The sequence below is a fragment of the Necator americanus genome, chromosome I, assembly GCF_031761385.1.
Source record: "Necator americanus strain Aroian chromosome I, whole genome shotgun sequence".
NCBI lineage: Eukaryota > Metazoa > Nematoda > Chromadorea > Rhabditida > Ancylostomatidae > Necator > Necator americanus.
The window spans coordinates 13,052,212-13,123,777 of NC_087371.1; the positions used below are offsets into that span (position 1 = coordinate 13,052,212).

Consider the following 71,566-nt stretch of genomic DNA (forward strand, 5'->3'; position numbering starts at 1 on the left):
GTAGAGAGTATCAATTTATTAATCACATTGGTGTTTTTGTTTATTATTTGGTGTACACAAGGAAGAGAGTGAACAAGCAATGATTTTGAGTTCTATAGGTAACAAAATATAGAGGAACCTATTCATCCCCGTAACAAGTAGCAGTTTCATGATATTCAAGAAATCTCGAAGCAAAGCATTACAGGCCTTAGTAGATTCTGTACACGCGATAGAAAAACGATAAAACAATTTCTACGAAAAAGCAATACGGTGGGATACAACGTTCTGCAGGGAATTTGCGTAGGTTCTGCACGATATGATACACGTACTGATTTGATCGGATCACTAACATTTGTGTGTTGATTGCTAATAAAATTATTTCAATGATATTCGTTTATATGTTTGACTGCGTTCCCATATGAATTCTCGTTTCTAACAATGGATTACACCTAAATCAAGTTAGGATTCTCATTCTAAGTGAGAACTGTCTCAATTGATGTGGATAAGTTTAGAATTAATTTTCTTTGTACATAAAATGTATTTATTTCTGCTTTGTTATTTTTTTTACTGACAATTACTTCTATTTAGTCGAACTAATACAGCTTTACATCTAATTTATAAAATATGTGACAAAAATACTACAATACGAAGTGATGATATCTCAAAACTACATAGGAAGCGAATGAAGCGATAAGAAACACACGTGAGCTTGCCCTGAGGTAAGAAACTACCATTTTTCCTAAACTGTACTGAAATACATCGCCTGAGTTTTGTTCCGTGCATCAGTTTCAGATGAGAACAACGCAATCACTTAAAGGCATCACCCCACGAATCTGAGGTGGTACGGATTTCAGGTGGAGTATTCTTATACGGGATAGTAGACTAGGGAGAGGGGGTAATTCCGTCCATTTCTTCCTAATTGACGTGAAAAACGGTCCGGAAGATGCGGCGCGTGCACAAGGCTGGCGCGCTCCAATCGAACTCCCTGTGGAAAATAGCGCGCCGGAACGCCCGACGCCGTACCTTACGGGCCGCTTTTTACGGGAGTTAGGAAGAAATGGACGGAATCACCCCTCTCTCCATAATCTACGACCCTGTATACGAATACTCCACCTGAAACACGTACTACATCAGATTCGTGGGGTGATGCCTTTAAGATTTTTTCTGCACTCTTCAGGAACCAAACTCAAACTTTTCAAATGAAAACTAATTAGCACATAAGTACAATACATAGAAGCAATTAACGAGTACAACTAATTACATCACAACTATTTATAATTACTACACATGACTGTCAATAGACCTTTGCCAAAGAGCGTTTAACTGCTTCGACGTGTGTTTTGTGTAAGATCCAAGTAAATCCTGTACAGATCACAATTTTTCCTAGCCGATACTCGCCAACGATGGTCAAATCCATGCAGAATATACTAATCTTCCATACAAAGTGCAAATATTACACAAACTTGGGCAAATATTGTGCAGGATCACAGAATATAGACGGAAAGCCCGCAGCACCGTTCAAATTTAATGCGAACAATACAAAACTCAGTCCCGTAATTTCGATTAAATGCGTTTTAGCGAGTTTCAATTGAAATCAAGAATTTCATAAATGATTTGAAACGGCAGCAACGAATGTGGGAAGCAGAGAGTTTAAAGGAGGAATTAGCAGGGAAATCGATAGTGCCTTTGGATTTGAGAGCGGCGAAAAAAGTTTCTGAGAATCAGATACGAGTTTTTAGGGCACATTTCTCTAATGTTTGCATCCAGTTCCTAGAAAATAACAATAGTTTTTTAGTTTTGTCTTTCTCACTGTAGTAGACTAAATAAAATCCCCAATCAGCAAGGATGTGTGAAATTATGTGTGTATTTACATGTGCACGTAACGATAGGAGAAAGATTTACACGGGAAGAGTTAGTGCACGGAAAATGCCGAAAAAAAACCACAAACACTAAGTAAAGCTTATAATGAGCCTATCGAAACATGAGTATTTAAAATAACGACATCAGATTTCGAACAGATCAAAAATTGAGAAACGTGCTACGAAAAGTCATTCACGAAGTTCCTCACCAGAAGTAAGAGGTGATGACCGCGCTGGTCCTTTTGCCGGCGGACTTCCAGTGGCGCTTACGCCCCAAATGCCCTGTCGAATAATCGCGAAATTCTCAGAACAATGAGTATGAATAAGCGTTGCGAGCTGAAACAGGATGTTGTCCAATCCAACCGCAGGAACTTTGCAGTAATACAAGTGATGGCTGAACATTCCTCACGGGAACCCTATTAATGCGAAATTAGTCCTTTGGAGGAACTGAAGAAAATTGCCGCAGATGTACGTATAAGCAGGAGAATATTACTTCTACTATGTAACCATTTAGTTCAAATAAATATCTGAAGCTACTTTGGGATGGTGCAACAGAAGTAAGTCGTCTACAGCTAGCTTTGAGCGAGTTCCTCGAAATTCCCATCGAATGTTACAACAGTTTACTTTTCATTAAGAACCAGCATCAGAGCGAGATTTAATCAGTCGACGACAGATAGTGAGAATTGTAAGAATTTGAAATTTCGGGGAGCATCCATCTTCTCATGGAACCCACTGCTGCAAATAGGATACAAATTTATGCAGTTTGCAATTTAAATTCGAGATATGCAATTAAAACGTGCAGGACTTACAGTTTCCTGCACATTATTGGGACTTTCTCGATAACGACCTTCTATTTTGTCTTCGTTGCCTCCATTGATTCGCAATTTGCTTCGCATTCATGAAAGTTGGAGCCGTCTTATTAGTTTGTTTGGATTAAGATGACCCTGTAGAAATATTGGTCAAGCAGAGTCTTGTCTGGAAAATTCAAGTAAATTTTGTCAGGATGAAAGGGCAGGATAGAAAATAATTGGTTTATACTCAACTATGTTGTCAATGTCGCATTCTACTTTTATTTTCACATTTATCCAGAACAAAATTTTCAAGAACTTCAAATTCTTTTTATTCTTAAGTCCATAAATTATCCATTGAAGCCTATCGTAATAACATTACCACTGCTTTATCTTTTCTTCGTGGTGAACCCCAGAACTGTGACAGAAATTTTCAGAGCGATGAGTTTCCAGATCCGTAGTGATGTCCACTTTTTTTCGTTTAAAATTCACAGTTCCGTGACTGATAAGATCAATTGCTCCGATCGAGTTAACGACAGTGCGGCGATGTGTGCGCGGCAATTTTGAAGTCGCACTCCCTCAATACTGATAGCGATCGGTGTCGACTTTTCTTCTTTGATAACCGCACAGAGATATACCGAAATTTGTCCTTTTTTTTCATTAATTCAACAATCTACGGGTGTACTGCCCATCATCTTTTACAAATGATCCAACCGAAATAAAACCGACCAGTTTGTGAAGAAAAAATCGGAACGCCGGCAGCACCATGTGGAGGAAAAGTATAGAATTAGAGAGGAAAATGATTTAAAATAGCACTTCTGCTAAGTAACAACAGTTCGCTTGAAGGTGCGAAGCGTTGTTGCATAACATCCTCAAATACCTCAATCTGTAGGATCTGATCCAAGAGTTCTACGTAGTGGACGAGTCCTGCCGGCAAAAATATCTGCTACTCCTCCTTTTCCCTCATTTTCTGCAAGACATCGGACGGAACGGCCTTCCGAACTTCTGCATTACTTACTAATAGCAAGTCATAAATACAATAGCGCTTGACGTTCATTCCAAGCGTTAGCCGTACGGAGGTCTGTCTGAGTTCCAGAAAAATCTACAAGATTTCCTCTTTTCACTTCTATAATGTAGGTTACGGAGAAGGTATCATAATGACAAGATAAATGTAGTGATTTCCCTGATCAATTTTGTAATTCGTCAACAGCATCCTAACAAAGTCAATCCCACCGCTTGCCATTATTTTGATCGGATGTGTCTTTTCCCAGAACTCTTGTTTCTCTGTGCCCGACGTTTTCACTACATTACGACCAATTCTTCGGACGTTAATTTAGTAATCCAGTTGACTCCGTTTCGCACTACGATTCGATTACTTCGCTTCCAGGAACATACGCACCATATTTGTGTTCGATTTTCTGAAAAAGATTATCCATATGGTATCGTCTTAGCATAATTTCTTTGTGAAGTAGTTCATCTGTCTGTTCTTAAACTTTTCAACTTGAAGAAAAACTTTGACCACCAATGTTAATCTACGATGAATCATAATAGCGCATGATGATGTTTCTCTCGAATACAGCATAAACGAATTCGTAGACCAACGATCTCGTAGCTGTATACTACACAAGGCGGAGGTTCTACACTCATCAATAAACTGCTCCTGCACAAATGAACAACACTACATACGTTTTGAACGTTTTATTAGTTTTTTATTGACTTTTTGTTTTTTTTTATCTTTTTACGCTTTTCGTGCAGGTTATCAACTTCTTCATTAACAATGCTGTTCGATGACGCTTGGTTTCACAAAAAGGCCAATAGATGAACTCATCAAAAATTAGGTGAAACCATGCGACCAACGACCAGGCTACAGGCTACAATCCACACTCACTCCTGAAGGAAATCGCCCGAGTACGAACAAAATAAAAATAATGCGGAAATAAAAAATATCGAGGAGAAAAAAGGTAGAGAAATACTGAGAGCAGGTGACAGATGCAACGAACAGAGAGAGTGGGTCACGAAATACATATCGATCGCTAAAGAGCAATCAATTAATATTTAATGAACAACAAAAAAAAAATCATTTCTTGCGAGGGAGAGGGAGAGTAAAAACTCATATACAAAATGACCGTCTGCGCGATAAGCGCGCGGTTAACACGGCCCCGATGAGAAATACACGTATTCGACCAATCAGAGGCGCGGTGGGCGGGTCAGGACGAGGCGAATGCGTGCAAGCGAGCCTGGCCAGCGAGCGACGACAAGCGATTTTTTAGAGGATTTTCTGAAGTTTTGCGCCCAGATCACCCACGCACACCTCCGACGATATCCGTACAACACCTTGCAACACGAGAAAACTACATGACAGAGACACAGAGACGCGTAGTATAGAAAACATCATCATATCGAGCACTCCCACTGACATGTAACGACACGCATTCGACAAGAACTTGGTGTGGAATTTAAAAAACAAAGCAATAAATGGGTGTAACACTCGACGAGACGAGAGGAGGAAGAGTGGGCGGGGCGTCCATTGGCCACCATGTCTCCAGAAAACAAGAACGATGGACATTGTATCTAGTTCGCAGCAGAAAATGAAAAACATAGCAAATATACACAATACGCTATCTGCTAGAACGCAAAATCGCTACGTGCTATGCATTGTAGGGTAACACGATTTTCAGAGAAAAAACCGGGTTGAATTGGGTGTTTCTTTTGGAAGCGTGTCAGCGGTGCTCAAAAGCCAGCCGCCAGGCGTACGCTACGACTCAGACGAGCGCAGTGGACGAGTGAGAACCCTCCTACGTCCGTCCGTCACGCTGTCTTACATGGCCACAAATTCAACGTCCCATCGAGGCGAAGCCAGCCAACACAGCGACTGCCATTTGTTCCTTCTCGGACAGTTGACTAAGGTTCAGAAGCCTCAACAGCGATTTGTCGGCGAGTTGGTGGGGGTCCTTGAACGGAGGCGAATGTGGACGCATCGTAACCTCTGTCTGAGGTAGAGGTGACAACTCAGACATCTCTGACACCTGAAATACCAAAATAAATGAACTTGAAACACCAAAATAAACGAAAATTTAATAAAGAAATAAAATAAACACAGCACCGCGACTTTATAATAAAACGCCTAACAAGCCTTATTAATCCAAAATTCAAGAATTTTGTAAAGAACGTCCCCGTTCCACTCGCATACTAACGAGATCAAGCATAAAAAAAGTGCAGAAACGCAACTTTTCGCTCCAGCAATTACATACAAAGAAGCTCGCAGTTCAGATGAGCTTTTCACATTTCTTGGACTAGTTCTGCAACTGTATGCAACAAAAAGTACCATCATCGACGAACGAATCCAGAAATTCAATGGTTCCTACATAATTTAACATAATTTGATGTAATCAATGTACTGAGAGCAAAATAAATAGAGGAGACTAGGCCTACCCTGTTTGTGAGTGGACAGGTCTCGAAGGAAAAAAAAAACCTAATTTCTTTTTGTACTTTCAAATTAGAAAATCCCCGGGACATAAAAAGAGAATAATGAGATGCAGAGTATGCCTGCAATAAAAGCCTTATTGACTGCATTCTACCTCTCGCCCATACAGCCTAGTTTGGCGAAATTACGCAAAAAAACCCCCACCAACCTCGCTATCTGAAGCATGTGCAGGGCTTGCTGATATGCTCGATGAGGCCCATAGTGCTTGTGCTTCCATTTGCTGTTGGGCTAGAGCCTGTTGTTGTAATTGCTGCAGAAAAAGGGCACTTGTAACTTATGTCAACTGATCATAACACGACAAGTAGAGTAACACTCACTAGGTACTGCTGTTGCAATGCTTGAGCTTGTAGCAACTGCTGTAGAGCTAGCGGCTGAAGCATAGCGAGCAGCAGCGGGTTGTACTGAGCCAAATTGTTCGCATTTGGTGGTAGCGAGCTGTTCGAAAGCATTTTGGCCGCTAATTCGTGCGGACTCAGGGGTGACACCAAGGTCGAACGCATGTCTGGTAACACCTAAAACAGAAGAATTTCTCGAATAAAATAATTCCTTGAAAATCACTTGAGAATACCGAGTTTCAGAAGATCACAGAGCACAAAATCCTCACCTGATTCGTGCCAGCTCCACCTAAATGATGAGGATGATGGTCTTCAATGGCCGGTGGGGTGATCGCGTGTTCCCTTTGTGGATGGTGGAATGACGTCTGCTGTTGTTGATGTTGATGTTGCTGCTGCTGGTGATGTTGTTGAAGATGATGTTGAGGCTGCTGAACGACCATCTTCTCGTCTATCTCTGGTTGTTGCTGAGCGGCGAGCGCTGAAACGAAACGGACAACTGTTTCACGTCTGGTAAAATCAATGTACATTACAAAGTCGAATCGCTGAAGCAATTTATCGACAGCCACTTCGTAAACATTAACGCAATCGATCTTTATAATCACGAACGGATAAATCGCACTTTGACAAATGTCAATGTTTTCTTGACATCATGAAGGAAAAATACAGAAAACTAATAAAAAGTGGCACGAAAGAGAATGCTGAGAGGAAGTTTACAGCCCTCGAACTGGTCTTTATTATGAAATGGTTCCGAGATAGAACAAAGTGAGGTGTCACAAAAAGAATAACAGGAAAAAAATATCATTTGAATCTCCCTGCTAGAACTTTACGATGACAATGCAGGTTCAGCAGTTGTTCCAAAACATTAACTTAACTGTGAATATCAATTCATTTTTCTCCCGAAGCTCCAGGAAGAGGAGGGAGGGAAGGCAATTTTTGCCGAAGTTCGAATAACTTAAATACATATATAGAAATGAGAAGCGATAGTAAAATTCCTTACAATTTCCTGCTGGCTTGCTCTAGATGCTTCTAGGGTACTTCTTAAATGGACATTCCAGATGGACAAAATTATGTTAACGACTTTTGATCAGTGAAGTAAACCTTGCAACAAAGATGTGATAGTCGGAGCCAGTGCTCCTACCCTTTTCACTTTTGGAATGGCGAAGGGACCCCTTCATTTTTGGAGGTTAGCGATAGGACACCATCACATTTGCACGGTTAACGAAAAGACTTCACTTCACTTGAGCTGCACCCCATCCGCCAGACTCCTCCACCTGAGGAGGTTCTGGCTTCCCCCTCCCCCTTACGCATCTTTGCTTTGCAAATTTAATAACCGAGTAAGGTGAGACTATGAAATTAAAATTAACATGAAAAAAGCTCGAAAACGACCTTTCACTCATGTATAAAGTAGTAAGAAACACAAAAGCAATGCTTACCAGTTTCCAGCAAATCACCAGCTCTAGAACTTACTCAATACCATGAAGGGTGAGATGATAGGGAACAATTAAGAACTTAAATTAAGGAATGAACCAAAATCCACAAGACCAAGAATTGCGATGAAGCGAAACTCTGAAGTCCTAACGTAGGAAATCGCACCAATCAACTCAAGAGTGCATCAACTCCCGGTGAAGAAAAAAAAGTTGAGAGAATTGCGCTCGACGTGGCCCACCCATTATACAAACAGTAGAGAAAGTCTAAGTCAACAATGGTTTAAAAAACGGCCGAGAAGAACCAACGAGATCATGGAGCTGGTTCCTCAGCTGCCAGATTTATGCGCTCTGTGCTGCCAGCTCCTATGCTGCAGGTCCCATCTTCTAAACAGACTCCCTATCTTAAAGAAGAAGAGGACGCAGCTGCTTAGACACTTGACGACATCGATGATGACGCTGGAACCGGTGCGCAGCGTCAAGACAACGAGTCATAAAGATGCACATCGCGGCAGGTGAGGTGGCCTCCTACACGGGTGGTCTACAATTACGACTAGTCCCCCTTAAAGGGCAACGCGATTCCCACGGAGAGAAAACGCGCCCCGCCTCGATGCTATTTCGAAACCGTCGGCGCCACATCGCACAGCTGCTGCCGCTGTGCGGGGGATTGCGAAATCACCGCTTTCGAAACGTTCCTGGAATTATTTTCCCTCGCATTCCGAAGAAAACAAATCAAAACAACAGTTGGAACGACTAGTGCTCGATCACGTGTCCCATAATAATCTCTTGGCGAATGCCTCTTTTCGTATTTTTCTCGGTCCCCGCGCAAAAAAAAAGCGCAGAGGGAACTGTGCGGGGCGAAATCGATGCTGTTGTGCGTGGCACTGATGTGGCTGACGCTCAGCTCCACTCTGCCTAGGCAAAGCGAAGACGAGAGAGCGGAAAGAGTGCAGAACGAGGCTCATTTAGGGAGGAAAGGGGAACAACGCATTTAATGCACTCCGGCTCTATTATTAAAGCTGGCCATTTGTGAAATTAGGGAGAGTATAACTTCACAAAGAGAGAGAGAAAAAAATAAAAGAAAAAAGGAAAAGGAAAGAAACGAAGACTCAACAGGATAATCGTATACGATAGTTCGGTACTAAGATGTAACCTGGTACCATTTCTTACCAAAATATGTATAAGTATCATCATAAATGTTAGAAATCACTAGAAAACAATTTCCACAGAGAAAATTCACTTAAAATAGATTAAATGCACAATATTCTCTGGCCAAATCAATTTATGGGTTTTAATAGAGATAAGTGAAGATTAGTGTCCCAAACCTAGCAATCAGAAAAAAGTGATTAGCGCTTAGTGTCCTGCATCGACGATTTTCCAAACAGAAAAAAACATACACACAACTTTCTCATCAATTAAACGACATGATCAAACGTGTGTGCATGAAAACGATTTTAAATGAGTTCAGTTCTAAAAATTTGCATTTCATTGCAAATTTCAATATCTGTGAACTTAAAAAACAGCATTTTCTCGTTCTCCACCAATTCAGAAGTATATAGACTTCTTGGTTGGCTTTCGAAAATGCTCAAAACGGAGACCACAGACCCAGAGCTAACAAGAAGCCACGGACTACCATCAAGATTGCTTAGCGGTCGTAGCTAATCTTATCAAACAGAACTTAAATTCATTTTTCGAACTCAAGCAGTACAGACTCAAATAAAAATCCTACAAATATAAAGGAAACTGCAGTTACCGGTTCATTTTAAAACTAGAAAAGAAAAAAATTAGTGTGTACTGCAAAAATATGGGGTGCAACAAAAACGAAAAAGAAAAAAGAAAAAACTAAACAATTATCTGATTCTACATAAGCCAATTTTTTGTTACATTACAAAAGTATACTGTCTTTCAAAAAAGAAACATTGCCACTTCACTGTCACAATAAGTCCCGCCAAACTCATATCAAATCACCCGCAAACCCTACTAACGTTATGAGCCCTAACCACTATCAATTCACCAATCCTCTACGCTGATAAGCTGTTATCACTCAGCACGAGAAAATCGTATAACTTGTACGCAAATGTAACCTTCCTGATAAAGGGGGTCAAATATCGTGCTAACCAACTCTACATCAGGAGTAAATAATTCCACCACGTTCTCCCACACAGTCATCACCATAGTTAATGTGCAGCTTTAAATAACCCTACTAATAATCTTCTCATTGCTAGTATTTACGTGCTTCACTACCGTATACCTCTCTGTGTTCCACATGAGCATGCGCAAATTTGCTCAATTACATGTGGTAGAGATTTCGTAATAGTTTTCTCAGAAAAAGTTTTATTACAATACGATATGTAAGATGTATGTCAGTACTTAAATATCTCATATACAGTCTATGCAGGTTGTAAGAGCGAACGCAGAAGCAGCTCCTTTTTAATCTGACCCCGCAGCAGATGTCAAACACCTGCCACGGGTGAGATGCGCGAAAAATCGGTTGACGTGACAGACGCGCCGCTCTTCCTTTACTAGTAATACTATCACAATTAGCGCTTGAAGTGACGATCGGATCAACAAGATCCTCCTCCTAACGTCAACAACTGAAATAACATTTCACGTAAAAGCACTCCCATCGTCATGTTATTAACATTAGTCAAATATCTAGGAATTCAACAGACACGCATACATTTATCAGCATTGTTCCCCGAAACGTCCTTTTGTCGACATGTTAAAGACTATCGTTTCTGTTGCTGTGCAATATAGCGCTCAGCACATTACTTTTAGTTCTGGGTAAGGCATTCTCTCTGCCTAAAAAGCTGCGCGCTTGGGAATTCCTAACCTAGTTACTAAGAAACATTTTTAAAAGCAACAGCGTGACGCAATTGGGAGTACTAAGAAGGATAAAAAACAGATATAAGAAACGGAATTGATTTACCGCGACAAAGGACCGCAGGTCCAAGTTAACCCCACCTACAACAGATGAGTCCCTTACAGTTTTAGCAACGACTACTGCCACGACTTGTGTTCACATAATTACCAACACCAGCATATTGACTAATACGCCCTTTAATACCTAATGGTTGTTTCTAATGATGAGCTAATGCACTTTTTCGACAAGCATTACAAGTTCGCAGATGAAAACGAAAAAACACATCGTACAGTAATCCCAAGTGCACTTTGAAGCACTCTTAGGATTACTGTAAGCGGAAAAGACAAAAACCTCGTTGCAGCTGGTCTTTGCGAGCGAGTCTACACTGCGCTACAACACGTGACTTTTAACTGCCACCTATAACTCGAAAACTCAGATCAATTAGTTCTGTAGCTCTACGGAACGGTATTACTGGTTGGACTGCACAAACTAGTATTACGATTACTTACAAAAAAGTGCATCCGCCAATGACAGCCCTTTCAAAAGCACCACTTCCCATGTGATTCATTTAATAGCTATTATATACAGGACAATAGTCAATCAGTGATGAGTCATTGTGTAATGGCGGAGAATGGAAAAACCGGGAAGAGGGAGAAAGAGAGAGGGAGGGAGTCGACGAGACGCAGGTTGGACGTCACTGACTAATGTAGGCAATGAGAGTGCATTTATCACCAGGATGACAGTTGGTCGTCGCACCAGTACACGCGTAATGAGAAAAAGGGGACGCAGCGTCGTTATGACAAGGAACTAACGACTATAACTATGAAACTGTGAAAAGGGCTGAGGGGGAAGCTCGATTTTGAACGGATATTCGAACACTCGAATTAAAGAGATATGCAGTTGCAATATACATCCATATTTTTGGAAATCCATCGCATAGAGGCGCAAAACACGACTATTTCTTTCCGGAGACCAAAATGTGATCGAATTAGGAACTAGACTATGTCTCCACAATAATTTCCATAGATGGAGCAACTGGCATCTTTGAATGAATTCGTACTATGGAACACGGCCGCTAGGTGATGCAGTTAATATATTAGGCTTCATGGTAACTGGGCCTCCACTTCCTTTCGAATAACTACAAGTTTGGAAATAGAACAGTTCCAAATTAAAACTATATTTTAGACTATCGCGAAGAACTCGGTTAAATTAATGAAACAATAATAATAATAAGAAGAAGCACAGTATCACTTCAAAATGTGTTGTTTAGCTGAGAAAGCAAGTACTTTGAAGGAAATGTTTCGTTCCATAAGCCTTGTGTTGTGTATTTTTCTCAATATATAAGTACTTACGTATGCTGGTATAATTTTTCGGAAAGTAATCCTTATAAATAACACGAAGATTATCACATGTCTGCGCTGGTTTGGATAAGCCTCATCATTTTTCTTCTATAATTTCATAAAGTTAGTTCACTTAGCAGATTTGTTTGTACTCATTGTTAGTGTTGTGTTATATATTGTTATCATATTTATGTTACTGATCTGTTCAAGAACGTCCGAATACTCGGCACTTATTCGCACATCTAGCGATAAATTCCAGACATAAATGAGGTGGGTGACTTGTATTTAGCATCTCCTAGGATATGACAAGCTAGTCTCAGTTCAGCTTAAATCCAACGGATCCGGTTAACAGCAGCTGATACAGGTCTAAGCTGAACTGGTCCACTCAATGACGCTGGTTTTTATGTGCGGCTAGAAGCACCACGACAAACCTCTTGCTGAGCCTGACCGGCTGCTGCATTTAAGCTACACCATCAACATGGCCGTGATAGGATACGTATAGATAGGGTGAGTCAGAGGGAACAGAAACAGAATGGGAACAGATTCGGACGTTGAGCATCACCAGAGAGACAGAGGAAAAACGTACCGCTCGTCACAGCACCGCTGTGGACGATTATCTGGCTGAACACACATTGTGATACACCACAAAGCTTATATACAATCGCGGTACACTAATCAAATTGCGCCTATGTCAACGAAAAACCCCCGACAATGTGAGTAACTAATCCGACTGCTCTAATAAATATTTAGCATAGAAAATTCGCAATTTCTCTGCAATTCTCGTTCATTTATCAATAGTCAAGAAATATATTTCCTATGAGGGCACCTCAGCATTCTTTTATGGAGAATAGTATCGTACTACAAATGATAGGGAAGCCAAATCATTCAACTTCTAGCTTTGAAAATGTCATCGCAGTTGGTGACATTGTATGATACTATTTGCATCGATCCTTGATGACTAAGTCACTATTTGGGGGCGATGATTCATTGATAATGATGAGTCAGGTGTCCCAAATTCCAAGTGGAACGCGAAATCGAAGTGGAGTGGTTAGACCGACTTCCGCTAGCAATTCGAGAAATTCAACCACCAAAAACTCAATTCATAAGATATTAAACTGTGCGTGTATCAACTGAATCGAATTAGAATGAATCTGCGACTTTCTTCAGCAAACTTAGGCGATGCTTGTGGAGCTTAGTGCTCCGCCAGTGTTCGAAACAATCCCTTAGCATGCGACTTCCACCTTTCACCCCATTTATTTCATACAAAAACGTAAATAAGTAACTTTTTCAAGTAAGAAGTAAAAGGGGTAATCGAAACGTTATGTGACGTCAAAGAAGTGAAACACGACACTTGGTCAGCATTTAGCAAAAGTCGACACGCTGTCGACGACCAACTGTCGACGCGCTTGTCATCAATCTCCTCGGTACAAGAGATCCGCGACAATGATAATACCTCCTCCACGTTAAGAGCCACGCGCCAAGGTTATCACGTTTCTTGAGTTTTTCCCAAGGTTATTTCGTCTAGAAAATATAGATTTAGGGAGTTAGCAACCGCGACTGTGTTCACTAGTATGTTTGCCTGAGCCGGACGCAGTGGATGACCCGTTGCTGACGTCATCGTGTCGACGACGACACGTTCCGTGTCGTCGCATCATAAAAACCTATTACGGACGGAGGCCATTACCCAAACAGGACCTTTTCAAACATATTATGAAGGTTGAGAAAAGAGTAGCGGGCTTTACGAGTCTCTACGAAAGAAGTCCCTGGACCCACATGAAAACCCGTTGAGAAAGGAACAGTAATGTATCTATCTACTCGCAGTTATTCCATATCCTGTCAAACCTTCGTTGCGATACGTTAATGCGTTCGTTCGTATGGGTCGGTCCGAATAGCTGTGACAATAGCGGAATCGGAAAAAATTCGAGGCAAATGAAGAGTTTAAACTGAAAAACAAACTCAGGACACAATCTGAAACTAGGCACAGCGATTTCACACTAGTTCACACTCAGAAACTTAAAATGTTAATGCCCCTTCTGAAACTGTTTTAGGACTAGAGAATTCTTGTTTGAACTCTGAAAAATTATGTTCGCAAGTAAATCTATACTTTTAACCAGGATTATTTCAAACCGAACAACTGCTAAGCAAGTCAACATCACTCAATATAATATCGACTAATAGAGCAAAACTCAAATGATACTTGACTCGTTCTCCAAAAGTTTTATTCTTTTCATCAAAAATAAGATTTTAGAATGATATCAGGAAATACTACTTAGGCGTTTTCCGAGGTATCTTTCTAATCTATAAAATATCAAGATGAGAGCAAGCTTTAACTCCCGAAATATTCGAATTTTCGTTGAATATTCGATGCGTTCGATTATTCGATTTGAATTAGATCGATGATAGTAGGTTATAACTTTCTCCGATCCCCAACACAAGGATAGTCGGAAGAAGTGGAGAATTTGGTATATAAAAGCGAAGCTGAATGACCACAACTAAGTATAAGCCACAGAACAACTAAAATAAATCAGGTTACGAGGTAGAAACCATCACTATAAATCCCTAATCAAAGCAAGAGGAGCACCAACCGCAGCATCATAGCTGGCAATGCTAGTGTACGTACGGGACGAATCGACGCACACGATGAGGGGAGGCCGGCGGCCCCGGCCAGGCCGCCGAGCGGGCGCGGTCGAACGAGAGGCCGCACTGGCCGTCGCGACCGACGCTCACACTCGGTGTGTTGTATGAGAGAACGACGGAGGAGAGACGGGCGGCGCAGCTACGCGGGCGATACGAGACAGTCCGTACGGGGGTAGAGACGGCAGAAAGGGCGACAACTACGATGCAGGCTAGATCTTCGGAAGGTTCAGTGTTGTGAGGGCACTCGGTGTGTACAACATCGGCAGAGGATCATAACACACACTAGCAAAAGAATGTAAGCTTCGAAGAGGACGCAGATCCTTGTTGGAAGGGTTCGCCGACGATTCGACAAGAGACGAGTGCGCTGTCGGTGCAAAAAATGCGAAAGAAAACGGAGAAAGAGTCGGTCGAGTACGTATACGTCACAACACAAATTGCGCTCGAAAACCTGAACATAGCCGTAGATGATCTACAATTTAATCAATGAACAGTATTAACCAGTTTACCACTAATCGTACGCTCATGGGACATTAAAAGTGGTGTTTTTCTGCTACAAACCAGCCACTCCGATAGTGCACTATAGCGATATGATCGGTGCGTCATGGATACCTGCCATCTTGCGTCTGGCGCCATTTGGCTCGATTGCACGCGCTACCCGCAGTTTCAAACTCTGAAGGTCACATTTACTCGCACTTTTCGCGCTCCTGCTCCTACTATTCGAGTCCAAAGGAATTTTTATACGTTAGGAATTTCTGTGAAGACAAGTTTCGTCCTGAAGACGAAAACATAGTATTTGATGATTGGGTCAATTCTTTTTTAATTATAATCTAATTTTAGCTTCGCTGTGTAACCTACCTAGGGCTCTCATGTATCTGCACGAATCTCGTTCTAGAAGACTCAAAAAACATCTAACTAACGTCACGATCACTTCTGTTTAAAGTAAACTCAGACAATGTAATGTAAGAGTGCTTCCCAATGAATGCAGAGGTTTTGGAACAAAGTGTTCCAGTTCGTTGAAGGCTCTCTGGGGATTTCTAGATGGATTAGAATAAGAAAAATGCTGGACGTTTTCTACATTGCTTATTAATACATTCATATTTGAGGTATTCCAAAAAGTCCCGTTTTCTTCAGAAATCTGTAATGTTTGAGTAAAATTCGAGCAAGAGGTTTTTGGTTAGGTAGCACTGGAGACATCAATTCTGGATCCTCGATTTTGACTAAAGCAAACAACTAAATGTTACGACATAGTGGCTAGAAGAACGTGAATTTCTCAAAAAAAAAAAAGTACTTTCACCATAACCACCACGTGTACTAAACTGGTTAGCTCTGGTTTCTTTTTTCATTGCACTTGCAGCTCCAGCATCACATTACCTCTAAATTCCAGCTCCAAAACTCCCACAAGTTCCCGCTAAAGCCTTTCATTCGCTTTAATGAAACCGTCAATATGCACTTCCTAAATATAGCTGTTTTCCACTAAATCCGCACAGCTTACGGTGTAAGAAACCAGTCGCATAGCAACGTTAGTCGCGAAGTTACTATTTGTAATTGACGCTATAAAAAATTGTGACTATGCGAGAAACCAGCTGTGAGCAAAAAAAAGACATAATGTGCATAAGTTGTTACAAATGTTGCTATTCTACAAAGAGACCTCGTCAAAAATCAATGCGCATTTCTATTGCTGCGAAGTAATCCACCCTCAGCGCCATAGGTCAGCGGGTAATACGACTTAATTATGCGTTCCTCCGTCGATTAGTAAGCGACGCCGAAGTGCCCACAATTAATAGTACGATTGTCGTTCGCTTTGCACTCAACTGTACTAAAACTGTCATTCACAACATAGGAGTTCCTCAGCTGCGATCATCGACCAAATATCTGAACTCAATGTAATTTTTCGACGTTTCTATTCTCATTAGTGCTAGTTTTGGTGGTGAAAAGGAGAACGGACAAGTCCTCCCTCGCACAGAATGGAAAAGTGCAACAAACTTCAGAATGTCCTCGAATAGGCCACATAAAAAATGAATCAGTGGCACAGTTCCGGGCAACGACTAAGACAAACCAGTCTTTTCTTAGGGCAATTGTAAATAATGTGTGCTTATTCACCTTCATGTCTGGTTATAACATAACAATAGTACACACAATACATTTGCTAAAAGTCCAATTTCCTGATGTAAAATGATGATAATGAGGTTCTTAAGCGCAAATATTTGAATAACTGATGTGTGTCAGTTTTCGCGAGACTGGATTTGTTCCAGTGCCCAGTCTGCAACTACCGTTTTTTTAGATAATTAAGATCTAGCTAATGAGGATCCAAAGAAGATCATATGAACTTGACAAGTATGGTTCGATTTGTAATAGACACTTGAACGCTTTGAAAATACGCATTTGGATATAACCTGAATATTTGTTGTTTCACTCAACACTGTTTCACAACAATTTGCGACCCTGTGATCTAAAATATAATCTCCATCCTATACATCCCAATTCTTTGCGGTATACGGCTGCGAATGTGGGCAACATGTCCAACAGATGGTGGATAACGACCATTCGCCGTTATCATCTGCCGCTGCGAATGGCTACAACACCGTCTGCTCGTACAGAATAATCACGACCGGCACGCGATATAAATAGCTCAAATAGATTTTCTCTCGCCTCAAATGTTCCTATCCATCTCGATAGAACAGAAAAGCATCCAAGATTCCCTAGAGAATCTTTGCAATAAACCTGTTGCTGTGACTAAATATTATTTCGGCACACTTGTGTCTGGGAAATGGAGCGAATTCCGTCCTCTCTGGAACCGCATTGAACACACATAAATCCGAAAAATAAGGATGTGGAGTTAGGTGAGATAGTTGGATACTCTAGAAGAATACAGAAAACAGAGAGAAATGAAAAGACGAAGAATGTAACAGATTGCTGCTGCTACTACTGCTAGCTGCAGTCAGCGCTCGCCAGACATTACGATTGAATCGGAGCGCAGAACTGCCAGCGCAGTGTAAGCAGGGGAAAGTTGTACGAAGAGGGCTATCTATAAAGTTAGGATAAAGGTTAAAGTTTCTGATGTTAATCAATCCGCTTGGGATGCGCCCCCACGTTCACTTCAATTCAGAATAGTTTGAGGTTCACGAACGTGTAACTGGCCTATACAATGACTTGCAGTGGCTAGCCGATGTGTCGAGTCAGTGCTTTTATCCTCTCAGACAAGTCTGGTACCAATTTATCGACCCCGGAGGGATAAAAGGCTTGGTGAGCACTAGGGCAGATTCGAACCTCCAATCGATCGTGCAGGAAGCGGAACCCCTAACCGCTACACTACACTACACTAGCGAAGGATCAAACAGTCAAAGCAATCGGTCAGTACTGACGGCATAAATCTATGAAAACCAATCAAAAGATCCCATGGAATGGGTCTATGAGCACTACTACATCTATACAGTTGTAGTCGGTAAGCAACTCAAAGTGGCTACAAAGTACTACTGAACACGAACAGCGCACTTCAAAGGACTCGATCGATCTTAATTAATCGATCGATGGACGCGCAACCAGTTTCGCTACACAATAGTGATCAATCAAAAAGATGAGTCATCTACGACGTTATATCCCAGTTAGCTTTGTATGAAATTCGCTCGAAAGAACTTGATCAAACAGATTGGGTCATGTATTATAGCTCTGCCAAGACAAACAATTTCTACGCCCAACTAAAAATTTAGCACCCTGACGCATGCAATATTACGACTTAAGTGTTCTGCCACACATTAAGATATCCTCACTGAAATAATTCTCCGTTGTTTTCTTCTCACTCCTTTGCTCAACCCTTCCTGCAATTTCGATTATTTACATTCATTCGCAGTTCTTCTGAACTACTGTATACTCACAATCTTTCAACAGAATATTTTTCGAACCGAAACTACAAGAGGCACCCTCAGCGTCCCATCAATTCCAGTACACGTGTTTCAGCCCTGGCACAGCACGTGATATCGAATGGAATGGCGGAATGGGTGAGCTCTCGCAGCCGCGTTCGTTCAAAACAAAAGTGCACTCTGCGTTTACCAAAATAGGAATGCCCATATCGCAATGGCGGGCATAAAAATATATGCATAAATCGTTATAAGAGCATTGAATAGGTATTAGCAAAGAACACAACGTAAAGCTTTCTCAGCCGAAATAGCGTATTCCACCAGGAAGTTGTAGAAAAAGACATTTAACGTTTTCGAAAAGACTCTGTTCTCCAAAATTACTGTTGTGACCGGCAATACCGCTATCATGACAAACTTCAACATTAAAAATAAAAACAAAAAGGATCTGTGTAAGAAAATAACTGGTACCAATACAACGGGAAGGCAAAATACGAAAATTCACCGCTAGAAAGAAGTATGGCGACAAGATGAATTGCTACGCAGCGATTTGTCTTCTTGTTCAGAAATGAGATTCTCAGAGAATAGCTCAGGGTCAGCTCGGTATACTCATCAAATTCACAGCATGAAACGCCGTTGTGGAACGATCTACGGACGCTACTGTTCTCCTGTCTCATAGGTAGCACAAACAAGAACTTTCAATTCCTAAGAATTATAGAAGGTCAATTATAGAGACAAAAAGAGAAGGGTTTCAGACAGAAAGAATGAAGAGTAGAGAATAAATAAGAAAAGTAATTTGTAGAAAATAAAAAAAGCACCGCGAATCAGTGGAGAAAAGTAGAAAGGAGTGCGAAAAATTAAAACAAAAGAACAAATACTTCCATGCAGCTAAAAGTAAGACAGTTTGCAAGACCTAACCTGATAATGAAACAACAAAGAATTCTAACGTAAATCTTTAAAAAAGACTTAAAAACCGGACCTCCTCAGGTGAGCAATTCCTCAACAAAACAACTGTACAAATCAGAAAGATGATTCTATAAACATTTGTACAACATTTTTATGTCGTAGTAAACCAGAACGAAATGGAAGCTACTAATTAGATGTCGCCACCTCGCACTTTGCGGATGACTATCAGTGATCGCAGTTAAGAACACGTTGAAATACGTGCGAAACTGGTCAAAGAAACAGAATCGAAACAGACACTCGCTCACCTTGTGCAAAAGCGGAGATCACATCTGGCGTTAGTTGCGTCATCACATTCTCTTTTGATACAGGAGTTGTCGGCCGCGATGTGCTTTCCTGACTTACAGTTGCTGGAGTAACACTGGCAGGTGAGGGGACAGTCTAAAAATACGGAAATCACAAGACAGAACATATTTTGATTGGTCAGACGACTTCACGAGTAAACAATGTGGGAGGGTAGAGGCACGAGAGGATCTGGGCATAGGAACTACTCTGATAGTCGTGCAGAAGAAAAGAAAAGATTAAAAGAAACATACGCTATTAATATTTACATATATCAGATATATATAATAAGCTATACTATGCAATTCCTCGAAGAAGAAGCGAAAGCAAGGTACTGAGACGTTTCCTTGGAGAGAAAAAAAGCAAAAAAAAAACAACTTCTCAAAAGTTTAGGAATTGGCTATTAAATATGTTGGATTTCTGTTCTATAGAATAGGGAAAACGAATGAAAAACAAGCAACAACGATGATAGATATAACCACATACTTTGGTGCGCTTCGTTTGCTTCCTACGGCGGTTGGCAAACCAACGATTCACCTGAAAATCGATAACGTTGAGTAAAGAGTATATGCAAAACCATGAAACAAGGGTAAGAAACTAAAAATACTACACGGATATGGCTTGAAAGTTCTATGAAATGACAAAAGATCAGTGGGCTGGTTAGCACGCCGCTTGTTTTCGAAGTACAATTCTATCGATCATATTACTCGATTTCGATAGCCTCTTTTGTCCTTTCACATGTCAATTCTCGTTGTTATTACGGACCTTAATTGCACACAGCTCAGATTGAAATGTTGGAGCACCAAATTCACAAAAATGGATTTTTCAGGCATTTCTTTTATCTCGCCTTCAACTAGGGTGAAAAGCTAACTAAAAATCTAGTGTTGTGCGCGGAATAGATGTATTTGAAAAGGTACGGCGGGCTGAAGACAACTTTTTCAAAACAGACATAGTTATTTCTCTCAAATGGTAATAACGACCTAGTCACTGCTACCGTTTCTCTTTTTTCTTTCTTTCTTTGAAAAATTCATGTTAATTTTCTAAGTATAAAAGCAGACTATGTATTCTTCGACAAAGATTTTAAAAGTATAGTGACTGTAAAGAAACACTACTTTCGTGCGAAAATATTGTCCCATTAGAATAACGCCAAAACTGCACACGAAACAGGCTTCAGTACATCACGACTTCAAAAATCCCGAAGCGAGCAAACCAAGCAATATACACTTGTTTATTCTCCACTGAACTGAATATGTAAATTCAGCTGATTAACTTTGAAAATAATCCTAAAATTGTTACGAGTAGCTTCTTCTATGACAGTTACATATAATAATTACTGTATCATACACTTCTCCAGCAATATCAAGACTATTAGGTTTCCCACGTTAAAGGGAATATGTTATGTTGCAATAGAACGCTTCTAGGTAGAACTTAGGTTTTCGAGAACAAAACTCCCCAAGCATTGGAGTAATCTCTGTAGCTAGCAAAATCTTTTAGAATCATGTCTTGTTGGATGTCCTCAGGAAGGTTTTTTCACTACACGCTACGACGTATTGCAGGGTGCGCTTGTACCGGATTCGTACTATCGGCAAACGGGTTCCCTCGGGCAGCGCGACGCATTGTTTTCGCTCGGCAGACGACCGGTGCAATTTCGGGGGACATTAACTCGAAGTCAAGTGCTTATTCACTCCAATTAGCTTTACGAGCCTCTACTTCAATGGAAAAAACGGGCGCACTGCACGTTATCCAGAGAAGACAAATGGGCCGAGCGAACACGCGCGGCTAATGGAAAAAAATGCGAACGCGCGCCGACCTCCTTACTCACAGCTGCGTTCGTAACCCCACTGCATAACGAATCTATAGTGCTAGCGAGGGGACAGAGTGATATTTGTGTGAATTAAGTCGAAATAGAACGTCTACTCATATCAATTGAACTAGATGAGCCTGGATTTTTCCAACAAAACTTGCTTTTCAATCATTTTTCCGTATTTGCATCCGAACATTCGATTACAAGTTGCATTACTCCAATATGAAGTGACACACTTTCAACATTGAAAAAAGCTCGAAGAGTGAATTCGGTGTAAATGCAGGTCCATGCTAACATGGGTACAGGCTCGGAATTGCCATTGATGTCGAACGAAACTAAAGCAATTCAGGACATTTCTTCTCGGAAACCGACTCAGCTGCAGACATTTTGCCCTTGCCAGTCACCCTTCAAATCAATACAATTTTCCACAACACATTTCATGTACACAAGACATTCCATGTAAGGCACTCCCAATCAAGTCGTAATTCAAGTACTCAACAAATTTAAAAAAAGGTGATTCAGGATTGATTGCTGTTGAAAAAGCAGCGTAATTTTATGGAACAATAATCTATTTAGCTTGACACTTTCTAACAGAAAGTGAACGTCAACAATTATCGCTATGTCAACAACAATTGAATTCCAACAATTGAATGTATTGCGCAGAGAAATTCCTGCTCTTAGAGCAAGAAATTACAGCCCTACAAACTACAATTTTCTTGATTAACGTTCTCCTTGTAAGAACAACCATAACAACGGCTCTATGAGACCAATAATACTTGTGGGAGAAGATTTTAAATGCAACAAAACTTCAAAGTCATCAATCGTGTCATGGAACGACAACTAAGGGATTCAATAGGTGCAATTAGGCCGAACGATGACTATGCAGAAATCTAAATAGCTCCAGTGCAGGGAATATTCGCTTAGGGGGTCTCCTGTACCTGCTCTACTGTAACTTGCATTGCAGCCAATCTCTTTTTCTGCACGCTCAACTTAATTACAGCCATGTCCCGCTTCTCCAGATCTGACCACAACTAAAACAGTACACATTGTCAAACATTAAACATGCTAGCTATGCATGACAACTATTTCTGCACATAAACAACAACTATAAGATGCACACACGTGAATACACACACAAACTGCACCAAAAACACTCGTGCAGGCAGGAGCTTTTCGTAATTTCTTTGCTATTTTCCCCGAATCTTGGCCTGGCGTAAACAAAAACAGCTCGCTGCGGGTAACCCTGAGGGAACAACCATAGGACCTTCAAAATACTAAGTGAAAGAACAGGATACGTTTCAATTTTTCATTTGTTTCAAGTGCTACCTTTGCTCCACGAATTTCGAAGTTTCTCACGGATGAATTCAGTCAGAAATAAGGGCATAATCCTCAGAAAACTATTTCATAGACAATACTCAGATGATAAAAAAGTACTGTAGTATTAGGAATAATAGTAACGATTGAAAACTGATATTGAAAAGGATTCCTAACGAAATCAGCTACACGGCGGTAGTAGCTGGGTGGAATTGAGACTCGTAGCGCGGAAAACACGGTTGTTTCAGTTTTTTCCACGATCTCATTAGTGAAATCGACTACAGCATGAGGGGGCAGGAATGCTTTCCCCTTTGTTTATCATGTCAAATCGAAAGAGAACATTAAAATTTCAGGACACGGTGACAAAATTCAACTGATGCTGTCTTTCTTCTGCAGAACCTCCCACTCACGCAACCTTGACAGAATTAATCACACAGTTTAGTCGTTGAGGCGAAAGATCTGAGTGTGTGAGTTCTTTAGCATTTGGCTAAACGTCCACTCATTTGGAAACTAGATGCCAGCAATCAGTTGACTTTTTGTTATCCTAGCTGCAAAGACAGCACAACGCAAGGCCGAGGCGAACGCGTAGTCAGCTGATTGCCTTGTGGATAGTATCGCACTCGCAGTTTCTCTCTGCTCGAGTAGTCATTGTCGAAGCCGTTAATGAACGTTGTTGTTCATTCCTCTCTTTTCGTTCTCCTCTCTATCCTTCTTTACACGATTTTTCTCTTGGTTTTTTTCTGTCCTTAGTGTTAGTCGTTTCGTCTATTGTCCCCGTCTTTTCTAACTCCAACCGGTAAAACGTGCCGAACTCCACTCACATCCATAGTGAGACTCGTCCCAGCTTCACGTGCTACTTTCTTTGTTGTGTTGAATATTCGTCCACTCAGATTCTCTCATGAGGACACGCTATTTCGTCACAGTCACCGATACCATCTGGCTGACGTCTTGATTGACTGTCTTTGTGCCGTCGAGGGACGGGTGCAACGTGGCCCAAATCTGGACTTTCTGCCTTCGAATTCTTTGTCGAGTTCTTCGTTTTTAGGGAAGGAAGTGGGTGACAGGGTGTAAAAAGGACGCATAAGCACCGTTACGGCCCGTAATGATGGAACTTGATGTGAAATGACAGACAGCTGCAGGTGGTTATGCATCTGCTCGTTTCATTGTTCCTTAGAGTGATAATAGGATGAAATTCCAGGTGTTTTTAATCTATTCTCGTTGATGGAGCGTCTTTCCATGCATATATCCATAATACGCTTTCACAGTGATTGAATAACGCTTTTAACGAGATAATTCTGCTTCCGCTGACCATCACCAGTAAACAAATTGGACATATCCCCTTGTTCGCTATCTTAAGAGGCACAAACATTAGTTGAGGATATCGCACTCAACGTTAGGGACACTTTCAACTGCACTTCTCAGCCAACCAAAGCCCGCCGCGTACAAATACAGCCAGTAGCCCTCAAAAACAGGAAGTACACATCCTATGTCATTACCTCAACGTAAAGAATTTTTTAACAACACCACATTCATTACCACAACGTAGAGAATTTTTCAATAGATATATTAAAAACCCCTTTTCGCTACTGCCTCCATAAAAGTAGTACTTGCGAGGGCCGCAAGTGTTCACTAAAATCAACAGGTCAATCATCACCAGCTTACGTTCGGCGATGGGATTAAAAAGGTCTCCGCGGCGAGCGCAGAAAAAAAAACTTTCGCCCGTGCGTATTCCAAGGTCGCGCCGTCTATTGAATACGATGGGACTGTGGGATTCAAAAAGGGAAGAGGAAGAGGATCAGGCGTATTTCCTGACATTTCTTTAGAATCCTTGTTATACTTCTATCCATGCGAGGAGTAAATAGATCAAGAAAGTGAAGAGACCTCGACAAAAAAATGAAATGATAGAAGACAAGACCAATTTCAGAATTTGTGAAAGAAATCTTCAACACCACTGCTTTCACCCACCAATACTTTTGGCATTTCCAGCAATCTAGATTACTGATCACCTAATCAGCGTGAATTGAAACAGCTACACAAAATTTCCACATGTACTAGAATCACTACCAAATTACTAAAGAAAGAAAATCACTAAATTGGAATAGGTGGAACCTACCTGAATTGTTTTTTAAATTATATGAAGACGAACATGGGAATTTTTAGCTTTCATGATTAACCGTTCCAGAGATTCTCGTTCCCATCCCTCCCTTAGCTTTCGAATTTCTTACACTAGAATTTTCAGAGGACAAAAATTCTATTACAGAAATAAAAAGGTAGACTCATTCATTTGTATTGAGAGATTTTGAACAAACTGTTTAAAGTGTGGTATAAAACAATATCAGAAACGAATGAGAAGTGCATGACCCGTCATGTTTCATGTCAGCACACAGAAGATAGCAGAAGATCGAACAACGGATATTGTGGTAGTAAAACCGGTGCTATAGACCACTGCATCGACTTTACTACCAGAATGTTCGCTGCCTCGATCTTCTTCTCTCTTTGCGTATTTTAAAAACAGAAGACCCATGATAAAACAACTCAGGTAGAACATTACAGGCTTTGATGAATTGATAAACTAGAATCAGTGAAAGCCGTTCGACGCCTTGTTTCTCTATTCCAGCTTCGGTAAATTCTAACACGTTCCACACCATCATGACGTTAATGTAAAAGCCATGTTGACGTCATGATTGCATGTCTGAGCGTGCAATCGTATTCCCAGATCTCGCTGAACCCTACATTTGCAGGTTACGAATTATCGACACAGCCATTCTATTCTTAGATACTCCTGAAAAATGTCTGCACTTATAGATATTCTCCTACAGTACTGAACATATGAGTTACACATATGCATATGATATGAAGATGGAATGTGTAAAACGTCCACCATTCATGTCCCTGTGCAACGAAACGCTAACCTTCAAAATTCCCGCCATTCTCTCTTGTCCGTCCGATTTTCCCGCACAAAAACCGGATCGGGACAGCACATCGACCTTTGGCTCTCTCCCACTACCGTACTCGAATAAAAGACGCTTGTATGAACACTAGCTAAGAGCAATAACGCGGAAAATGAAAAAAAAATTGCATGTTCCCTCTTCATGATGACAATAGTGACTACACACAACGGACATGGTAGCGTCACTAATGAAACATGGGCGGGAATTGCGCAGGCGTTTTTTTTTTTAATCGGGCAGCGGCCCTAATCACTGGCGCACTGCATTCTGCTGTTGCTGCATTTAAGTTGCAAATGCAACTTGTCGTATCTGTAGAAAGAACATGTGAAAGGAGTGTAGAGAGGTATACGCCAACTATCACTCTAAACTTATTTCTTACAAAATTTATGCGAAAGTTAGTCACTTGAAATTGCCTGGATCCCTCCAAAAGATTCTAGAAAAAGCTCAGCTTCGTGAGCGAGCATTCGTTGCAACGTAATTAGTACGTCCCATCTAATCACAGCGATAAAGATCATACAACTCAAGTTTGCCACATTGGTGGCGTAGTGAACGATCCGCTTTTGGATCTACGATCAATTATGGAGAATCACTGGGAAAAATCTCATTTTTCACGCGCAGAAATGAACACGGTTATTCATGAAGAATCCGGAAACGCGAAACGCAGAGAACGCAGCGAAAAGAAACACTACAATATTTCAACGAGCTGTCGTTCAGGAAAGATATATTTCATACTTCAAACTTTCTTCTCAGTTACGAGAATTCCGTCTAGTCAAAAAAATTGGCTGATGGTGGTATGATGACTGCCGTTCCTGTTTCTTCACCTCCAAACCTACGATTACCCAAAATCCAAAACTGATTGACCGTGTTAATCCTAGGTTAGTTGAACCAACAGCAAAAAAGTAAATGGTAAATACTCACAACTTTCCTACTTATTGAAAAGGTTGTGAAAAAAAAGTGAAAAAGTTGATAAACGCACTTATGTCTCCCTTATCAACCTCTTATTAACTACATTATATCAGCACCAATTTCGATTGGTTACGTGAACAAACGTTTTGAAATACGAAAATGAACCGCTTCGTGAATTCGTAAACCATTTGTGTTTTCTTTTAACCACTTGAGCGAATATTCAGAGCTATATATCATACTATATGCTATACACTATACTATCATAAATTGCCCATGAAAACGCAAAACATCTATCAGTGAACTCATACGTCGACATAAACGAAGATGTTATGCTCTAAATTCAGCCGGATCCAATACCCACGAAATTCCTATTCAGTTTCCTGGTAGATGAGTGTTTGAAAAGACTCACGAACCAATCCAGCTCTAGTCCGTATCCAAAATAGCACAGTTCAAATGAATCCAATGTATCAAATACTTTCCTAGTATTTTAACTTTTACTTTTTCTTTACTTTTCTAGTATAAGAAACAACTAATCGCTTATTTTGTCATCTGGAACTTTACCTCTACAATAACTTCAAACTCCTCCGCGCCTGAGCCAGCTATTCCTATCGCAAAACCCAGCAAACTGCCTTTCCTCTGTCCACCTGCATAAAATGAACGATAAACGATATTTGAGCATAGCGCTGAGGGGTCAATGGGAGATCCCTCATCGCATCGAAGGGTCAATACAAGCCACACAGCAAGAGGTAACACACTCACGAGAAGCCCAGGGAACGTTCACAAATATAATCTTCTCTTGCTTCCATTCCATGAAAAAATATCAGCACGTCCGAATGATGTGAGCAACATTATGTAGTGATACGCTGACGGAAACGATAGAAAAGTACGTCGGGTATAACATTACGACGCGAAATGTTGTCAAGTCTAGTACGAGACGATCGTAGTATAGGAGCGAAAGATCGTATCGTTCACAGAAACATAGGGACATCAACGCAATCGGAAGTGGAATATTCGATGGGACGATTCTGTAGCTACCTCACTTAAAGAGAAAAAAAATCGACACTAGAGTGCATCCCTTCGAAACAGATAGTAATTCACAAAGCTAGTTTCATCACCCCTAGATTAATATCTCGACTGAACGAATTCTCTACAAGTTTCCTCACCTAGTCACCTCCTAGAATCAAGTTTCACAGAAACCAGAGGAAACAAAACAGTCGAAGAGTAACAGTAAGACGACTTTTTAACTTCTATAATAAAATCTACTATCAGGTAAAGAAAATGCTTTGAACTGAATTAATAATTAATACAATTACTTATCATACTCAATTTCTAATTAGTTATGCTAGTTAAAAAGGTCTAGACTTTCAAGTAGCAGCATTCATTTGCCCGCACACTGGTTTATCTTATTAGCACTCAGCAGCCGGAAATAGAAAGAAAAAAAAAACATGTCTGCAGTCACAGAAACGAAGAAGAAAACAGAGTGAGCAGCAGAAAAATGGGTCCTATCTACTACATCTAACCATAATTTATAGCATCGATCACAAGAAACAAAAAAAATCTCGAATTTCGATTAAGTAATTCACATGATGCTTACATGTTTTTTTTTTCGATAATAGAATATGTTGAACTGCCTTGTCCCACTTAGTCATACGCAGCTACCTAGAGTAGCATTAATATTTTGAAAAAACGTCACAAATATTAGCGAGGTGTTAAAGCATTGTGCTATATATGTCGCAATTAGACAACAAAAACTCTAATCCTATAAACAAAAGTGATTTCTCAACACCGAGAAATTTCGCAGGAAAACGCGGGTCGGAATAATGTAATGATTTCATAAAATAAAAGATAGACACAAGGAACAAAGACATCAAAAGTTTACGAGGACACGTGACTCACTTGTAAGTAGGTCATCTTCATTTGTGCGGCCAGTTTTTCCTTGTCCTCGCGACACGGATAAAGATTTCCACCGTTGGCCATCAGCCACTAAAATTATGTCATTACAATGTCAGTGACTGGGCTGCAAGCAAAGCAATTAACTCACCTTGTCCAACATCGCAGATTGCTGTCGTACCCGCGCCTTCTCGCTGGCTACAGCTGACGCCACTGTGATCTCGCCGATCGATAACTGAAGTCCAGGCGACTGGGACTGAAGCACGTTATCCATGTTCTCGTTTTCGTGTGAGCTCAGCGGCGAGACGGATATCTTAAAGAATGACGTGGAAATTCGAGCTCTACTGCTTTTGTGCACAAAGTAAGTAAGCTGCTTGTTGAGAACACAATAGTGTGTAAATATATGCGCCAGCTCTGCACGAGTACGGAAATCGAACCTTCCTACCTGATTCATAATTTCGAAGCTAATTCCGAGTGGATCACCGGGAACAGTTGGAGGTGATGGCGAACAGGTGGACACCATGAATACGGAATTGTTAGAAACAGTGGTCTGAGGAAGTGCGCCTAAAAAAGTGACGCTTCACAAAGGGGCAAAGCAACAGCCGAGTGACTCACACGTGTTTTATGCACACGTCATCAAGGCAGTTTCGAAATTCATCGTGCAAACGACAGCCGGCGAAGTAATCGATATTCCATTCAAAATGTGAAATTAGCTAAGATCCAGAGATGCTGATACAGGTTTGAAAGAGTGTTTAGACTAGCACATCATCCGTCAACCAAATTGGGACAAGGGAACCAACGAAACAGCACGCGATCAGCGAAGACGCAGACCGATCGCGAATGATACTCGCGCCGAGGCCAATGTAAACATACTAAGAACTTTTCAGGCATATCAAAAGCAAACGAAAACGTCAGCATGCAGTAGAGGCTCGAAACTCTGCAGATGACATTGGCCGCAGAAGATCAGACAAATGCACACAAACAACCGGTTTCTACGCAGGAAACAACACATTTCCTCGACATTCCAAGATGACAGTCAATTTGAGTTCGTGGTTAGCGAGAAAAGATGGAAGAGAAGATCCTATCAAAGCAGGTAGGATTTCCAGAGGAAAAAGGCTATGAAAAATACGTGGAAAATAAATATGTGTGGGAATTGTTTTCATACGTAATAGAACAGTACATGTGTAATAGGAGCCTTCGGAAGTTTGGCAAGTATACTAGTCAAGTTTCTTCCCTGACAAAAGGCTAGTTCTATGCAGAAAATCTGACATCAGTACTCTTTGGCGTGACATTTTCTTTCCTATCCACAACATTTTCCTTTCCAGGTATGCTGCAGCATTAACAGGTGAATTGGCCTACACAGTTAACCGTAATTAGATTGGAGACAAACAACTTCCATAAAAAAAAAACAACCACGGAAACAAAAAGCTATGAAAAAGAGAAAATCAACTTTAATTATCCCCTCGTCTACTATCCGAGAACGAACAGCCTATATAAAAATGCACCTCAAAAGAATATTGAATGTGAAGATTTCTGCTTTCAACAAAGCTCTACAGGAAGGAGACTGAAATGTAAAGTGCAACAAACCGTGAAGACTGTAAATAGAACAAGGAAACGTCATAAGCTTTAGATAGAGGGATGCTCGGCACAAGCAAAACATGACAAAGAGCTACCTAATGTAGATTTCAAGGAAAACGCAAGGACCGGAAAGAAAACGGTACGTGAGCGCGTTGAGAATAGAGAAGAAATGTCACGGAAATGGAACACAAACTAATTGATGATTGTTGGCAAAAATGTAAACAACACAAATCATTGAAAGTAGTCAAAAATTGCTGAAAATGAGTGCAATGAACTACCAACAACGTAATAACTGAAATAAACTTTTACCACAAAAGGTCAAAAGGTTAAATATGAAGCTAAATATAGTCTAAGGAAAAAAAAAAACGACATAAAACATCATAGGTCGGCATGCTAGCGTGTCAAATTCACACAAAGATTTGCAGAAAAGTCAGCCCTAGGTTTTACTAGAAAAACATGAAGTAAACACTAATATGTAGGATAGTGCAACAGCATTAAAAACATAATGGAAAAAGGTGCAGAACTACACATGAACGTGACGGTGTAGCAAACGCAAAACTGAACTCAATCCAGTTTTTCTGGTCAGATAACTAACTGATTTTGAGCAATTGCACAATATTTTCTTGTCGTAGATAAGAGTGCATGTGGTGATGTGCAGTGCAGGTGAGTAGAAGCTTAATCTAGGTAGGGACATCTCTACGAGTCAAAACAAAAGTGATTTAAATATTAATTCACAATTCAATAATGTAATGCAACAACGCACTTGCGGACGTGACTGCTTGACAGACGAAGCAAAATTCGACAAATAGTAACACATTATAAAAAAAAAACATACGCAAACACCTGCAACAATTTCAAGAGAAAACATGTTTCGTATGCCTGTAATACCTCAGAAATGTGCACATAAATATAAGAATCGCTAGCAACGTGCCCTTGGCAAGTATCATCGGCCGAATGGCAGAGAACCAGCGAAAGAGGCCATTCCGACGGCGACGGCGGGCGGGCGAGACAGCGCTGTCATCTCGTCCCCGGGTGCGATGACTAACAGAAACACTGTGATGAAAGAAGAGTACGTAGTAGTTCGTGAAGTAGCGCATTCACACTAGACCGATGTCAATTGCAGGAACTGTCATCCTTTTCTTTTTCATTTTTCGGGGTTGTACGCTTAAGAAAAGGGCAATTATCGATGGCGAAGTGTGGCTTGGCTTCGTGCCAATAACATTGTGCAGCTATTTCGAAACCCCTGAGTGCACGACGGAGTGAGTCGGAAAAGTCCAAGACTTAGATGTGTAGGGACAGCATGAAATGCAGCTCTAGCTGTTGCCACGTCGACGCATTGCGAAACGATGGTTTCGTTTTCGTTGTAACGTTTTCATGTAGAGGAAATGACGAAACGATGTTGATCAGTGCCTTGTCTCGCTGCTACGGTGCTAAGTTCCACTGTCAGCTGACCGTTGCACTAGGCTCAGTGCACAACAGTGATGTGGAGTCAGTGTCGACTACCTGAAAAGCTTGACCGAGGGTTTGGCGAATACGAATTCGGTGCAAACAGTCGGCGCATGAACGATTTCAGTGCACTCGACATCCAACGCAAACAAATTTGCGTTGCATCTAGGAAGGATATGTAAATGCAATACGAAATGAAAATTGCACATATCCGGTTATTTCATAGAAAACCGAGTTATGGAATGTAGTGCAGTAGTAGCCAGAACAAAAAGTGTCAGAGCATGTTTTGACCCAGAAAATTAGAATTTTAGACTCGTTTTCTCTTCGCCATGGTAAATATTTCACATTGACTTTAAACTTTACCATGCCTAAGAGAAGACGATTCTCTTTAACATATCTGAGAAATACGAATCCAATCTTCTATTTTAAACGCTTTCGAAATAGACAAAGAAAGTGAGGATAAAAAGACAACATATAAGTTCACAACTGGCAGCATGGTTGAGTTTGGTGAGACAAGCTAGCAGACGTTTGTACCATCGAGCACTATGCTGCCCATTGCGGAGAATAACCCACAATCTAGTATTTCTGAGTAAGCGTTCTTCGCTCCGAACATAAGACCGCGTAGTAAGCTGTGGACGGAAAGAAAGTAGTCATACGATGACGAGAACGATGGTGTTCTGTTTCAAGCAGTTGGCGGTTCTACCAGCTACGCAATCCTCTATTTCGAAAATGCATGGAACCTTCCTTGCTTGCAGCGGTTTATTGGCACAAAGTGCATGCGGCTGCGCTGCACTGGTCAATTGCTCTTAGAAACGTTGTTTTCTATTTTTCTGTCTTGCAAACGGAACAATGCGACGAACTCAGCTGCTCACTCGTTAACTGCAAGGGCGAAGGTCGTTCATGTCGCTAGTGCTATAGTCGGGTCAAAACGACATGAAGCTCAGTGCAATTGCGTAAGCGACTGCGCTCGATGCGGTGCTCGAGTGGAAGCGTAGCGGTTAAGGTCGAGGAGAACCCCAGTACCACCCATCGCTAAAGTTCGCGATGGTCTCACCTCGACCACAGCCGCTGGGTCCACCACGCCCTCTCCGGCCGCAGCCGGTTACGAACTGCAGCGAGCTTCAAGTCCTTTTCACCCTTTCGTACCGTGAAACTCTTGTAAATATGCACATCTACAAAATGCATGTGTTGACAACATTCTGCAGCGACGGAATCTAGGGAAAAAGCTAGGGAAAACCTGGGGAATCCTTATGTCCTATCGTTAAATGGTTATGCAATAAACAGAATGAATGTTAACGAAACAAAAATCACTAGAAGAATCTCATTTACGCGAATTGCCAAGTATTTGCAAACAATGTCGGTTAGTCTTCGCCTTAGTCTATTAATGGGAACAGCAATTTTCCTCGAAGACGTCCCACTAGATGGTCTAATAAGCACGAAGGTGTCCATGTGTGCATATATACTATCATAAAGCGCAGTTCGAGAAGCATAAATCATAAAACGTAGTGCGGGAAAAAGGACAATGCGCTCTGTTCTTAGGCAGAACGCGTGGTTTGCTGCGAGCCTTAGCAACACAGAAACAACATTCGACAAATACATTGTTTGTTACATTTATGCACATGTTATGTTTGTATGCTCATTGGAATTCGATCCACCAACTGGCATGAAAGGGGAATATGCGCTGCTGCACATTGCATCATGCAAAGTCCCCTTGGTAGTCTTCTAAAGCCGGAATTCAAAAGCTTTAAGAACAGCGCAAAGAAAACTTGTAAAAAAATTTCTCTTTGAACACATTTTGGAACACTGAGTAAGCAGAAACGCATACCAAGGAAAATAAATGGGCCAAGAACCACAGGAAACAACGATGAAAGCAGTGGCTGGAAGGAGGCTGCTTCTCAGAGGATGAAAGTCAGGACTCGGCAAATGGGAACAACACTTCCCTCTCCTGGCAACGGCGTTCATTTCTTGGTCTGAGTCAGAATATCGTAATGGTGTTTGGGCCTGCATTGAGATGTGCTGATTCAGACGAAGAAGTTACTATTTTTCTTTTTTCCGCTTGGCTGCTATCTATACAGGACGACTGTCATCTGAACCAGTATGCCTGTAAGTAGCGACAAACATTTCGGAACACTTTTAACACACCATAGGAAGTAGCATGATCTAAAAAATACACAGAATTTGCTTGAGCCAAACGAGAACACCGTGAAACTTTTATCGAAAGATCTGCTCCAAAATCTAAAAGTTTATGTACTCCTTATGTAGCATTCTTATCAAGCTACTGCACACAAACCACATTCCTATTCATATAAGGTAGAGATTTTCCTGGTTAAAGGATAGTGTATGGCGTTAATCAACCCGCTTGGGATGCGTCACCACGTTCATTTCAACTCAAAATCGTTTGAGGTTTACGAATGTGTGACTGGCGTATACAATGTTATGATCCTAGACAAATCTGCCACCAATTTGTCGACCACGGAGAGGCAAAAGGCTTGGTGAGCACTAGGACGGATTCGAACCTCCGATCGACCGCGCAGGCGGCGGAACCTCTTACCGACGGCGCCACGCCCGCTCTTGGTTAATTTCAGAAATAGCGAGAGTTACGCAACTATCTCACTTCGCCCAATCTGCACTAATTGAATCCGAACAAAACATCTCAAAACATCGGCAGGGACCAAGACCGGGAAGTTCCTTAGAGGATGGAAAGTTTCGAAATCACGCTGAACATAAGTAAGATTATGGATTATGGAGAAAAAATGGCCGAATTGTAAAGAATCGGAAGCTAAGCGATAAGGATAGATGGTAAATAGAACAAGTAAAACGACCAACAAAAGCAAGAAAATATTGGGAATGTATCGTTGCAAGTCTATCACACGGTTCAACAACAAAGTTCAATTCAGCGAGCTTCTAAATGGAACTTTCTAAGAATCAATAGCGATGACTCAGTGTCGCAGTTGATAGCCGATGACGAATCTTTCTCTTCTGTCATGCAAAATGAACGCTTTTACTTGTTTGGTGGGAGAAGAGTCAAGCGATTTGTACAGACACGGTTTTGCAGTAAAATGCGGGCACTGTAGAAAAGAAGGTTAGGAGCAAATCTACAGAGGAAAAGAATTTCTTCGTGGAAGCTGTATTTCCTCATTCAATATTGGTCCTCTCTTAACACAATGCAAAACGATTTTTAGAGGGTTATGCAGGGCAAAAAACGATAGATTTCCAAGCTCGTTAACTACCACAACGATTTCGAGATGTAGCTTTTATCCGCAATAGCTGGGATCTCTCCCAGATTCAATTGGAAATCCACTAGAGGTTTGCTAGCCGAATCTAGAACAATTAACCTCTACAGATTCATATAAACTTCTGCATATTCGGATTTATTGAAGACAATTTTTTATCGCATGTGTATTTAAATCGTTGATTGGATGGAATTCACAGAAAAGAAAGGGAAATCAGTAGCGAAAAAGAGCAGTGAAAAGCTGGGAGTGCATCCACACTGAAACTCAAAGAAAGCTTCAATGCGGTATGGGTACTTATTTTCGCGAAATTCTAAGATTTTCTCGGCCCTCTTAGGAAGTGACCATTAAGAAGTTTTCTCATAACACGCCCAACACAATCAGAAAATGAAGCGTTACAATGTAATTAGAAGTCGGATGCAATCGACGTCTGATATTACGTCTAACCACATTGTTATGGTATCAAGAAATGATTTCTTCTAAAAACTCCATTATATCCCAAAAACAACTCCCATGACTCTCATGCGCCGATTGTGCAATTCGCAGCGACCTTTAGTCATCCCAGAAACAAACACATGAAACAATTCACGTGATTCTCGAAAACAATTGCGTCCCCTAGCATGTCATAAGAGCACGTGTTCTGATCTTTACCGTAATCCGTATCTACCATCGTTTGTAATCTAACGCATCCGATCTCTGATCAGCAAGTGGCTAGTGTCGAACGATGCCAGTCAGTTGGCTCGCTCGACCTTGTGATCAACGCCACGAATGAAATGGCTCATTTCCCCGAATAGCGAATGCGTCAGCTGAGTTTATAACGTTGGATTATCGCCAACGCCAGGTCATGACTGTTTCACTGATGTAACCACTTCGACTTGGCAAGCAAATACAGTATTTTTGTGACTGAAAAAAAGAAAACTGACTCCTTTTTCTGGCTCGTAAAGTTGACGTAAGCTGTGTTCACTCATTTGCCGGGGAAGTTCAAGCGAGAGGCGGTGGTTGCGCAAAATTACGCAATACAAGACTGTACTCTATCTGATGGACGTTTCGTCAATGCAACGACAACGAAAAAAAAAAACTAAAATAGTGCTTCTCACTCATTTCACGAACGAAAGATAAGAGGGGAAATTCAGCAGTTGGTTGAGAGTCAGTTTTTCTGTTTTCCTCACTTGAACGTCTGGATATGTGCAATAATACGAGGTAATAACCACCTCCAAGTATAGAAGTGCCTACCGAAATTGAAGCCTATTCAGAATAGTACGAAAATGAAGGAACTGGCAAAACTTCAGCGCTAGTAAAAGAAAAGCAAAACACAAAAAAGATGAGTTGTGAGAATCCATAACCTTGAGAACTTAGTTGTCCACCTTTGCTGGCAAAAAAATCCAGTATGCAAAGAGAAAACGAGCGGGCTCTCTGTAACTTTAGAAGATATTATTCTCCCACTTGAACGCAACAAGCACACCAGTACTGAAATTTAATTGATAATGAAGCTTAAAACACGAATGTATCGCGATTTCATACGCATACTTTTTTTCGGAACTTGTTGAGTTACCAACTTCCTACAAACTAGAAAAGTATGCAGACAAAAAATACGAGGAACTCCACAAATCAATAAAAACTGAATTTCGTGGGAACGTGGCAGTTACGTAACGTATTAGTAAATGTTCACCATGTAATGAAATGTTTTACATTGTAATAACTATTCACAAAACACGAAATACAAAACAAGTCCAACCACGACAGCACAAAACAACATATTTCTATCGTAACTGAACAATACAACTTGGTGAAAACATATCAGAGCGCCAATACAGCGCACCCTGAAAACGCCAAAAGATTTGCTTCAAAGATTAAGTCAACAACGGTTTGTACAACACAACAATGGTGATGGTTACACCGGATTCCCGCGAAAAAAAAATTAATTTAAAAAAATTTTAACAGCCACCTAAAGTCCGGGTGATGAGATGGCGTTACGTATTTACGCAAAACAACTAAGAAATGTCTTATCGAAAATGGAATTTCGAAATTCCAATCGCGTTCAGCAGCAAAACCCTCGCGAAGGTCATGGTTGTGTGCGCTGTCGACGAAGGTGGTGTAGAAAAAATGCGCGGGTGCGACAGCAACGACGCGGCATGAAATCAAAACGGAACGAGAGCGAGGCCATAAAAGTGCCATTGCTACTGCCATCTCGTTGGACTGTACGAGGGCGGCGGCTGGCTGGAGAAGTAAGAGAAGGAGTGGTGATGTGGGCCACAATTGCGGTAGTGAATCACTCCGTGTCTCTCGTAAGTCCCTTGTTTTGCCGCGAATCGAAACGCTGAGATACATATACGATACGCATATGCGATACGTACTGAAAATACTGTAATGCTTCTGAAAAAGTAGATTTGCCAGCACAAAAGAGCTAAAAGAAACTGCTAAGCGTCCATCTTGACGCCAAAACGTGCTCTAATCATAATGACATTTACTTTCTCCTGTAGTTACATATACTGTCTATGTTGTTTGTCACTCGTTCAATAGCAATGTGTCACGAAGTCGAAAGTCCATGCTTTCGCGTATTTTTGCATTGTTGTTACTTCGTATGAAAGATTGTGTCAGTGCAAAGATCAGCACCAAATTCCTGTCGTTACGGCAAATAGACCACTGACTGTCACTGTATATAAACTCTTTGTCAAAGTGAACTTGATGAATAACTTTTCCAGTCGTATTTTGATTCTTCATAAAAAAAAATAGTCTTGAGAAGTGACAAGAAGGAGATTTCGACCTCTCAACGAAAATAGTAGTGGTATGCTTCTGCGAGAGCAGAGTGAAAAGAGTGAATAGGGAGAGAGATTACATTACGGATTTCTGCATCAAGCATGCCTTTCTACAATAACCATCACTCATCAATGTATCACGCCGAGTTTTCTGAGAAATTTATTGTTCATCCTCTCAGTGGAGCTCCCAAGTATCCCCTCTACATGAACCTGTCCAGCTAGTCTGATTCACTAGGTGTTTCAAATACCGCTGAATAATCTAGCGCCGATCTCTGGCAAAATACCATGTCGGTCGACGCAGCAGTGTGTCAACGTACCAATGCTTCTGATTACTGATCGTCTATCGCGGAGCTTCGCTAGTTCATGTGACCGCTCAGATCACGGCCGTAAACATTCGGCTACGGTTATCTGACCTCCGAAAATCAGCAGCACGGACCCTTTACAACCTTATCACGAGATGAGAAATATCCCATCAGCACCACATTGCTTGATGATTAATTTCGGACAAGTTCTGCTTTTCTCGAGAAAAGAAACAAATCTCCTCCTTAAACTCCACACCCTATAAAAACACTATAAAGCAATGGGAAGGTACTCCAGCACAGCTGGTACTTCGTAGAAATCAAAGAGTTCTCTATGATCAAAAACATTTTTTTTATGTTGGAGTAATGCTAGTCAAACTTAAATATAACTGAGTCTCGATAAGACATAACTTCGCGATCTTGAGTACACCACCGAAACAAAATATATACTGCTTACTATAAAAACTTCATACAATGCAGGTTTACAACCATGTAGGCTCACTTGTACGAAGATACGGAAATCGACGCATGACTTTTGGAACATTACCTTCCCGCCTGCTTATATTCACGTAAGCAATACTTCTTCTCAATCTACTTCTTTGATCTGATCTACTATTTTGATCTATGACTCAAAGAATTATGAGGGGAATAAGAAAAGTCGTATGGTTTTCTGGTTCCCTAACTTGAGGACAACTTTAATAAAATGGTATGCTCGCAAATTTTCTAGTTTCCCGAAAATTACAGGTTCATTTGGAATCTCAATAACCTATTGAGAGAAACTAAAAACGAAAAAAAAACTGGGAAGTAACTCTGGATACTAACTGGCACTAGTGTGGCAATTTCTGTTCGAAACTAGACGTATGAGACGGTCTACCGGAACCACCTAAAACGTGGGAAAAATTCACCTACACAGCCTACCCAGCGAAGCATAGAGGAAGTAAAAAAAAAAACATATAAAAGCGAGCAATCAAGTCGACTAGACTGATCTAACAAAGGTCCTCAGAACATTGAAGGAATATGTGATGTGAAGTAAAGCCAAACATAAATGAAGGATATACCAGCGGGATGCGCTGCGCGCCTGAACTCGCCCAGCACCCGATTATGGCTCGTAAAAGATGGTACGCAGGTGAAATAGTACGTAAAAGTATGAAACACAGCGAAAAACGAGTTTTCTCCAATAATAATTATATGTGGGTGGTGAAAATTTCTTCGCAACAATGGGATATTCTTCATGCTGGCACGTGCGACCTGCTAAGAAGACTTTTTTCCAGCTTATGAACTTGCATGTTGCGGAACACAAAAAATTAAGCAATGTACCGTGGAGATTCCGAGAGAGCTGCATACTGAGCTAAGTGCATTCCAAGGCACTTTGTGTGATAGACATGGATATTTTTGAACTAGGACAAGCAATTGCCACTAAAACACAGTACATAAACTCATCTGCGGGAAAAAGACTAATTCGTGACGAAAGAAAATGGAATATTATGCTAAGGGAACAAGCGTGCCCGGTGATCACGACGATGAAGGTCGTTGTCCGGAGAAGAACCTGCTGAGGTGATACAGCAACGATACGAGAGAGGATACGCAGATAGATGATGCAGAGATGAAGAGTGATGTCGAAAAATTAGAGACAATAAGCGACGAAGAGAGATAGTTTGTGTCGTTGGTCGTGTTCATTTACATTGCCGTAATGATAACACGCATACGCTCCAGATCGGGTTAGCGATATTGAAACGTGAAGAGAAAAAGAGAGTGCCAGATGAGAGGTAGAAAAACGAAGGATTGGAATATACCGAAGCAGAAGAGTGCACAGAGCAGCAGAGAGTGAACTGTATGTGCGAATTCGCTAATAATATGCACTGCATAATAATCGCCCTCGAATTCCGACAGAAAACACTCCACTTCCATTTGCGGTAGGTTTTTCCAGGAAGATGGTTGGTGAAAAAAAGTGCAGCAAATGCATCGAGAGTACTTTTTTCCCAGCTTTTTTTTTTGATAATCTTTGCGTTTAAGCAGCAGAAAATACACGGAGAACATCGAAGTTAATGCAGCGAAAAGTTTGCCGATTCTCGTTATGACTTCCCATGGAAACCTCCACTTTGCCCTTCTATCTCAACAAAAGGTTGAGATAGAAGGGCAAAGTGGAGGTTTCCATGGCACTTTCTATGTAGTACGTAACTGATTAGCCGTAGCTGATTAAGCTTTTATTTTCAAAGCAAACGGGACCACAGCATTTCTTCTGAGTGTGAATAATACTGCAGCAGAAAAAGGTTCTCTGGAACCGTTTTCTCTCCAAAGAGGAGGAGTCAAGGACGGCTGGTCTGGGCAGGTGGTGGATGAATTTCAATTCAGCTGTTCCCCCTTCCTTAATTACCAGCATCTGACCGCGAAAATCGACGAAACGAGAAGAAATTCTGATTCTGAAATGCAGGTACACCAGCAGGCAAAAAGGATTTTTATTCCGCTATATTTCTACAAATAGTAATCAGCCCACAGTACTGGGAATTCAGGAAATCAAGTAAGTGAAACGTTGCGGTCAAAATCTAGGATAAGAACAATGTTCGCTAACTGACTAGCTCTCAAACTACCAAATTGAAAAAAAAAGATCCTGCACCTAGGTGACTATTGCAGTTACACAATTACGACTATTTAAGATCTAGGCAATAAACTGAACGTAATTCTATCTTTATAGAAAAAACAACTGAACATGAAAGGCCTCTGAAGTGAACTTCATCCACTTCTTGATTTCATACCATACAGGGGACGTTCAAGCTTTCGCCTAGCACACCGCTAACACCTACCAATCACCGGAATAGCTGATCCATCTTTCAAAAGTGAATAAGACTTTGACACCAAGACTGATCAAAGAGTTGTGGATTAAGTTCACCTCAGGAACATTTCTCGTTTAGTAGTTTTTTTAAGATATAATCACGTTCGGTTTAGTGCTTAGTCCTTAAATGATCGAGCCGTTGACGAGTACAGCATGCACTTATATACTTTATCGAACCTTCACGAAAATTACAAAGCTTTTTCATTTCAATACTTCCCCTTCCTCAATGGCGTCCGCTATCAACAAAATCGTACTTTTGCAAAAGTTCTCATGGAGATTGATCCGTTGCGAAATGCAACCATTCACTGATATCTAGCAATGTTTCCTTATCATTTCGCGTCCTATTAATTAGCGTCGAGCGGCACTCAACTACAACTGACACTGGCGGCGACGTCGTTATCTATGCGAGACGGACTTGCCAAAGAAGTGAAGACGAAGAACTGCAAATGACGGAGGACAAAGAGGAAGTGCAAGTAGACAGAGACAAGGGAGTGACTACGCCACATACAACGGTGAACTTGGAGAACAGCATAACTTCGACGGAAGTACGGAAGCAGAAACCGCTCGTAATTTATTAGCGTTGAAAAGTGACAAGGGGTGGACTTCCTTGAGGGGTCTTCTTTGAGTATGCGTCTCTTATTCACCAGGAAGGGCAGGAAAAACGATTGTAGGGATCGTTACCGAACACGTGGAAATTGGGTAACTTTGTAGAGCTATATAAGAGCTCTACTCAGTGCACCCAAGGTAAACAGGCACGTAAATAAGCTCTAGTTTACTTAATTCCGAACCAATCCCACTAATTTATGGCCACGGATCTTGAGATCCATAAAGTTAAAATTAGTGTGCGCCACATCAGTCATTGCGTTTACGGTGATAAGGCGCTACAACACCGTTATCACCGTAGACCTAATGACGAATGTGGTTACTGATCAACTAAAGAGGAGAGAGGCTCACCACCGCCCCTACAGTATGGAATATTAATGACACACATAAAAATTGGATATGGTATTTGTCTCCACTAACCCTTATTTACTCTTTTTGGATGAGAACACAGACTAAATCGTTAAGTTACAACTCCATGATTCAAACCTTTAAGAAACGGCTGAGTGGACCGAATGAATGAAATATGATAACCTTTGACGTGATGATCCTGACATAACCTTTAGGCTAAAATCCAAGACACAACACTCTCGCTTATACCCTTAACAGGACCTTTCCCCGTCTGAGCAACCACCAAAATGTTCTCTGGTGTTCTTCATGTTAACAAAAACCGAAACGTTTTTTCATTTATGGTTCAACGTTCTAGAATAAGGAACTTATAACTTCTCAGCATCCAAAGATCTACCATCAGATGGAGGGAAAGGATTCACGATGCAGCATTCTTCAACAATTCTTTCACTAATTGCACAGCTAGGAATTTCAAGCTGAGATTAAAAGAAATTCAAAGCAAAGTTCTCAAACTCTAGTTCCTACCAAATAGCAGAAATTAAAAAAATAACACAGAAATAGAGGAAAGTACATGGAATTTTTGTGTTAGTTTGTAAATTAGTGCTGATTTTTCGTTTCTTCTAAAGAACAATAAATTATCAGGGGACATATTCACGTGGAATTTGGAGCTTTAAAGTTTGCATGTGCTCAGAAAACATCTTCTGAATCAAATTTATTTTGCACCTAACATATACACGCGGGGAAAGCTCTCCCGTCTGGCAGGCACAGCTAACGAATAGGATTTCCCTCGTGCAGCAAAACAGACACGAGTACAATACGGCGTGGCGATATTTATTGAAGTGACAATTACGGGCTTAATTAAACAAATTCACGGCGATGCAGACGGTGTATTTTAGGCTAGGTTAGTCACTGTGTAGTTTTTCTGCAAGCATAAAAACCTAAGAGGGTACTTCGTCATTCCATCGCAGACAAGGTTCGAGTTAGAAGCAACTTTTTCTGTTCCTCGTCCACAGCAATCTGTATAAAAAGTTGTATCTGCAGAACTGCAACTGCACAAGCACAGAGCAGTTTTTTTTCCGAATGGAAGAAATAGGTTTCCTGGAGTAAATGCAGAAGATCATCAAATACTGCGCTTCGACTGTGACCACCTCAGCAAGTACACTACGTCACAAGATATCTTCCAAAATCATAGCTACAGTAGGATGGTGCATGAACTCGCTGTTGGAATTTTAGCTTTTTTTGGGCTGTTTTTCTTTTCATAGCATCCCTAAACTCGCTAACGACTATTCAAGTTGAGAATTGCTGGTCGAGTCGCTGCTGGGTCACTAATTTCAAGTGAGCTATCCCATACAGTAGGATAGTTAATTCTTCGACAGAAGACGAAAAAGACGCGAATCCGCGTTTTTGTTTTTATAACTCGCTTATTTGATCTCGTTGTGAGATCTAACATCAACGATTGCGAGCGCGAGCTCTACCGATTGAATGTAAAACCGTTTTCAAACCTATCAGAAACAGTTCTGAAAAATTACCTGCAGGTACATATTAGGAGGCTGAGTCCGAGATAATTGCGCCCCAAGGATGTCGTTTTTGACGTGGATATATTTTCGAAAGTGAGATAAGTTATATTCGTAATCACATAATATTACGACAATTTGATATCTCTCACACCCGAACTCCATGACTTTGAAGATTTTGTAAATTTGACTAAGTGACATGTTTGAAGCCCGGAATAATCGACATCGCCGTTAAAATTGTTTTCTTACAAAACATGCAAGAAAACTACTTGTTGTAGGAGGGCCTCGTCTCTTGGTTTTCCAATTCGACAGGATTTTCTGTTTTTTACTGCTAAAGTTACAACTTCGGTATTTCGCATCTTTTGCTCTGATTTTTAACAGTTCATAAATCGCTAACAAGCTAGGCTAGCCATCTGTCGTCGCACCACAATAGAGAACAGACTTTGTACTATGAATTTTTCCGATTCATTTTTTAATGTGTTTCAGCTGCGGTCAGTTTTGAACCTGCAAAGATATGGAACGTTTCGTGTGTTTTTAGGGAGGTTATTTTTTTGCGATTTATTTGGGGTTTCTTCAAATATCAAGTAGATACGGTTTTTCAGGAGAAAAAGATCTACTGAATAGTGGTAATTTCAAAAAATTCTGTACCATTCGAATTTTCATCACATGCTCCTTCAAACTCTATGGGGGATTATTGTCATCCAGGCACGCCAACCCACCAGATACCTTAGGACACACATCGAGCTACGGCTGTGTTACCGCATTGATTACTACATCTGAAAAGAACAGAATAACTACAGAGAAGAATGATACCCACAGAACGATATTCTTCAGAATTTTCTGTTTTATCAATTCTTTATTAATATTTTTTTGGTTTTACCTGCATTCTTTTCTCTTTGAAATTAAAGTAAAGTCATCATGTCAGAGAAATAATTATATTCAAACAAATCTTTCTACGACGGCTGTTATGGAGCAATCGAATGACAAAGAAAATAGAAGAATCAGTGACGTAAAAATCTGAAAAGAACTACCTGAATGATGGATTCAAAATTACGTCAAGGATTAGCAGCTCAGAAAGACAGAGCTTCGTTTTCATTATCAGATATTTTAATTTCAGATTTTTTGCAATTTCCACAAATGGAGCTGACATTCTCGAAAAATTTCGTTTTGTAAAAAGAACATTCTTTCCTGTAGTTATTCTGTTCTTTTCAAATGTGGCAATCAATGTGGTAACACAGCCGTAGCTCGATGTGTGTCCTTAGGTATCTGGTGGGTCGGTGTGCCTGGATGACAATAATCCCCCATAGAGGTTGAAGGGGTATGTGATGAAAATTCGAATGGTACAGAATTTTTTGAAATTACCACTATTCAGTAGATCTTTTTCTCCTGAAAAACCGTATCTACTTGATATTTGAAGAAACCCCAAATAAATCGCAAAAAAATACCCTCCCTAAAAACACATGAAACGTTCCATATCTTTGCAGGTTCAAAACTGACCGCAGCTGAAACACATTAAAAAATGAATCGGAAAAATTCATAGTACAAAGTCTGTTCTCTATTGTGGTGCGACGACAGATGGCTAGCCTAGTTTGTTAGCGATTTATGAACTGTTAAAAATCAGAGCAAAAGATGCGAAATACCGAAGTTGTAACTTTAGCAGTAAAAAACAGAAAATCCTGTTGAATTGGAAAACCAAGAGACGAGGCCCTCCTACAACAAGTAGTTTTCTTGCATGTTTTGTAAGAAAACAATTTTTAAGCTGGCGATGTCGATTATTCCTGGGATTCAAACATGTCACTTTAGTCAAATTTACAAAATCTTCAAAGTCATGGAGTTCTAGGTGTGAGAGATATCAAATTGTTCGTAATATTATGTAGATTACGAATATGTAACTTTGATCTCACTTTTCGAAAAATATATCCACGTCAAAAATCGTACATCCTTGGGGCGCAATTATCTCGGACTCAGCCTCGCTAATATGTACCTGCAGGTAATTTTTTTCAGAAACTGTTTTCTTGATAGGTTTTGAAAACTGTTTTTACATTCAATCGGTAGAGCTCGCGCTCGCGAATCTGTTGATGTGTAGATCTCATAACTGAGATCAAATTGAAGCGAGTTATGAAAAAAGACGAAAAAGACGCGAATCCGCGTCTTTTTCGTCTTCTGTCGAAGAATTAGCTATCCTACTGTATGGGATAGCTCACTTGAAATTAGTGACCTAGCAGCGACTCGACCAGCAATTCTTAACTTGAATAGTCGTTAGCGAGTTTAGGAATGCTACGAAAAGAAAAACAGCCCAAAAAAAAAGTTAAAATTCCAACAGCGAGTTCATGCAACAGCTAAAATTTCAAAATATAAAAAACTAAAAGCGGTTTGTGAAATTTAAGAGAGAAGCGATCTAAATTCACATCTATTTGATTTGTTACGAATTAGGGAACAAGAGGAAGTTCCTGCAATAGTTCTACGTGCAGAGCCCCTATTGTATTTGCAGGATCGCAAAAGCAACAATTGAGCACCACTTCATTTATTCCAAGAAGAAGGAATTCGTGAGAATATACACAGTAGTAAAACAGAGACAGCAACTGCTGCTGCAGCCAAGTGCTGTTGCTATAACAGCATTTTTTGTTGGCTTCTTGCAGCGAGCGTGATAAATCGAAGAAGTACAGCTCAGAAGTGCATGTTTTTAGTGCTAGCTTTGAACAGCGAGCACTTTCGCGCCACAGGAACATTGGCATATGCTAGAAAACCAGGCACTTTAAAATTGGCATGATTGGAATCCTTCTAAGAATGCAGAATTACGCAAAACGTGTTCCTAACATTTCTTTTTTATTGTATGAATAAATTCTCCTAGAGACTTTGCAACATACTTCACGAGACAAATGATGTAGTCTGACGTCTTGATAAGCTGGCCTACCGGCAAATTCGGTCAGCCCATCACACGTGACCCGCGTCATATCGAAAGGTTGCCCAGTGACGAACGTTACAATATACCAAAGCAGCTGTTCGTTTTCCTTCATTGGAAGCGCTACAGAAATCCGCATTTTTGCGTTGGGTATAACCTTAATCGCTACGATACTTCCCGCTGGATTATCCACTTCATGACGACAACAATTCACGATATTTCTTCACACCTTATAAGACTACTGAATACACCGTGCCTATCAATCATTCGTCAAAGCCGTTTGTGTACTAGCGACGAAAAACTGATCTGTCCTTGGCCCTGGCGGTAAGCCAACGTCGACTCCACCACTGCTGCGAAAAGAACTTCGCAGGAACGAGGGGTGCTCGGTAAAAAGAGGGGACATCTGATGAAGAATTTTCATATTTGGACAGATTTCAACATAACATTGAACGAAAAACTACTTCGAGCTTAAAACTACTTAGAGAGAGAATTACCAAAGGTAGGTTTTGGAAGAGCAGAATCACGACAGCCTGATTTCCATGCATAATTGCTGCCCCACCAAGTAGACTTTGCACGCAATAATAACTACAAAAATCAAGAAGAAAAAACACTTCGGGGTTCCCTGAAAATGAAAATCTATCCACGTGCATAGAAGGGATTGAGATAGTTTCAACGCAGAGGAAAATCCCAAAGGAAAAACAATCATAATAGCATAGCAAGCAGCACTTAAGATAAATGCAAACAATTTAACGAAATCGTTTGCAAAACAACAAGAAAATAAAGGGTACTGAACGAGAAGTGGAATAAACATTATGAAAAGCTACTAAAGAAAATTCCAATGTGTAAATAACCGGTAGAGGGAAGAGTATGTCAATGTGAAGAAAAATATTCTCAAGAATAATGTACATAATGTACAGTTGAAGGAGAAGCTAAGAACTTCAAACACTACAAAGAGCACGAAGATCCTGAAAGTCAAAAGTCTCTTTTCTAAAAAGAATAGCACATTTAGGTTATAGACATAGCTCAATAGAAAGACAGAAAAAAGAGGGAAGAAATAAATCCGAAAGGAATTATTCCAAAACATTTTGACAGTGACAACAGCGGATATGTCTGAAAGAACAGTGAAGGACTTTAGCAAAAGCAAGCAAAAACCAGACTCGGCAACCTCTCTTTTTCTCTCATCGAGAGTTTCTCTTTGAACAAATGATATACGATTAGCAGAAGCGTATCCTTCTGCTCTGATCATTATTCAAAAATTCGCGTCAGTCGCTATCACACAAAGCAGCGAGACTTCACGTTGAAAGGAAAAAAAAACACTACTAAAACGAGAGCACCTCCACAGCAAACAAAAGCAATATTTCAAAAGAAGAAGAAAGATTCGTACTGTGTCCGAAACGGTAGAATGCAGTAGCTGAGCTGAGCTGAAGATGCTCCGGAGATGAACTTTCGTGCACACCGCCGGCTCATAATGCTAATGGGATCACGAGGCACTAATAAATGTGCATGGCAACTCGTTACGGAAAATAGATACACACACATGAAGGAAATATTAATGTACGTAATAACACACTAATCCGCAAAAGTCACACAAAAAAATCTGCAGCCTCAATCTATTGTGCTCTCTTTGCTATGTGTAAGATGCTAGCCTTTGATGGATGACCTTTCATTTCCCGCACATAGGCGACCGCTTGGCGAAACTCTAGAAGGCTCAACGGCGGGTCGTCATCGTTCTAATCCTTACTTCTAGATGGGATTCAAATTTCTGCACCGCTAGGCTCACCATCAAAGTAATCAGCTGTCGAAAAAAGCCTAATAAATCCAGCAAGCTATTCGTTGGGAGAGTGAGGCAATATCAACTGAGCGCTGAGCTTAACGTGTTCAATATAGCCGACGGCTCAATTAGTCGTCGACCTTCGTCCTTGATACATCGTTCAACGCAGCGAAAATCCAGCAACAATAATAGAATCACTAATAATTAAGATAGGAGTAGGTAAGAGAGAGATAAGAGTGGGTAAGATTCGGCTGTTCCGGGCACCCACAACAGCAGTCTTCATCGGATTAGAATGCAGGTTTGAGAAGTCATGAGGAAATCCTAGAATGATTTGGAGAAGAAATGACTACGCTTCTGCAGGCTTCAATACAAGAATGTTAGTGAAAAAGGGGTTGCGTAGGGATCAAATGCAGCAAGCAAAACAAGTGCGGAAATAGAAACCATTGAACAAACTACGCGACGGGAAAACAGGGTTATAGAAGTGGGACTCCTCGAAAAAAAGGACCAGAACTACAGCACTGTTATTACGATCACAAGACGAGTGAATCCTCAGTATTCCAAACGAAAACTCAAACACTGTCGACCACAAAGTAACAATGAGGTCATTAACTGAACGGAGTAAATGTAGAATTCTGTACTTACTAACTGCTTATTATAGTTTATTGAACTTACTAGATAGTCCGCAGCAAATATCGCAGCTACTTTCATGGATTTAATGCTTCAATATGAATAACAAGAGAATCCTGCTTGACCTAGCCATGAATAATACATTAATTATCGGGTACGATCCATTTCTGTAGGTCAGGTAATCCTCATAGCACCGCTATGTTCAAGTGTTTCATGCATAAATTATGACATCAAAACGAATCCAAATAGAACAGAATTAGAAAAAATAAAAGTGGAAAAAAGTTCCCCCAAAGTACAAGAAACTAGTATTGTCGGAATACAGACAGTGCAAATGTAAACGGGCTAAAGGTTGAGATCACATGAGCGGCGACAAAGTAGGAAACGAATTTTGGAGTTTATGTAGCAGGCTTTTTTGTTCTCAGGTCAACTTAATTAATCAAGTTAATTAAACTTGGTTTGAAAGAGTATCGCGTACAATTTCAAGTTTAAATATCCTAAGCAATTCTGAAGTAATCAGAAAACTAATTATGTCAACAATGTAGACGATAAGATTCAACTCAGATAAGATTGCGGAGAACAATATCAGCTTCCATCTGCATATTAATAAGCGCAACAAAAAGCAATTGATCCGCAATTCTATGCAGCACACCTGTTTATGGAGCGATTTAACAACTTCTCATCACTAGTGCAAAAACGCACCCAAGAAATCGTTTTTTTCCAAAGAAATCCCCGAACACATTTCGGAAAGATATTGGCTCGTAACCAACCGCTGAAACCTTGCTTCTCCGCAAGTTTGCGCAACAAGAAGAATATGCTGTTGCCTTATGATCAAAGAATGGAGGGGCTGGTTAAGCGGTCATTAAAATGCACACTATACACTCACAATTTTGCTCCGGTACAAGGAAATAATAATTATTTAAGGTATATTAGAACTGAGTAGGTTGACTGCAAACCATTTTCCCCCATTTTGGAAAGAATTACCAACAAAAAGGAACAACAATGGAGCATTCGTTGCCACCCGTACGTTGTTTTTTGCATAAACCAATATGCTGGTGTTTCGGATAGCAGCAAACCAGCATTTGAAGAAAAAAAAAAACGCTGGAAAGGGCAGCAGCATACGGTAGAAAATAGGCCTTCGTAATAAGACCCATCCATACACGTACATCGACGCGCTCATACACAGCCAGCATGTTTGAGCATGACCGATTACGCATGCGATGCGGGATTGTGGTGTCCGTGGAATGCGAAAAAAATGTGGAGAGAATGACGAGAAAGAGGGGTGCGTGGAGATGCAGAACGGCAGACAGTGGGAAATTATTTAAGACGGACATGGACAAGGATCACGATCACTATGCACTCCGACACAACAGCTGACAGCTTGAAAAATGTCAGCCACAAAAAATTTGTGGAACAGAGAACTAACCGCACAAAACACATAGCAAGCGGAGGCGCTGGATTCGCATCCAGCGCAGAATGCCAACTTGGCAAGTCGCCGAGCAACCGAGCGCACACAGAGTGCATTTTTTGCCGCTCCTTCGCCTATTCTGCTGCGCTCGCCCGAGAGACAGAAAGCAGGCTAAACGTCTTTGCTCGCATCCAGTCTCGCCTCTCCCGCCCTCAGCTTCTCGTCTAGCTGCCCAGTCTTGCACAATTGATTTGGCATTTCGCCAACACAAGACATGAACCGTGAAGTTCACTCTCAAAAGTCCACTCAAGAATTCTTTGAAGGAGAGGTTTCTTCGAAATGGGTATTGATTTGCTCAGAAAACTAGGAGCACACGGTCTGCAAAATAAATTAATGAAATAGCAAAAGTTATGATACAACGCAAGCTGCAGAATCGACATAATCTGGATAACTGGAAACGAAGTGGCGAGGCAATCTACACACGTGCAACAGGAAAACGTCAATAACAGTAGCTGTGGTTGTGAGAAATGGAGATACTGCGGGTCTTGCACCGAAAGTATTATTCCCCTCCAAGGCAGCGACACCGCCTTTGAGTGCCTTCTTCGGAATAAATGGAAGAAATTGAAAATCTTAGATCCCGATCTGAAAGACACATTTGATACCTAGTAATACTTTGTATGAAAAAAAAACTTTGTACTCCACTCATCTTTATTTATGCATTATGTATATATAAATATATATATAATATATATATGCCAACAAAACTTTCATAAAGGACAAAAAACTACATAACATGTCATCGGAATGGTTCCACTCTTTTGCAATCTTCTGTCTGAGTCACCGAGCATTAACAACTCACTTCGGCGACTAGATTTATGTGAACGGCAATGCACTTTCTTTTGCGGATGATCCTGACCAGAAAACAGATAGCGAGGGAGCAATTGTTCACAACGCAAGAATAAGTTCTCATTCTCCTATTGCTCATTGATTGCAGTGGATCTCATTTGGAAAATCTTAATCGAAAAGTGCAAAATGAGGGAGGTAACGGATCTTTTCGCGAGAAAAGCTCACAGAAAATGAATGCGGAATAAGAAAGAATAACTTTTGCAACACTCCTGTTCATTCATCCATAAAAATAAAAATCCATTGGAACAAGTGCAAAAATGAACAACGAAATCTAAGAAGAAAAGACAGCGGTAAATCGTACTTGAAATACAAAAAAATTATAATCGGAGATACGTCTAAGGCGAGTGTGTATAAGGTGCTACTCTAGAGCGATGTGATCCATTCCAGCATGATGCGCTCGTCAACGAGATAAACAGCAAATGTCGCAATTATCCCCTCTCAAGTGTCATAGGGGCATCCGCTCATAACGTGCAAGTCGTTGGAGCTGTGATTATCAAGTCAGAAGTTGGCCAGCTGCCAAAAAAGGGTCTAGGATGCCAAAACTTTAGATGACTGCATTTCTTCGTTCGGAAACTAGCAATCAAGCAAAAATGCAGCTATTGGCACGACGAAAACGCCATCTCCGAGGGTGCGTGCAAAGATGGGTTCATTTTCGAGAGGAATCGCTGTAAAAAGACGCCGCTTCCACTCTCGCCTCTCCTCATAGTCCACAATATATTCTTGAGCAGGCCGTTTGCACAAAACCGCGCTGCACCCTGCAAAAACGATGGCGCGCCATTTCGACGGAACAAAACCATTAGAAGCAGGGAAAGCCGATGGGAACTGGTCATTTTTCTCCGACATTGTGGCAGACAGCCAAAAGTCTGTAGAACAGAAAATTCTGGGAAATGATTGGTGCACAAAGTCGTAGGTCAGAACAGTAGGATCTCAGCGTAAATATTTACGGGATTCCAGCCTAACTCATTCACACTCTCAACGGTAAATTAATCAGCGTTGATGTGTTCACATAATAACGCCTCAAATGCTACAGTTGACCTCATCGTTTGTGGAAAACTAGGAATTTTGGTTGATTGATCAGTTCTTACGCCTTCAGCGGCCTGGACGATCACCTACTCAACATTAAGCGAAAAAGAGTTACCGATGAAAGATAGAGGAACGGATACGAACTAGCATGTATGCGCACGACACTTTTAGAGCGAAAAGAAAGAGCAACACGCCGAAGAAAGAAAACAAGTCACCACCGAAATAGCGCCCTTAGCATCCTGTGCATTCACCGCTCACACCATCACTTCAAATTATTGTCCAACACATCGAACCGTTTTTTTTTTTTTGAATGAGTACATTTTGAAGAAAAAGACACATTTGTGGTTCTACACATTTTTCTGTTCTTTGCACTTGAAGTATAGAAATGTTCAACTTTAGGCGCAGTAATATTAGCACCAAATATTCAAGCTAACTTTACATAAGCTTTTGAATAAGAGGAGATGCTATTCAGGACAAAACGGCACAAAAAAAAAGCCAGCAAAATAACAAACTACATAAACTCTACATATTACGTGCATATTGATCTTCTCACTTGATGTTTCCACTCGCTGGAATTTAATGGGTCAAACTGTATTTAGGCTATCTGGCCTTTGTAGAGCTTTGTATGAAGGAAGCAACTAATATAGGCTTCATAATGGTTTGAAAAAAATGCTGCTGTAAAAAGGATGATATAAAAACAACGAAGAAATTTTTTCTTTGCACTCTCAACCTATTGTGGTATACAGACCTCACCGAAAACTTTGTTGGCTACGTTACTTTGCAAAGGAATGGTCTACTAGTCTGACCTCCAAGAAATGAATGATACGATCACTATCTCTTCAGATAGGCATAAAACAAGTGATTTAGAATAAAATTTAAGAAACTAATGAGAAAAAAAAAACTGAACGAGGCTGTGCTAGAAACCGACTATTTTGAGGAAGGAATAGAAGATTCATCTCTATCTTAACCCCTGCCGATCATGTGTGTGCTTTGTGCGCCAGCTTGTTTACGTCCACCCGCAGAACTTCCATGAGCGTTTGTGTATATTCTCGTGCAATGTTCAAAGATAACGTTTTGTTGTTGCTATAGCAGCAAGCCACAGCTGCGGTCTTTGCACCGATGTCCGTCAACGCCCTACCCGCTAACGGTCTTTGCCCGATTCGGATGTGGCAGCTGAACAAGAACGCCGACATCATCTTTCGACCACGGAATACTGTGGCCGCGAAGTTAATTCGTACAAGTGAAGATCAGCTCGGAAGATGAACTTCATCACGGATGATTGTGTCGGTCAGGTGTCGCGGTCGTCTGCACAGAGCTAAGTGCAGTCCGTTTATGAAAAAGAAAGAGAAGAAAGAGAAAGAGAAAGATACATACATTTAAGTTCGTTCATATGCATCTTCTAGGGTCCTAGATCCACCTAGCATGTTGAACAAAGTCAGATTTAAGAAAAAAAGAAACTGGGTGTCGTGGAAAACAAGGACTGCATTATGGATCAATTCAGAAAGACCTTAAGACATACGCGAAACAGAACAAATGTATACTTCTCACAATCGGCACTCAATTCATAGGTTTAGGTGCAAGAGTAAAATGCAGGCACGGACTAGCACTTGCTCCGGAGCAGTGCATGATTCTCATGCGTCCTTTATTTTGTTACCCTCAAGGACTACGATGAGAACAAATGCTGCATCGCAAACAGCATCCGACCAGCTAGCACAATTCCGATGAAGGAGTGTCTGCTTCAGTTACAAATTCTGAATCGATTTTGCATCATCGTTTCACTTCGAACGAACAGAATTATAAATTGCCGCGAAAGCGCGCGAAATAAGAGCATCCAAAAAAAACTACTCTTAACACAATTAGAAAACTGGTGAGAGTGTTGTGAAAAATATTAGCACAAGTCACACGGTCTCACGATGAACAACGGCATTTTTTTGGAAAGTATAGAGACAGTCCACTTTTTTCTAAATAAAAACATGAAACAATCAAATACAGCAACAACCATTTAAAGAGCAATTGAAATGCAAGCAAATATCTGAAATGACATTAATAAAAAGAGGACTGTTTCCTCAGAGGCTAGAGTGCTTAATGATGATAAGGAACTGTAACGAAAAATGTGTAAAAATATTTTACCGATTACTGCCATAGAGAGTACATAGCAGTCGGGACTAATCCTGAAGAACGCGAACACATTCACGCTAACTTACAAACTTGATAACATGCTCTTAATGAGTGCCTCTTATTGAAAGACTGCATGTGCATATTTGTACACAATCCTGAACATTACAATGCCAAACAAATGTTGCAATGTGGATAAGTAAAGTACCACCAAAAACTAAAATGCAATGCATATTGCGGACAAGCTTACGGGTTTCGAGACGAAGCGTCATGAATTCGCCAAAGGTGATGATGACTGTTTCCGTCCTCACGGAGAAATAGCATGTCAACCTTACCGCCTAACGGCGGAGACTGAGAGCCGTCGCGTTGGTTAAAGAGAAAGTGCAAAGGACAAACGAAAGACTGCGCAAACAGACATAGACTGACACATAATCTCGCGGAGGGAAATGTGAAATTTGGCGGTGAGTGCAATTTTGCACCAGTCTCAGTGTCACCTGGGAAACAAATAGAAAGGGCAAGGATCTAAGTACTTTTGCGGAAAGATAAAGACGATTGGGCAAGTGCAAGACCACATGCTTGGCAAGGTACTTTCTTTGCTTCTCTTGCTTCGTTCGAACATATAGTGAAAGAAATCTTGATGATGCATGCGTTGTGCTGGAGATTCTCAACGAGAGCAAACGACAGGGAATTCGTCTCGCTGGGCGCCGGAAGGGTAAAACGAATTAAAAACGACAACGGGCGAGAGAAGGCCAAGGATCATTGCGTGAAAGGAGCACCCCTGCGGCAGCGGAAGAATGAATGAGCGCTCTGGACAGCTGATTCTTTCTCACAATCATTTTCTTAGAATATGAAGCAGTACATTTCCTCCAAATGTGGAGAAGAGAAAAAGGTGCTTGTTTGTAAATGTAAATGTAAAAATGTGCAAATGTTTGGAGTAGAAGAGAATACAGACGAGCCCCAACCGCAGCACTGTGGATTTTGGGACATGCAAGTCTAGGATATACTCGTGGATGCTCGATCTCATAATGACAGAACAGCTGACAGAGCAAAGATCACAAAGGTATTTTTTTTATGTAAATCTACCCACCACTTCAGGAATACTTTTACAAGTTAGTGAACCATTATTCCAAACACGAGAAAAGTGTCTCATGTTTCGCCTCTTCCCTTCCGTAGCCTTGCTGACTAATAGTTGGGACAAATCACAAAATGTGTAAGAACCAGAAACTGTTCAGGAGACTCTAATCTAGGGATTTTCCTCAATCCTGGGTTTATGCTAAGTACTCACTGAAAGGTTGCTGTTTATGAGGTGGAAATTTGTTGGAGAAGATCCAATTCCAAATTCTTAGAATAATAAGTATGTGTGCGATTCTGCAATAAGGAATGCAGGAAAAGAAACCAAAAAAAGAAGGAACTAACTGATTGTTTGGCGGTTGAATAATGAAGGGGTACTATGCAATCTATTTTCTAAAACACGTTGTTTTTTCAAGTTTAAGAGAACTCAAAATATGCACCTAGAATCACTAGCAACTAAGAGAAGAATGATTTTGAGCCGAAAATAGCAACTATCAACAAAGAAACGAACCTTTTGAGATCTACAGAGGTACAGTAACTATGAAGTTCAGCCTAGTCGAACACTTATCGACAACCTGGTAAACAACTGGTCTGAGTTGGCGCGAAGGCGGAAAATTTGAAAGCGTCATACCTATGGGTCAGATGGGACACCTCAGGAATGTCAAGAACAGCAACTAGTCCCTAAGGGGAAAAACATTGACATTGATGGTTAGTCAAGAACAAACGAGGAATTAGTTTAAATGATAGGAAAACAGGCACAGTAACAAAGTTATTGAAAGTACGACCTTTTGAGCAAAATACATGTAGTAAAATCAGAATCAGCAGTCATAAACTGTGAACTAACCTTGAAAATGAAGTTTTTATCTACTACAGAGTGAAGTGAAGCAGTTGAAAGATAGTTGTCGGCTCTAAGCGCACCTTCTGATGATGGGAGTTGTAAAGACGCTAGATGTGGCACTTTTAAATAGTTGCCTAACACTTCCAGGAAGCAGTCGGTTCGCCAAAATCGTCTTCTTGTAAAGACGATCTCATTACCAGTTCCATAAAAAATTACATCTCTAGAGCATCTTTACTAATATTAATCACTGTTTGTGGTCGAGTAAAAGTAGCACCTGCGGGGAACTCACTCCAGTGGATGGACTACCAAAGATTTGTACGAGTTTATGCTCATCTCCTGGGCATAGAATCGAATCGCACTCGCTTTTCCACCTTGGTTGTTGTGTTGAAAATATGCATGATAAAAAAAAATGAGTATGAGTTACAGCCGTTTCACATCACCCTATATTCATATGGAATGCATAAGTAGGTGCACGAAAAGGTATAAATAATAAGGATTAGTGTTGTAAGAATAGTGTCGGCCGCGTAGCTGAGACTTAGTCTCGTTTTCGGTTGATCCTATCTGATTAGTCTCATTGTCCTGACGTATCATTACTTATGTGAGATTTTCTATTGGTATGTTCTGACTTTCTCCAAGCCATCCAGATCCACTAAAACTCACAACGGTCTTTTTTCTTGATGTAACAGTTTTTTAAGAGATAGAACTGCTAAAATCCCCCTGATTCACGAATTCAGTGAGATTTTGAAGGTTCTAGAAGATTCTCTCTTCAGTTTGAGGACGGAACATGCTCTCCATTCTCTCAGCTTAACTGTTCCCACGCCGACGCACCCGTGAGGGCTGGTGACAGGCGACAGGAAACAACATCGTGTCCGTGTAACAAACAACTAAACAATGCTGTAATGTGTTCGCCGCGGGAGTGTGTGAGCTAGAAAATTGAATTTCAGGCAACAACGGTGAGATAGGGTAAAGGTCGCTCGAATGCAGTTTTGAAATGTTCTGAAGCAGAGTCACAATGCTGCGATTTCGCAACATTCCTGTTTTGTTCGATAGTACTGTATGATTGAAAGGAAGGCACAGTGAATCATAGGATTCTAGAAACTACTGACTGATTTATGACTGCATAAAAATTAACTGGTTTGAAAGATTTATGCCATTCAAGAAATGATTGTACATTTTGAAAGACAAAGCGTACGAATAATGAGCACCACCTATGTTTGTCCAAACAACAGCGAACCGCCTTCAATTAGAGGTCAGCGAAAATGCATTAGACACGGAAAATGGCAGACGACTTCTTGAAGTGCTGGAAGAAAAGAGCTTATCTTAATCACTTTGCGAGAATTGGTCCCGCTGTTTTTGCTACCCTTGATCTTCTCAGAAAAATAGCGACCGAACACTAACCTAATCCCAGCAAAGTCAACAAAAAGGCAATAGCTTCCGTTTAGTTGTGGAATCAAATCTCACGCACCATAATTGGGAGGAATTAGAAAGAACATTAATTATTCTGCAAAAGACGAATGCTGTGAAATTAAGAACTTATGAAATCAACACCTTATGATTTAATCCTACACAGACGGGTTTTAAAGGGGAACAAGGAGTCCTCTGAACGCTACAACCTGAGTAAGGTCGGGTCAAAACGACCTTACTCAGGTTGTAACGGGACATTGAAGCACGGTGCAGTTGCGTAAGCGGTAGCGCTCGAAGCGGCGCGATGGAGAGCGCGGTTAGGATCGGGGTGGGACCATCGCGAACTGCACCAGTGAACTAAGGTGGTAGCAGAGGTGCATACTTGATCGCTCCACCGCACCGTTTCGAGCGCAACCGCTTACGCAACTGGATCGTGCTTCATTTCGTTTTGACTCTACTATATGAGCAGGAACATGGTATGTCTAACAATATCCGCAGTAGTTTGAGGAATAGTTTCTCTATGTTGTTATTAATGGTGAATCCAGTAAAAAAAAAACTTACACATAGAAACACTAATAAAAAATACTCTTCGGCAGTCGCAGATGAAAACAAGTAGAAACACATTCTCAAAAGTTACTACGGGTTTTAAGGGGGTGGTTCAACTTTCCAATTTGAGCCGTACGACTGTAGCAGACAGAAACGAAGAGTTAAGCCCGAAAAAACGGTTTTAAATGGACATTTTTGTTTGTTGTAAAGAAAGAAGGAAAGGAAAACAACTCCTCAACAGTAAACCTCGATACGACCAGAAACGAAAGAAGTCCAGCATATATGCTCTTCTTCTCTGAAATTTTATTTCTTTAAAATTTTTCAAAAAGAACTTTGACTTTTAAGAAAGATTCCAGGAATTAGAGAATTCAAGGATTAAAGAATTTTGTGAACGATGGCTGTGATATCATATTTATTTTAATGACAAATCCTCTCCATGTTTGTCCTGAAGTACCATGGAAATATATTGAGCAAACTTTTACCGTATGATTACCTGAAGATTATCTGCAGGGATTTCGCCTGCTTCAAAAACAGCTTCTAATGTCACCTTAAACATCGAGTGGATAAAGCACCTCTTGGTTTATGACCTTCGAAAAGAACGCAACCAAGCAAGGAGGGGGGAAGCGAAGCGGAGATTAAAGTCCAGATGTCGTGCGACATCTAGGCTCCGACCATCATCCGAAACACCCGAGAATCAGGAATCCCGAGGCTATCGTTTTATTTGGTGAACTTTCTGGCCAAAATTTCAAGCCATTTACTGAAACAACATTCACTTAAAATGGATGAAGAGCACTTTTGGAATGGACTGCGGATTGCAAAGAAAGAGTTGGGGCGGCATTTAAGCACTTATATCCAATATTCATAGAGCACCTTTCATCTGTTCTCGAACTAGTCAGGGATTTAGGGGAAAAAACGAAAATTATTATATATAAAATGCTCTTTATAGATCTATTTTTGGAAAAAAAATTGTATTTTTTTGCAGGCACTAATGAATGAAATAACATGAAATGGAAGTAAGAAGTAATCCGAATGAAAGAGCAAGTAACTTTCAGTAACTGTGCTAAACTACACAAATTTTCTAAGTGGTCGCTGGTCGAAAGTAAGGAAATTGCATTACTGATTATACGTCTCAGAGTCCATAGAACATCGGTTACAGATTGCTTACGATCAGATTACAGCTCACTTTGATGGATGTATTATCGAAAAAAAGCTAATGACACATTGCGTAGTTCGCTAAACTAGCGAACTACGCAATGTGTTTCTTCTTTATTACTGCATAAACTTTTTTCCTGTGAAACGACTCACAACTACGTATATCGAGAGATTATCTCAGATTATATTTAGTCAGTCCACTCTTTGTTATCCACTTTTGTGGACAACAACAGCAAAAAAAAAGAAGAAATGCGTCCCGACATCCGAACGTCATGCCGCAGCGATGTGTAAACAGCTCCAGCTGATCGACGGCGGGCACCCCGGCCAGGGTGCGCGAGCGCGCCAGTTCGTGCCATGCAGTCCGCACTTAGATTCACTTTAGAAGAAGAAGAACTCGCGCACACATACACAAACACCTTCGCAGCAAGTGAATCGCGTGACAACTGCAACAATTTTCGCATATGATCGACTAACCGCAAGAGAAGAGAACATTTTTTTTTCTTCTGGAAATACGACATTAAGTAGAGCCGAGCAATTTGAGCATACGCCCACGTGAGCCAGGTGAGTATTCGGTTTCGGAACAGAACGTTACTCCTGCACGGGAGGGGTTCTTTAAAGGCAGCGAGTCATGGAAATGATCTTGGGATCTCCAACGAACAAATCGGGATGAGAATGCAGCTTATAGGTTCGAGCGAGCATTTCTGCCTAGTAAACAAGAATAAGAAGCATGAGGAACAGATTTGGCTGCGCGCGTGTCCTCTACGATACAACGTGTTACGCGACAGAATAGGTCCGCAATCCAACTATAGCCGCGTCAAAACGATATGAAGCTCGATGCACTTGCGTAAGGGGAGCCCGCCGTTGCTAGAACCATTCTTCCCTGTACTTCGCAATGGTCCCACCTCGATTCCAACCGCTACGGTCCGCAGCCGTTTATGCAACTATACCGTGGTTCATGTCGTTTTGACCCTACTAAGACATGGCTCAAAAAAGTAGCAGAAGCAGTCACACCCACACAATCGGTTGGGAGCGGTTAATTTTCATAAACGTGAATAGAAATTCAGGAATATGAATATGGAAAGTACAGATTGTTAACATAAGGATGAAGACTTCCCATTTCGACAGCAATAAATCCTCACTACATCTTCACTCTGCGCTTCTACAAACTTCTACAAGTTTTTTCTCCAGCACTGCACGAAAGTCAAAGAGTTAATATCCAAAAAGGAAAGCTCCCATCGAATTCCACTTCATCTATGGTCTACAGTAGGTCCCATAGAATTTCGTGATGGTTCCGTAGAATTTCGTGATGATAATCGAAAGGACATTTCAATGTTCACAGTGCACTCGAAAGTGCCATTCAAACAAAAGGACTTTCAAATTTGTCGTAAACATGCAGCTTGCACTTGTACAACTAGAAGTGTTTGCTTGAAACTAAAGAAAGTTAAAGAGATTTCTCTAATTTTCTCTTGATTTTCAAAGATTATCTCATCTAGCAGCAGCTTTCTTGCATGAAGTTCTTGCTATTTTAGCAGCTGTGTGGCACTGGCAGACACGAAGAAAGCGACACGACGTTCTAGTCCTTGATCTTTCCGGTGACTTCAATTACAGACAAGTGGGGGAAATTGAAGTGTTCGGGGAGCTAGCAGAAGATCACCAACTGCTAAAAAAATCTACGCAGAATGAGGAGACAGGAATCATACTTCGAGGTGTACGGAACTAGTAAGCATCCTCGCAAGATGTCTGTACCACTCTCAAATAATAGGTTACGCAAAATCCTCTCGCAAACGATGTACTCGAAATGAGGAAGAAAATCCACTTGGAAGTAAATGTATTTAATCCAGAATCTGAGAAATCACCCAATATTGGCTAGTGTTTGAATAATTCTCTAAGAAAATCGTACTAAGATGTCGACGATAGGGATTTTCTCAGGATGGCAGCAAACATCTTTCCAGCTCTCTCATCCAAAAACCATGTTACGCGTCCGATAATGAGCGAACGCATTAGTGTTCTTCGGTCGGGCTCAGTGCTCTGTTCCATACATAGCGTGTTCCGTTGGTTGATTTGTCGTTGGCTTAACACGATGGACCAAAGAACGCCTCTGGCCAAAACCGAACAAGCAAAGCGGAAAGCACTGCGAAAGTGATCTTGCTTAGTTCTACAGTGGTTAGGAAAACCAAAACACACTGACCAGCTGGTTCTTCTATCGATAACTATTGTTTGAAAGAAAATAAACCATATACAATATACAAACATAAACAAAAACAACAATAAATTAAAAAATGAATGGAATTTTTGAGCAGAAGTACAGCTTTATGTTTAGAGGATTGTGTGAGTATGTATTAGATGCTGGTAACTTTTCCGAGGAGATTTCTGACGTATCTTATTCGAGACATATACTAATAGAAGCGTGCACACAATTGTCAGGATGGTAATCATAGATAGATGAAATTGATCAAACAGTAGATAAATCATGAAACCAAAGACCATTTTGATCTGTCCAGCTTCTCTTTTTTCAAACATCTACACGGTTTCGCGGAAAATTGTTTAGGAGGCTGAACATGTCGTGGATGTCCATGCTAATATAATTAAAGACATCACCCCACGAATCTGAGGTGGTACGGATTTCAGGTGGAGTATTCGTATACGGGATCGTAGATAATGGAGAAAAGGGTGATTCCGTCCATTTCTTCCTAATTACCTTAGAAAAAGGCCGAGCGATCCGGCGCGCTATTTTCTACAACGAGTTCGATTGAAGCGCGCCAGCCTTGGGCACACGCCGCATCTTCCGCATCGTTTTTTACGGCAACTAGGAAGAAATGGACGGAATCACCCCCCTCTCCATAATCTACCATCCCGTATATGAAGACTCCACCTGAAATCCGTATCACCTCAGATTCGTGGGATGATGTCTTTAATTATATTAGCATGGATATCCACGATGTTCAGCCTCCTAAACAATTTTCCGCGAAAACGTGTAGATGCTTGAAAAAAAGAGAAGCTGGACAGATCAAAATGCTCTTTTGTTCCATTATTTATCTACTGTTTTATCAATTTCATCTCATTTCATTTCGAAGAAGAAATCCCCGAAAGTCACTCCTACGTCGACCTATCACCGATATTTTCTGATGAACTTCACGGGCTGTAAACACTTTTCTGTTTATCGTAATGAAGACTAGCAACACATAATCGAATCAAATTGAATCTACTGTTTTCGCACAATTAAATCTGAGAGACCCTAGATTTACAGCAAATGATCCACATCCACAGCAAATGATCATCAGATATCCGTTAATCGTACAAATTGTCGGACTCTCCTAACGACCCAGCCGATTAACAAAACTCTCAAAACCTCTATGAAGGTTTGATTCGTTAATATGTCGGTAATGAACCACAACGCTCAAGAAATCGCTGTTTGTTCTTCTTGTTTTTCTGAAGTGATGGGCTTAGGAGCATTTAGCAGTAGAAGTCCTTTCGCTCTGTCTTCGGCTCTTAATTCAAATTTGGATCAACAAGGAAGCTGAAAGATGTTGAACAACTTTTGTTCAGCCTAACCTTAATACTCAACTAACGAAGTCGACATATTAGAACGTTGGCTGGATTTCATATGGCGGAATAATGAAGCAAAAAAGTAACGTATAACTCTGATCCATTTCATTAGAGGTCTATACAACATCTAGATAAATAATACAAAATACATGCAAAAAAAAAAAACTGAACACAAAAGATTAAATGACTATAGCAGACTAGGATTTGAATTTTTGAGACATGGAATTGTAACCAAGAAAATCGAATTAAAGAGCGGTTTCTATACACTGTGAGCGAAAAGCAGCGAACCATCCAAGCGACAAATCTGCGGAAATAACATCACAACAACAAAAACTAATAATATTTATATCCAGAATGCTCACAAAGCCCTTTTCTGCGGCCTTGGAGATTAGCGACTTACGTTCGAGGTTGGATACGTAAAAGCCATTGAGTTGAAATAACGGCATACACGAGTAAAAACAAAAGTGAAATACAGTACAAATAATGAAAATAGCTAACGCTAAGTTAAAAACAGTGAAGAAATTGCAAGTACAAGAATTTATTAGAAACTGGGTGCGTCTCCATAAGCAACCAACTGATGTTAATTACACTATTGTCAGAGTTAATGTTTTTCTCTATATTAAAACAATCCTTACAATCACAAGCATTGCAAAAGCATGCTTTCAAAAATTCCTGTTCCTTTCAAGAGATCACACTCATGTATGACTCAATCCCCGGGATTTCTGGAAACATGGGATAAGCATGCAAGAAAAAGCAAGAGTAAAAACAATTCGAGCTCACCTGGAAACGCTTGGCTGAAAAGTCGCTGCAGAAGTTCCAAATCTTCCTTTGTTCTGGAACAATTTAACATCAGTAATAAGGAGACAACTTTTCTGCTTATTGCATAACTGTAGAAACACTGTTTTTCCATGCTTAAAAAAGAAAGAACAACAAACAAAGATAGTAACATTCATTTTTAAGACACTTACTCAGCAGCGACCGGTCCCGGATAAGGCGTACTGCTATGACAGCTAGTGTGGTGGTTGTAAACCTGAATATTTTTAGATCAATCTCTCTAAATAAGTAAATTCAGACTATCAGTGACACTAATGAGATTAGAATCTTAACGATTTCATTGATAAACTTTAATTTCCCTTCCTTTTTGCTATTTTTGTATTACCACTTCAACTACAGTCTACGGCAGAAATTCCCTTTTCTCAAGACCATGTCTGCGAGCTACTGAAATGCGGTCTACTTGGTTCAGTCGTAACAAGCCTGACATTCGAGTAGATTACCGAATATTGATGGATGCTGTGCTTTTTAAGTGGCAAACAACGAGTAACTAAAGTGCTAACTAAAGTGCTAACGTCTCGTGCTAACCCCACTGAACATACTCAGCCAAGATCGAAAACAGTTAATGTGGGCTGCTCAAACTACAATAAACCTGAACTCCTTCCTTGTGTTGAGTATTATAAACGTACCCGAAGAGGCGAAATCTTCAGATATATATTAATAAAGTCTTCCTTTCCGTTTGCAATTTTAAAAGCGCCCTGAACGAAGAAAAAAAAAACGAACCGATGCATTAGTATTTCCAGAGTAGTCACAAATTTTGCAACGTCTGGTTTTTTTAGGGAAATGAGATCTCACATGATCCAAACCTTGCCTTCGGCAACTCTGCTTGAAATGCAGGATTTTACCACAACCCTACAAAAGATTCATTGGAACCCTGTTACTACACTAGAACTTTCGTTTCCGAGAAAGTTTACAAACTTTAAAGTCTTACCGGAATTTTACACTCAAACGTTCCATCGCCTCTCACTACCGTTCTGCTTCCATACGCCAGTTTCTAGAACAAAATGGTATACATGTTGAAAGTACCTCGGGAGGAGGAAATCTGAACCTTCGGGAGTTAGAGCTAGCGATAAAAGACCAGTGAAAGAACGAGTAGGTGGGTGTCAGCGTGCTGTTGTGAACCTTTAATGGTCACTTAGCTGACCGTTCAAGGTAGCCCTAAGAACAACTGATCCCTTTGTTGTTTTCATCGGATGCTTGTTACTCGAGCCTTTATGACTGTCTTCAGCGATCTGATATAAGAATGAGACTTAATATCAAAGAAAATTTTGGCATACATAAATCGTATTCGTTGGTTTTCTCTTGTCTCACACACCTCTAGAGCATTCTCTTAGTGTTCATATGCTGTTTTGTTTGTGTATGCGAACGTGAGAAGTTCCAAGACGGAAAGAAATAATGAAATATGGCTGAATTCCTCATCTCCTATCTTCTTTGAAACAACTCAACACTGACACACAATATGTTAACTTAATAATTGTTCCATTCATCTCCGTTCCCATTTGAACAGTGTTCTATGAGCTTTATGCCTATGCAAAGTGCAGAGAGATTTTAATAGTTGTTGAGCTAACTGCCCTTTATCGCACACACAGCGACGCCCAACTACAATGTTAATATCCAAAAATTCCGCCGATATATTGATCACCACGAGAAAATCTACGCAAAAAGGCCCACAAAAGTGATCCGAGTAGGGATTTCGTATAGCGTTACAACAGCGGAAGATTATAACTAAAGTTGGATGCATTTCCCTTAAACAGGTACAGATTCTCCATTTACTCATCACAAGTGATGATTTTCAAAATCACTTCTTCGATGAAAATCACACTTTTCATATTACATTTTGATACAGAAGTTAAGCGAAAACACCAACGACTTGTGGGACATTAGTGCAAATAAGTAGGCAGACCTATTAACGGAGGGCAGGAGGGTGCAGATATGCTGTGATTCTAATCAAACAAATGTCCAGTTATATAATATCTTAAAGGCAGGGTATCACGAAACTGACGATATTGAGCTGTGGGCAAATATGAAGTTCGAAGTGAAGATTACTAGTATGTGCAAGGCCCCGCTCAATTCCCCTAATCGTACTGAAAAATGGCGTGGAAAACAGCACTTGTCCTACGAAGCAACTTATGATGCACCCATGCACGCCCTGGTTCCCTTAGCAGCGTACTCACTGATCTTACTTTAACAGACTAGTAAGGACAGCTCACTGAACTCTCCCGAGCGAGCAAGCCCGACCGCTCGTGGACGCTGTGCGTACACAAGGGGGAATTCAAGGCGGGGCCACGCTCATACCCGTGATCTACATCCCTAATTCTATGTTTTCCACAAAGACGCCAAAATCGTTAGTTTCGTAATACGCTGCCTTTAAATGTTAGAAATACTAATTCTAACCAGACTACGAAGAATGTAGCAAGGATAGATCTCCTTTGTAAAATCCAGGTAATTAATTAAATATAACTGACCAATTTCCTCCTTCTCTTTATTTCCCGCGGCTCAGGTGGTGAAAACGATGGAGGAGGAGCGCGTCTGCGCGGCATGCGACTAATGACGGTATCAGAACCCGGCAGCTCCTATATACTAAATTCTCGACCGTTGGGCTAAAACAAGATTAAAAATATCTTCCAACCTCCAGCTCACGCAATCCGAACTTCCGCTCCGATGAAGACTCACTGCCAACACAAAAACTATTCAATTTAGCGTCGTCAAATACCAAGCATGATTTCATGGGAAAAGTTTGCGAAGCGGGATCTAGACTACCATAATTTGAGATTTGAGATTATTTACGATATGATTTGAGACGATTTAAGCCATGGGCTTCGTAAGTTTCTCAAAATAGAGCGTAAAACTCACCTTCCTTTGGATTTACAAATAACTTCGAATCAACAAAAGAGTCCGCTGAAAGCTCGGATATAATTGGACAGCAGTTAATCTCATGATCGTGAGGTACTCGATAAGGCTGCGGCTCACTCTAAAATGAGGAATAACAATATCCGAGAGCAGTTCATTGGGCTTCACAGATACTCTACACATTTTCCAACTTTCACTTTCAATAAACTTGTGAAATCAAAATCGAACCTTCTAGCGCTTGTTATTCGAAGAATCTTATATGCGATGCTACCTGTCAAAAGGCGTTGACGTAGAAAATTAGTGGAGGGGGAGGAGCACTCAGTGGCGCTCTTATTTCTGGAAGTATCAGCTGTATCACCTCTGCTCCTGTCGTTCATCGATTTGCTCGATCGGGCACCAGTAATACTTCCATTTGTCCCGATCGCGCGCATTTTGCCCAATGACATCTCCCCTCGCGAGGTACTCCAAAAGCGTCGTACTTTTTTGGAGGACTTCGTGAAGAGGTCTGACTATCGGGTCGGCGGTCTTCCTGCAGTGCGTTTGATGGTCTCCCTTCTTATACAACAGCACGATCTTGCTGGTTTTTCCATTGCTTAGAAACCTTGCATTCCGACAGATAACGAGTGAAGAGCCTCGTCAGTGTGTTGATGAAGACTGGCGGTAGGTACTTCAGATGTTCAGGCTTGATTCTGCCGAGACCAGGTGAAGTACGATTCTTCATCGACATAATGGCATGTCGGCCGTCGGAAGGAAGGACCTTTTGAATGACACGTCCATCTTCCCTCAAATGGTGAGGATTCAAGTGGACGTGGCTGTCGAAGAGATCTGAGTAGAAGTCGTGAGTGACCTTTTCCATCCCCCTTCTCGATGCTGTAGTTGTTCCATCTGCGGTCCGGAGAGCAGTCATTGTTGTTTTACGATTGGCAAAGTTCCGACGGGCGTAGCGAATGCCCTGTCCCGCCTCTGCAGCTTCACCCAACACTTCTGCTCTTCCCTCTTTGAGGTCTTCCTTTATCGCCTCTCTGCAAAGCCTTGCGAGCACGGACGTGAGTTCTTGGTTGCCTGCAGCTCGTGCAGCTCCACGCTGACGTATCAGCTCTGGGGTTTTCGGAGATAGGCGCTTCTTGGTGGTTTTAAAACTCTTCGCTTTACTCGTACAGTCGTGAAGATGTTCTACAAGCCGTTTATATTCGTCGTCAATGTTGTCCATGATGGTATCTTCCCAAAAGCCGACAAGCGAAGCGAAGAGCTCCCAGTCGATGATGGTTCTGGAAGTTCGCTTAGTGAACTTCGCGGCTTTTTTTCCTCTCCGTGTGAAAGAAGATCTTCCTCAAAGAAGGCGATGATTCGATCCCATATAAAACTTTGGCACAACAGCGACATCCGTCAGGCAAAACAATTCGCTGACGATGATGTGGTCTATTTCATTACGGTACCCTCCACCGGGTGACTCCCACGTCCAGCGTAGAGAGGAGGGCTTCTGGAATTGCGAGTTCCCATGGACGGTCTTAGTCGTTATGATGAACTCTGCAAGCCTCTCTTCCTGCTCATTCCGTTGAAAGACGTGGGTTCCGAAGTGAAGTTGAAATCATCAACTATGACCTTATAGAAGGTATGATCTTTTCTCTAGAACTTCTCCAGGCCCATTTAGAAAGCTTCGACTTCTTCTTCGTAGCTTGATGTTGGAGCGTAAGCGACGAAGATTGTCAAAGCTGGTGTTGAACCACATCTTCTCATCCGTAAACGTCCGATCCGGGTTGTAAGTTGTTTGACAGAGTCGATGTTTACTGCCATATTCGTGTTGACGAGGACACCAACACCTCTACTGTCGCATTTTCCTAAGAACAGTTCTCCTCCAGTATCATACACGGTTTTCAGTGGGTGGCGTCACCTCGTCTCGGTCAGTCCGATGACGTCGTAATTAATCTTCCTGATTTGCATCATCAAATCTTCGATGGCCGCATTCGATGCAAGTGTTTGGGCGTTATAAGTACAGATCGTCGCCCTAGTCCTTTTCCGTTTCGGTAGCCTAAATGACTCCTGCAAACCCGTCTTTCCTGGCGCTACTGTACCAGGCTTTCCTCCGGAATCTGAATGCTCTTTTCTATTACTGTGTTTTGCATAAAAATTTAAAACCTATGGGCAGTTTGCAAGCCACTAGTACCATGACTTTTGGGAGAACGTTGCGCTCTCCCACAGTGGAGCTTCTTTGTTGGAGGCGACTCCAAACCGCCTCCCTTGCACCTCCCAGTCACCTGATCGCAGGCTTTTGGCCGGACCGACGTGCGGGATACGGTAGTATTATGAGCCGATCCTTGCACAGCAGAAACAGGGAGTCCGTCCTCTGAATCTACCTGTGTCTCAGGGCAGGTACAGGGTCGCTTTTGGTCTGCGATTAGCCACCTATACGCCACCTGGGGACGCGCCACGTAGCCTCGCGACTGACCGCCTGTGTTCCGTCTAATGAGGGAGATCCGTGAATTTCTGGAAGGGATAAAGGATAAAGTCACTAACGTCTCAATCCACTTGGGATGCGTCAACGCGTTTTACTGGAATTCGTAATCGTTGAGGTTTTGGAACGCGTATTGGCCTATACAATGACTTGCGGGGGCCAGCCGATGATCAAGTCAGTGTTTTTATCCTCCCAGACAAGTCTGGTACTAATTTATCGACACCGGAGGGATGAAAAGCTTGGTTTGCACTACGGCGGTTTCGAACCCTCGAGCACGTGGCTACAGCGGAGCTCTAACCGACTGCGCCACACCCGCACCCTCAGCGGTCGATTTCTGGAAGTAAATTGCTAAATCAGTTGGGGCCCTAAGACCTAAGCATTGGTCTTACAGGATCTATGACAGGAGTAAGATAGAGCATCCAGATATAAGGGCGCCACTGAGCGCTACCTCCCCTTCCCAACTACATTCGTTGACTCGACTCGTGTTCTTCATGATAAAGGATAGAAACTATTATTTTATTATATATTATTATATTAGCTATTTTTATTATATTAACAATTATTTATTAATAGAAAAGTGACCAATAGAGAAGATACGAGACAAAGTAGAGCTCGACCAAATCTGCAACCATGCAACCTGAAGCGCCTGCGTGAGCTCGGAGCAGTGCGGTGGAGTCAGCTGTTACAATCGAGGTGAGACCAGCCCGAACCTCACTCATCTCTACGGTTCCACTGGAGGCAATGATGGACCCAGCCCGATCACACTCTTTGACTTCACAATGCCGTTTATAGAAGTGCACAAAACTCCAGAACAAACAAAACAAAGAAATCATCTTGTGAAAAAATATTTTACTCTGAATAGCAGGGAAAATGGTTACCTCCACATCTGCCTCTTTCGTTGCCGATGTCTGACCACTTCTAGTAGTTATGTCGTTTATCCAATCCTAAAATTCCTCTTAGAAGTGAGTTCTTCAACAAAAAACACCGGGAGCTTGCTAATGTAACCAGAACTCTTATTCCACCTCACAGCCTTGAAAACTTGTAACAGACACCAGCTCAGTAGACTCGCTTGGAAGTTCAGGCACATCCATAACAACGCATCGACATCCAAGGCTTGACTACAAATATGAATATATTGTTTAGAAATGAAGTACAACCAAAAATGTTAATGTAGCTTACAAGTAAACGCTCCAAATCGACACCTCGACTTCGAAGCGCGTCCACGGTGGTGCCATAAATGTTAATTTGAACGTGGGAGCGAGTTTGTGAAGATATACCACGAACTGGCGAAACCATTATTTCCTCATCCGGAAAAACTACCACTCTTATTTCACACCACACCGTGAGTTAACAGATACGACGAAACCAATTAGGTAGGTGCATTTGCATGAGTAGAGCGCAGCGGTTGGGATCGAGGTGGGACAAACACACAAGCAGCGATGAGTGGCGTTAGCAAGGATCCACCTCGATCCTAATCGCTACGACGCACCGCACTTCGGGCGCAGCCTCTCACGCAAATGCACCGAGCTTTATTGCGTTTTGCCCCGACTACAACATATTAGTATTTTCCGCTAGAGTTTAGTCAACAGCATTTGTACTCTGGAGCAAGTTTATTTTTGCGCTTTTGCTAAGACATGAACTAACCACTTGCACCCGTCACCACTTACAAGAACACCTGCGCCTACTCTTCCAGATAAAGGGAATACAGAGAAGAGAAGTCTGAAAGAGGTTAGTCATCCTAAAAATGAGAAAGACAGAGTAAGAGTTGTAAGAGTCTGCATCAAACAGTTCTCGCCATCCCAGATGACCCGACCGTCATCCGCAATTTTGGGGTCATGCAGCACTTCCTTTGGCACGGACAATCGATCAGCCTATTTCGACTTACGGCAGAGTTCAATAACAAATTAACCCGGCGTTCGCAGTAGTTTTAAAATACTTTTGACTTAATAATAGATTCTACAGCTTATAATAGAAGACATCACTAGAAATTTTTTGGTATACGCACTAAAGCAAACGTAAAATTATTTATCTTCAGAAAATTTTTATGCTCACTAAGCAGTGAGGTTTGAGAGAAGCTGAACAATTAAACCACTATTGATGGCCGAACCCTCCGATTGACCGACGGCGTTGCAGCGATTTTCAGTAATCATGGTGGAGCAACCGATAAAAAGAATATATTATATATATATATATATATATATATATATATATATATATATATAAAGCGTGTTAAATCGTGTTAAGACGATCCGGTTTGTGGTGCAACTGCGATTGCGCTCGATGTGGCGCGATAGGACCTTCACTAAACCGATTGGAGCTACCACCAGCGGCACAATCGTTTAAGAAATTACTCCCCTAGCCAGGTCGTCTTGATCTGAATGTGAATACTGTGTATATATTAGCAGTAGCATAACATCTCATACCATTGAAATCTAAGAAATCTCACGATAGAATCAATACAACGATCAAACACCACCAGAAGAATCAATGTAATCTTATAGTTTCTTTTAATTGGTTGTCGGTAAAGCAAAGCTGGCGCCAACCATTGATAGTCAGAGACTTAAGAAAAATGCAGAATTCTATATTTGGAAGCAAATGTAATATTCCATCTCTTCAACCAACATCATTTGTACCTGATTTTATTGTCTATGAGCAACATAACAACAAATACCGTGAGAAAAAATGAGATATTTCGTGAGAGAGATCAGAAGGTGCAAAATGTGCAATTCAAAAACGTGCGAGAAGAAAAATGATTAGAAATTAGTGTATCTGAAAAGTAACATATCTACAAGAAACAAGGTGTTTTACTGAGATATGTACAACAAAACAAATCCTAACAAACGAACGATGGAATGAAAC

The 71,566-nt window shown here is 41.0% G+C and overlaps 2 protein-coding genes across 4 annotated transcripts; both read right to left on the reverse strand.

Annotated features, from left to right (window-relative positions):
* Window positions 1-5,460: 5,460 nt before the first annotated feature.
* RB195_005368 (uncharacterized protein) lies at window positions 5,461-54,289 on the reverse strand (the record flags this gene model as incomplete). Of its 2 annotated transcripts, none has more annotated exons than XM_013436779.2 (10): window positions 5,461-5,652; window positions 6,259-6,360; window positions 6,428-6,622; window positions 6,715-6,923; window positions 19,772-19,904; window positions 20,292-20,342; window positions 28,674-28,760; window positions 28,819-28,980; window positions 29,113-29,231; window positions 54,268-54,289. In XM_013436779.2, the coding sequence occupies 10 exons, from the start codon at window positions 54,287-54,289 to the stop codon at window positions 5,461-5,463; spliced, it is 1,272 nt and encodes a 423-aa protein (XP_013292233.2). The 2 variants fall into 2 exon arrangements, with proteins under 2 accessions (XP_013292233.2, XP_064034920.1); XM_064177813.1 differs by lacking the exon at window positions 54,268-54,289 and adding an exon at window positions 29,499-29,538.
* An 8,966-nt stretch (window positions 54,290-63,255) lies between these two features.
* Window positions 63,256-70,003, reverse strand: RB195_005369 (uncharacterized protein; the record flags this gene model as incomplete). Of its 2 annotated transcripts, XM_064177814.1 has the most annotated exons (14): window positions 63,256-63,296; window positions 63,355-63,407; window positions 63,543-63,604; window positions 64,129-64,257; window positions 64,337-64,399; window positions 65,871-65,978; window positions 66,035-66,156; window positions 66,259-66,376; window positions 66,857-67,523; window positions 68,147-68,345; window positions 68,420-68,609; window positions 69,586-69,651; window positions 69,730-69,825; window positions 69,887-70,003. In XM_064177814.1, the coding sequence occupies 14 exons, from the start codon at window positions 70,001-70,003 to the stop codon at window positions 63,256-63,258; spliced, it is 2,031 nt and encodes a 676-aa protein (XP_064034922.1). The 2 variants fall into 2 exon arrangements, with proteins under 2 accessions (XP_064034922.1, XP_064034921.1); XM_064177815.1 differs by lacking the exons at window positions 66,857-67,523; window positions 68,147-68,345; window positions 68,420-68,609.
* Between the last annotated feature and the right edge of the window lie 1,563 nt (window positions 70,004-71,566).